At 36.3% G+C, this 72,089-nt stretch overlaps 1 protein-coding gene and 2 long non-coding RNA genes across 5 annotated transcripts; 1 reads left to right on the forward strand and 2 right to left on the reverse strand.

The window, feature by feature from the left end:
• Nucleotides 1-23,311: 23,311 nt before the first annotated feature.
• Nucleotides 23,312-57,528, reverse strand: Tis11 (Tis11 zinc finger protein). Of its 2 annotated transcripts, XM_089734874.1 has the most exons (3): nucleotides 56,285-57,528; nucleotides 31,808-31,855; nucleotides 23,312-26,201 (listed from the first exon to the last, which is right to left on the reverse strand). In XM_089734874.1, the coding sequence occupies exons 1-3, from the start codon at nucleotides 56,345-56,347 to the stop codon at nucleotides 25,503-25,505; spliced, it is 810 nt and encodes a 269-aa protein (XP_089591000.1). In that variant the 5' UTR covers nucleotides 56,348-57,528; the 3' UTR covers nucleotides 23,312-25,502. The 2 variants fall into 2 exon arrangements, with proteins under 2 accessions (XP_089591000.1, XP_089591001.1); XM_089734875.1 differs by lacking the exon at nucleotides 31,808-31,855.
• On the forward strand, nucleotides 33,340-34,323 carry LOC149501002 (uncharacterized). 2 transcript variants are annotated; one of them, XR_016324625.1, is made up of 4 exons: nucleotides 33,340-33,476; nucleotides 33,560-33,807; nucleotides 33,913-33,922; nucleotides 34,002-34,323. It is a non-coding gene; the product is annotated as an uncharacterized LOC149501002 (long non-coding RNA). The 2 variants fall into 2 exon arrangements; XR_016324626.1 differs by lacking the exon at nucleotides 33,913-33,922.
• On the reverse strand, nucleotides 34,321-56,277 carry LOC149501003 (uncharacterized). The gene is made up of 2 exons (XR_016324624.1): nucleotides 34,935-56,277; nucleotides 34,321-34,598 (listed from the first exon to the last, which is right to left on the reverse strand). It is a non-coding gene; the product is annotated as an uncharacterized LOC149501003 (long non-coding RNA).
• Nucleotides 57,529-72,089: the final 14,561 nt, after the last annotated feature.

The following is a 72,089-nucleotide window of genomic DNA, read 5'->3' on the forward strand; positions in this document are numbered from 1 at the left end:
CAGAATTTGAACCACGGCACATTCACATCACTTAATGCAAGTCGTGCAAGTACATACACTGGGCGTCTTACTTATTTAGTTTATCCAACCTTTAATAAAGCAATGTGCTGTATACGGGAGTAAGCAGGCCTAGATTGAGTGGCTTTTAGGTTGTGGGGTCTTTGAATTTGGGTAACCGCTTTACACCAAATGGATCAATAATCTGCATATCTGTGTTAATAAGAATGGTTTGAAAATTCCATTACGTTTCAATAGCTACTTTCATGATTACATGATCGATACAAATTATTATTACACTATTACATATTAATTCATTTTTTTTATTGCCTTTATGTGTGGACGAGTTCAGTTCACAGCCCACCTGATGTTAAGTGGTTACTGGAACCCATAGACATCTACAACGTAAATGCGCCACACACCTTGGGATATAAGTTCTAAGGTCTCAGTATAGTTACAACGGCTGCCCCGTCCTTCAAACCGAAACGCATTACTGCTTCACGGCAGAAATAGGCAGGGCGGTGGTACCTACCCGTGCGGACTCACAAGAGGTCCTACCACCAGTAATTACGCAAATTATAATTTTGCGGGTTTGATTTTTATTACACGATGTTATTCCTTTACCGTGGAAGTCAATCGTGAACACTTGTTAAGTACGTATTTCAATAGAAAAATAGGTACCCGCCTGCGGGATTCGATAACCGGTGCATCGCTATATACGAATGCAGCGGACGTCTTATCCTTTAGGCCACGACGACGATATGTAGTAAATGGCAATTTTTGTACTTGAGAATACAAAATTACGATGCTCGAAAATATAAAACCTACTCAAGATAGAGTTTGTTTTTGAATGGCACAGTGTAAAGAAATACAAATAGTTAGGTATAAGTATAATTTTTGGATGAGCAATGCAAGGAAAAACTAGAAAAATTCAGTACGTTGAAATTGAGTCATGAATTTGACCTCGCAGCCGGTTAGCATTTGCGCACAGCCTAATCTTATTCATTTTACTCATTTATTATAAGTACGAAACAGGAAAATTTTAGTTTTTAAGTTTCATGACACGAACTCTTTGTGTTTTTATTTTAAAATTTAAATCTAAGACCTTAGATTTTTTTTATTGCTTAGATGGGTGGACGAGCTCACAGCCCACCTGGTGTTAAGTGGTTACTGGAGCCCATAGACATCTACAACGTAAATGCGCCACCCACCTTGAGACATAAGTTCTAAGGTCTCAGTATAGTTACAACGGCTGCCCCACCCTTCAAACCGAAACGCATTACTGCTTCACAGCAGAAATAGGCAGAGCGGTGGTACCTAGCCGCGCGGACTCACAAGAGGTCCTACCACCAGTAAACTCAAACTCAAACCAGGTAAACTCAAAAGATTACACCGTACGGAAAAGTTTGTTTGGATGTTTGTTACTCAACCGTACAAGAATAGCTAAACGACTTTGGAAATGTAATTTTGCAAAAAGACAGTTTATAATCTGGATTAAAGTTGGACAGTTTTTATCATAGTGAATGTGAACCAGTTAGTTCATGATTTTATATACAAACATACCTACAAATATATTGGTAGATTAATGGACCAAAGAGGCATAAAATAAATTCTTTGTTCTGTAGAAATACAACTTATTTTTCATTAAATCTGAATTACAAACTTAACGTTTGTAAAACCGCTATGAGCACCCTAAATATTTATAATTAAACAATCACCTACATATTTTATATAATATAATTTCTGTTCTTAGTGTTTAAATGAAAAATAATGACTGCCTAGCAATAGAAGCAATGTTCAAATAAAAGTAAAATGTTTGATCCCTCCATTAGGTGGGTCGGCACATATGAATCAATTTATGTTGTTTGAACTGGCTTGTGTTATATATTTTAGTGTCACCGCTAGTCTGATGTAGACACCTTGGGAATGGAAGGCCTTTAGTTCGAAAATCAGAATCTAAGCTATTATATAATTATGGGCAAATAATCGAGGAGTTAACGTTTATGTTAAATCTCTTTACCTATTTTGGATATTATAGATCTTAGGTTTAGATAAATACGATAGTATTGTATATCATACTTATAAGTTTAATTATTTTTATCATGTACTAGCTGACCCGGCAGACTTCGTAGTCCCTCAATCTATAAATAAAAGACCTAAACTTTTGTATAAAATATACTTAAAACAAACAAAAGGAATCCGTCCGACGGGATACACAACAAAGGAAAAACAAAATTGTTATTTTTATTTAATTCCGAGTATTTTCATATTTATCTACCTTTTAAACCTTCTCTGGACTCCCACAAATAATTCAAGACCAAAATTAGCCAAATCGGTCCAGCCGTTCTCGAGTTTTAGCGAGACTAACGAACAGCAATTCGTTTTTATATATATCATGTATAAGCGAGCGATCTAATGTCTTACCAAATGAAGCTACTGAAGCTCATAGACATCACAAGGAGAATACCTCCCACCCACCTTAAGACATGAAATCTCATATATTGTATTGCATAACGGCTATTCCAACCCGAACGCATGACTGGCGGAAATAGACACGATGGTGGCACCTATCCGTATGATTTCACCAAACGTCCTACCACCAGTAAATGCAGATTTCCGATCGCAGTACCCTGGCACAAAAACTCAGAGAACGCTGCTGCTCATACTCCGGTCCTTCAAGTCGCCTTTTATGACTCCTATGAGTTTATATGGGGTGTTACTATTCTAGACTTTTTTTTATTGCTTAGATGGATGGACGAGCTCACAGCCCATCTGGTGTTTAGTGGTTACTGGAGTCCATAGACATCTACGGTAAATACGCCACCCATCTTGGGATAAAGGTTCTAAGGTCTCAAGTATAGTTACAACAAACCAACCGACAAAACACAGATAGCCTTAACCCAAGTTAAATAATAACAAAGAAATGTTATCGTTGGCCAAAAATATAGCTTAAATCAATTCTGACAGCCACGGCCGTGTTCATTACGAGCCTAATTGTTAGTTTGGTTAACTAGGCAGATAAAGCGTGTGTCACTTTAACGAAAGACGTAATGAACAAGTTAGTTGACTCACTAAGTACAGAGATAAAAACGAGTAAAAAGAAATTAACGCCATACTGACTGGCCGAGCTGCGGTCACAGCGCCTGAGAACTGGTCCTCCCTCCATTAAAGTTTTTATTTTTAGTAAGGCACATACATACAAGACGCGGAGTTAAACTGAGAACACGAGAATTACGATGGTAGATAATAATTGCTTCGTGTTTATTGATTCAGCTTTTCTTTGTTGTCGGAACAAATGTTAGCGCCATATTTTTGGACAGTTACTCATGTATGCACGTCTGGTCTATAAAATATACAATGCAGTCATTAAATGCGTTGTGTTTATATTTTATGAATTACTTCTGTGCAAATTAAACAGGTCACTTGAATAAAGTTCACTACAATGGGAATGACCATGGTTCGGTATTAAAATTATATTTTAAATACGTATGTACTTGTTAAGAAAAATAATAAATTCTACGCTGAAAACGTTTATTTTAGCAAAATGTTTGTCGATTTATCTTTATGAAAATTTATCGATTGAACAACTATTTACCGGAATGAATTCAAGCTTCATAAAAATTCGTATAAGTAGCAATTTATGTAGTAATTTACCTTCTTTAATTTATAACTTTAACTGTTACGATACCTATAGTTTTGTGAATGATTACATACTAATTGCAAGCATTAAGAAAATTCACGAGAGATTTTTTAACTATTCCCCGCCATATTTCACTGCCACTATGTTTCGCTATTATGGATTTGTACACTATACCATTTATAGATAGTGCCACGCTCGATTCACTTTTGATGGTACCAATTCACAAAACAATCACTGGAGAGCAAAAAACTCCTTTAACTTTATTAACTACATAAATATGGCTGGAATCGAAATAAGTCACTGGTGGTAGAATCTCTTGTGAGTCCGCACGGGTAGGTACCACCACCCTGCCTATTTCCGCCGTGAAACAGTAATGCGTGTGTTCGAAGGGTGGGGTAGCCTTTGTAACTATATTGCAACCTTAGAACTTATATCTCGAGGTGGGTGGCGCATTTACGTTATAGATGTCTATGGGCTCCAGTAAAAAAAAGAAAAAAAGAATTGTATTTGAGTAGTTAACTCTTTTTTTTTTTAATGCCGTCAAAGCAGACGAGCTTACAGCCCACCTGATGGTGAGTGGTTACATTCGCTCATAGACGTCAGCAATACCAGGAGCAGAGCGAAGACGCTGCTTACCGTTAAAATCTTCTTATGTATCCTAATTAGAATCTAGGATGCGTAAAGTAATTGAACCTGCTCCAGTAATATTTAAATTAGACAAAATTGGTTGAAAAATGTTTTTGCCGGTCAGATTAATAATTTATTTTAGCATTCTACAATGAATACTCTTTGAATGAAACCACGTAAGCTCGTGTCGCAGCTGTGCAGTGATCAATTCGCTGTTTACACGCGAACAAGGAACTTCATTTTGTAATTTGTACATTCAAGGACTTTATTAAACAGGCACAAGCGGGTACAGACGGGTTCACTTGAAGAGCGTAAACGTTGATTGAACCTCGGAAATTCGATGGAATATAATATAATATTTTACGAATATTTGTTGATAGCTGTACGTATTTAGAATATTATATAGTTACATACCCTTGTATTGTATAATTCCTATTTTTTCAATTGCGATGACCAATTATCTGTGACCTTTTCATTGTTATGCTAGTATTTACTTGCATCACCTTACAGAAGTATTAGGTTAATTTCCGGTGGTAGGACGTCTTGTGAGTCCGCACGGGTAGGTACCACCGCCCTGCCTTTTTCTGCCGTGAAGTAATAATGCGTTTCGGTTTAAAGGGCGGGGCAGCCGTTGTAACTATACTGAGACCTTAGAACTTATATCTCAAGGTGGGTGGCGCATTTACGTTGCAGATGTCTATGGGCTCCAGGAACCACTTAACACCAGGTGAGCTGTGAGCTCGTCCACCCATCTAGGCAATAAAAATAAAATCTCTAAATGTATTCGGACAAAATTAAATCTATTACGTTTTTTTTTACTTTCGGGGACATCTACTTTCTACACACCATTATTGAACGGATTTCTACTACGATTTGGGAACTGTCGATACCGTCAGTATATATTTTGGGTCGAGTTATCGAGTTCCAGTGGTAGCACTAAGAAACGGACTAGAAAGAGGGTAGATAGATTTCTCTGGTCCTAGCATTTCTCTGGTACCTGCAGTAATACAGGACCACATACAACACTAGACAATTAGTACTATTCGTTATTATAGGGTTTGACAATGGTCGCAAGAAGAACACATCGCGAAATTCATTCGCCTTCTACTACTACTACTACTGATTCCTTCTGGAAACAAATTGAAGTGAAAAAAATATATATTCTTCAATTATTCAGTCACTAGAACCCACGAAAACAATGACAATAATCATTCGATTTTTATTGTGCCATCTGTCTGCGTTGGCATGACCACAAACCCATCTGTGACCGCAAACAATTTTGCCAATGCTAAACTGGCGATTATTGAAAGGGTTACTTTTTTTCGTTCATGAGTTTTGTAACTTTTCTTTATAAAATTAGAAACAAATCGGCTAGAGATCGTAGAGCATTCATAAAATCTAAATAAATATTCTTGTGATGCAATGCTATTGTTATGGTAATCACAATCTACCTTAGTATTTAAGTACCTAATAGTTTCTGTAAGACCTTTTTTTTAAGCAACGTGACAATATGAAAAAGAATAATGACTCGTTATTAAAAATTCATGAAACCGTTCACTTAATATCCATACACAGTTTAGATGTAGGCACTTGAATTAGAATTTTATACTTCTGTTATTATTCCAACACCACTAAATTTTAAGTTCACAAATTAAGTACTAATTTACACACGGATATAAAATTCACATTCTACCCGAAGAAGTATAACGTTTGAATTAAATTAAACAAAAACAAAGAAAAATATTCGGAGACTAACAAATTACATGTTATTTATTATACATAATAGAATGTACGATATAGATCGTTCATGAAATTTTCCGTATATTAAAATTGTCTATTCACGAGAAAATATGACAAATTCGAAGGGTACGCCGAACTCTTATCTAGACGTAAGCCAATATTTTTTATCTTATTTATCGTACAATGACTATGTGGAGGCGTTAAAATCGATCGGAAACACGATTAATTAGTTGTGCCTAATGTTCTATTTTAAAGAAAAACCATGATAACTTCAATTTGAAAAAATTATTACATGTTATCGCCTTAGTAACCGAAACAGCGATGTAATTTGACTTTCGATAAATTATATTACGGAAATGTTATGAATATTGCGGCTAAACTAAATTGGAGCTGAAAAGAGAACTGATATTTCTTTAGACTGCTGCCAAATGTTAGAGGTCTTATGATAACAATTTGTCCGGTTGTTTATCGGAGAATTTATTATTTGACGCCCTTGTTAGCCCGCACGGGTAGGAATCATCATCCTGCCTGTTTCTGCGAAGAAGTCCAGTTTGAGAGCCAGTTTTATTAAACAACTAAGATTACGACATGATGATTCAAGGTGGCCGATAGAATTCACGTTAAAGTCCGACTGATATCAGGCGGATCAGTTCAGCCGTTGGCGCAATAAAATTAAAAATAAATAAATATCTTTCCGGCCCACTTTCTTCGAGATACTGCTTCTAAGTAGTAACTGTAAGCATTCCTGTAGTAACTGCCCTTGAGCTTTTGAGCCCTGAACCTGTGCTCGGTCACTCGTCATGATGAAACTGAAAAGGCCTTCGGGCGATCAGTGAACCTTGCTTAAAAAAAGATTACACTCAATTGTTTTAAATCGCTAATTCCTGTTTTGAGTGCTACTGTTATCACGATCTGGTATAATTGAGCCGCGAAGCAATCAACCGTTCTGTTTTGACAAGTGACACGGTCGCTTCACCTATATTGTATAATGATACTTCTGCCTCGTGTCTGTAGATCAACGATAGGCATCTTGGTTGTATCTACTGTAAAGTTTGTTGTAAAATAACTAATATAAAATTCATCATGTTAAAATTAAAGCAATTTTCGGATTAATTGGCATCATTTTTGGTGCGAGCAATGGCAGTCGTGGGGACGAGACATAATAAAAAAGGCGGTAGTCTGGAAAAAATTTTGAGAACAAGCGGTGTATTCTGTAGTGAGCACATATCCAAATATTGTACAAGTGGAGTTACAAATAAAACAATACAGAATCAAGTAAACTATAGCAATCTGTGTTTTTATTTTCTGGCTGTTGGAAGCGAAGCCTTACACTGTGGAGTCCGATACCCATTAACATTAGATGTATCTTGAGTTAGTCAGGCAATTAACGTTGATAATTCATATAAATGCCTTCGGTATCGTCGAATTATCCAAGCTTCTTCTTTTTCTCTTATTCCACATTATATGAGGTCTGCGCAGCGTAGAGCTCTCGCAATCATCCAAGTCTTTTTAGGACCCCACCTCCTCACACCGCTTACTTTCATACCCAGGATATTTTTGGCCACACGATCATCCTCTGTTCGCATAACATGCTTTTCTTACACTCTTTATTTTCTCTATCACTGGCGCTACTTTCTTACTTTTCCTTGTAGACTCTTTTCTAGTTTTATCCACTCTTATAGTACCACTCCTGTAGTAGTAGTACAAATCGTAATATCTAAGCAATTGTTTTTAATGTGGTATGGTATACTTATATTGTATACTTAGGTAAGCTAAGCACACGATTTTTACCAGCAAAAAAACTCTTAGCTAAAACGACTTCGAATAATTTATACATAAGTGTATCGTATTCATGGATCTGACCTTTGATAAAGTTTTGTTTTTTTTCCAACTTTTTATCTAAATTCTAAACGAATCATACGACATATGATTGATAAACGTTATCACGAATTAAATGGATAATGTCAAAATTGGTGAATTTTTCGCGAATGTAGGTCACTGATGTATGGCCGCATATGGTTTGATAATACGAATAATGTTACATTATTATTACACAGAACATGTGTCTGGTTACACATTTAGAAATATAATGACGATGGCTTTCCAGTAAAATACATATTGACTTCATACCTTCCCTTCTACTGTCTACTAGTAGCTAGCTGGTATTGGAACCCGCATGGGTAGGTATCACAAACTTGATTATTTCTGCTGCGTACCGTTATGAGTTACATAGTTCTTACTTCGAACTCATACTTTAAATGACTATTCTACTCATACGAGTAATACCAGCTACCAGTAAAAGGGAAGGTATGTAGTAAATATGTATTTCACTGAAAATTCATCGTCATTATATAGGTATGTATTTCTAAATGTGTCTTAATGCGGATGACGGCATTTAGGCTGTGCCAAACTCAAATTATATAAATTCAATAGTCGACCGTCAGTACCTATACCCCAATCCCTACAATCCCGCTTTTGCAGGTTAGCTGTCGGGGCTCCGTGGTTCGTGAGGAACGTTGACCTACACGACGACCTGGGCCTCGAATCAATTCGGAAATACATGAAGTCAGCGTCGGAACGATACTTCGATAAGGCTATGCGTCATGATAATCGCCTTATCGTTGCCGCCGCTGACTACTCCCCGAATCCTGATCATGCAGGAGCCAGTCACCGTCGACGCCCTAGACACGTCCTTACGGATCCATCAGATCCAATAACCTTTGCATTAGATGCCTTCAGCTCTAATACTAGGGGCAGGCTTAGGGACCCCGGTAACCGTACTCGTCGAACTTGACAAAGAGGTCGACGTGCAACCTAACCCATGCATCAGCCCGCTGAGTTTCTCGCCGGATCTTCTCAGCGAGTCGCGATTCCGATCCGGTAGTAGATTCATTCGCGAAACAATTGCTCTTGAGTTGTTAGGTCTCCTTCGGAGGCGCTCGGGCAGTTGTTAGCAAATTCCACCCCTCCTGGCTGAGCCTTTGCTCGCCCACCTGTCCTGGTGAAACTGGAAAGGCCTTCGGGCCACCAGTAAACTTTCAATCATAAAAAAAAAAAAAAAAGTACCTATACCAATTGATAGTACTGCTAATTGCACCATATTTGCTGCAATTAGCCGTAAAAAAGCAGCGTAATCAGACCTTTCAATTTAAAAGACAGAACAACTCTTTGTGAAAACCTATTCTCGAACTTTAAAACTCGAATCGCGACACCAAACTGTGAATCACCATTAGATAGGTAGTTTCGGTTACCCGTTTACAAATTCTGTTCAAACTCATTTTAAAATATTACTTCGTTGTCCTTCATAAAAGAACCTTTGTCGACCAGAAAGTGAGCGAGAATACATGAATATTCATACCGAGTAACCAAGGCACGTTGCTGGCGTTGCATTTCAAACCCGCTGAGGTGACTGCTTTGGTTACGTGAAGCGAACGATACGTCGCGTATCTTTACGAGCCTTTGTCTTGATTGCTACCAACCGTATTGTACAAGTACAGTTAACAACAAAAATGTTTGAGCCATTCGTTTTAATACATAGAGTACATATCGAAGGAAAACATCGATTAATATTCAGTCGAAATGTAGTGACAAGGTACAATAATAAATAGCATAGCATCATTCCCGCGTTTGTTATTCTCATTTTATACCATAATTTCGAGTAATTAACAGTTTTCGTAATCACGAACGTGTAAGCTCTTGTTCGCCGAAATTTGACTATTTTGCTAACTACCGTCAAACTTTCTATAAGATTATGTATTGACATTTACGTTTTGTTGCACACATAAATAACTTATCAAGCAATATATTGTTAAATGAATACAATGACGCAACGTCGGAACGTAATGACAGTGCATCGCGCTGTAATAGGTCTGCAGTCAGCAGTTGGCGGGCCTGAGGATCACTCTCGGCCAGACTGGGCCTCTTTGCTCTACGAACGCTCGAACCGGTTGGACTTAACTCTGCGTCAATTATTGCAAGCTTCATAATTTCATATTGTAAATTTTTAATAATATTTCTATTCATTATAATATAGAATTTCCGACGTTTGACGTTTCTAGACCACTTCGTTCGCATAGAATGAACTAAATGGATCTTGAGATTTGGCATTTTGTTTGACTTGGATTTTCATCTTCACGATAATTGAATTCCAGGTATTAGATAAGCGCCAACTATCCTTTCTATTCAAGTTGGGGTGTTTTTTATTTATTTCAATGGCATCGCGCGCACCATACTTGGAATTAATTTGTTTTCTTTACCGAGTATTTGGGTTTTGTAAAATAATTTTCTTTATTTACTGCTTAGTTGATTGAAAATGCCACTACGAAATATGAGTTCTTAGTCTCAGTTTTAACAAAACAACAGCTGCCCCACACTCCAAACCGAAACACATTATCGCTTTACGGTCGAAATTGACAGTGTTAGTGGTATAGGCCTGTGAGGGCTCAAAAGACATTCTGCCCTAAAACCAGCAATTACGCAATTTGTAATTTTAGCGGGTTTCATTTTATTACACCTTTTTTTATTGCTTAGATGGGTGAACGAGCTCACAGCCCACCTGGTGTTAAGTGGTTACTGGAGCCCATGGACATCTACAACGTAAATGCGCCACCCACCTTGAGATATAAGTTCTAAGATCTCAGTATAGTTACAACGGTTACCCCACCCTTCGAACCGAAATGTATTACTGCTTCACGGCGGAAATAGGCGGGGTGGTGGTACTTACCCGTGCGGACTCCCAAGAGGTCCTACCATGTTATTCCTTCACCGTAGAAGTCATTCGTGAGCATTTTTCAAGTACGTATCTCATCAGGGAAATTGGTACCTGCTTGCGGGATTCAAACACCGGTATAATCGCATGGCTAGATACGATTGAACCAGGCGTCTCGCCTATCAGTAACACGGTAGCTGGAATAGCTCCTTAGGCTACCAACGAATGAGTAGGGGCAAAAAGTGATAGTTTACGTTATCTTTGTAGTAAATAACCTGTTTAGAAACCTAAAAATACATAAAAATATTTTTATATTTCGCAATCGAGCTACCCACTCCCCGGTTTTGGCACACACGCTCCCAACGTCATTATGCACGTCTTTCAACAGCCTATGTCCAGATCATTATCAGTGCTTTGCGGTCAATCGCTGACGAATCCTTAAATATTTGTATCTATAAATATTATGTATGTTATATATACACATATGCTTAGTAATATCACCTTCACACTACATCTACCAAGCTTCATCTCTGCACTCCCCTAAGGTAGACTGTTAGAGAATGCCTATGGCATTAAGTCCGCCTTTATACTTTCTAGTATAAGAAGTTATAAATAAATAAATAAATAAATAGAACATGTTCACTAATTTTAATATGAAACCTGATAACAGTGTGAAGTAATCGTGGCCTAAAGGATAAGACGGTTGGGGTACTCATTACTACTCATATTAGTATGTATGTCAGTCTCTGGTATCCATAACACAGGGAATACTAATTTGGGTCCGGATGACCGTGCCTGATTTGTTCCCAGTTATTTGTTATTATTATTAATATTATAGTCTATATTTATTTCAAATCTTATTAATTATACACAAGTTTTTTTTAAAACACTTATTAAAAATAGATTGCCGCTGATGGCGCTGTCTACGATATAGGCTACCAGTGGTTAGGACTCCAGAGTGAGAAACCTCCTAACAATACGCGCAGTATCGAGGATAATTGCCTTCTGTTTCAGGCCCCTAACCCAGCTGGATAACGGAAGTTTTATTGAAACTTTACGCTATCCAATCGTGTACCGACACAACTATTGGGACAATGATGGTTGAATCAACATGCCACATGGCGGTAGTCTCGTGGTCCAAGTCTAGGTATATTTTGTTAATTTATCCTTTTCCGTTATTCATTTATCAACACCAAAATACATCCCAATAGCTTTACGAAAATTGTCGGTTATATTAAGGAAACTCAGTGTGTCTAGCTTTTTGGACGCAAAATAATTTGAGATCATCCATGAATAAGAGATGTGATATAACCTCAACTCCTCTCCGAAGTTGGTAGTCTAGCGTTAAATCTTTAAGTAAGGTACTCAAAGGATTAAACGCCAAACAAAACCACAAAGGACGCAGACTGTATGTCGCCCTAAAGATACCTCGCTTAATCCTTATTAAATTCGCGCAGCAGAAAAAGTCACCTGATCTGGTTGACTTTACCTCGCTTCGTTTCGGAAACATTAAATTTTATTATTGATAGCCGAGTCCCGCTGTTATTGTCGTACTGCGGGTGACGCCGCAGGGCGAACTTAGTCTTAAAAAACCCTAAAGTAGCCTAGGTTACTCCTTATATCATCAGCTACTTATCAATGAAAGTTTCGTCAAAATCGGTCCAGCCGTTCCAGAGATTAGCCAGAACAAACAGACAAGCAGATAACAAATTAAAAAAATATATATTTTGGTATACTGTGGTATACATAGTTACAGTTATTTTATTATTACAAACAGACACTCCAATTTTATTTATTTGTATAGTTTATTATGATACTAAGGGACATAACTATACCGTATTAAATACGTGCTTAACTCATGTTCATGTACGACTTGCACAATGAAGAAATAGCGTCGTGTAATAAAAATAAAACTCGAAAAAGTATAATTTGCGTAATTACAGTACAATTGAGAAATAGACCTTACTTATGTCTCGAGGTGACGGCGTTGACGTTTTACTGTGAATGAGTAACATTAGCCACTTAACAACAGACGGGTCGAAATATCGTTCACCTTTTTAGCTGAAAAACAGGAAGATCATGAATGGCACAAGAAGCAGAAACAAGCAGGTATGTTGAGTAAATAAAAAAAATGCATAAATAAATAGGGTTATTTTGGTAAAGAGGCAAATGTGCGTGCAAACGTCGTTCTCTTGTTAAAGTATCATGCAAGTGAAATACGGAATTTTACATAATTTACGTGCAACACTTTTGTTCCCACTGTTACTTGCTTCGAGCCATTAAAACTATACAACCCTCTCCCGATAGTAGGTCTGCCATCAAACGAACACGGTACATAACTATTATTTATAATATTCACGTCCTATGTACCTACTGATGAGTGCATTATTGTTAATGAGATATTTATCGCAATACTTGTATTGTTTAGTCTGAGAACATTTCCTTTGATAGTGTTTTATCCGTGATCAGCATTAGCCATGTGATAAAAAAAATGTCTGAATTTACAGTGTAAGCTTTGATAAGAACTAATGATTTTTCAATTATCTGAAACAGAGAAAGTACTATGAAAAATTCGTTTGAACACGTAATTAATGGATAAACCTTAATCGATATACGGCAGTGAATGAACTGAAGTGCTTTGTTTTAACGGACCGGACTCCACCACAGCCGAGAGCAGACGAGAGGAGATGTGTTGGAAACAGTCAATAGCATTCTGTTATTTACAGATCCTGCTAAGCACCTCTGAAAATAGTTGAGTATAAAAGAGAAACATTTCATATTCACTTTGCGTGAACAAAACAGATATGCCTCGCAAATTGGTGACGACGTGCTATGGAGACTAGAGAAGATGGGAGCGGTGCTAGCATCTCGTCTCACACAACTCGCCCGCTGTATTGGACTGTTAATGTTTTTAAAGTTTGGGTTGTTGCTGTCGAAAGTATTTTACAACTAGAATCTTACTTAATTATGTACAGCTTAATCAAGTTACGTAATTTATAAATACAGGCCAGTGTTTATAGGTCGAGTCCGGTCCTAAAAAAATAACATGGCGATTAGAGATTTTCAATTCTTCATGTTAATAAATTTTAAGCTTATAAATAATGCACAATTCCAATGATTCTTTTTAAAAACTAATACTCGTCACTACTCTAAATACATGCATCGTAATTCCGATAATTGCTTACTCCGAGTCATTGCATAATGCACATAAAAAAAAATTGTTACCTAAGGAACTCAAAACCTTAATACCAAATATCCGAGTTACGATAACATTTTAAACTATTCAAACATTTCTATCAGAAAAGAGTGCAAATAAACGAAATTATAACATTTGAGGACGCGCTAAAATTCTTATCGGTATCTTTGTGCCCTTCGGATAATCCCATAAATAAACATGGAGCGGTCGCTATAGACCACTAGGAAATGGAATGCAAATTCGTTGTTTCCTGTTCGACTACCCTTGAATACGTGACTTTTCAAATATTTCCAAGCATTAACAGCCAAGGAAGCGGACGTAAATTGTCTGTCTGAATAATTGAGCTCTTCTTCACTTCCATCTGTTTTTATTGTTTACTTTAATTTAAGATTCAGTTGACACGTTTTAAAATTGAATTTTTCCTTTTTTTATTTATTTTTATGGCGAGTTTTAGTTGCGTTAATGTTTTAAATACTAAATACATCTTTAATACTTAACACGATGAAACATTTAAGGTTCATGGTTGTTTTCATCCAGCTTTGTTTTTATTACTACGAGTAATGTTCATGAAATGTACTCGCATACTTATTATCGGATACGCTGTCACGCCACATGAACAATGTTTCGACATAATATCTCAAAACATCTGTTTCACATAGCAACTCACAATAAATGTAATGTGAAGTAGGCATCCAATAAACGAAATAGTACTATATATAGAATAGTTATACCGGTCGGCTATCGTAATTACTATTTATCTCTATAGATAAAAATCAGGTCCACAAAACGGTGTAGGTATATTGCGTCGGTAATAATCTTTTACTACTAACTCTCGATTATTGTACGAAGCTTATTTGTCTCCAACAGTGTCCGTCTATGATCAATATCAAACATAATTACAAGCACTTATTTTTTTTTATGTATTATATTTCCTCTTTTCTTTCGGTATAGGCATTCTGAAAAACACTGGGGAATATGGTACTTAACTATTTGTCAACATGTAGTTATCATATATTATCATTATAGTTATCAACATATTGTATGAGTATGGTTCTTAATAGATACGTCATAATGTGTGCTCATATGTAGCCTAGAAGATGAATAAACAGCTGTATGTATGCATCCATAAAGACTGTAAAACGGTAAATAGTGGCTACTGAGTGTTTCCTACTTACCATTTACATATATTTTTTTAAACCTGCTTTATTAAACAAATCACGAAAGTAATTTATATAACTCTTCTCCCCGTTTGTCTCCACCTTATCCCACTAGGTGGGGTAGCACAGTGATTTTTTCTATTCCATTTTCTTCTATTAGCCGTCATCTCAACACTCACTCCTCTCTCTCTCATATTATCATTCACACACTCCATGTTTTCTTCGGTCGACCTTTTCCCTCTTTACGATACATCTCCTAGTCACATGCATCTCCTCTCTACGTTCCTCCTTCTGATTTCCTCTTCATCACCTCTCCTCTAATTTATACTATAAGAACAATATTCTAATCTGTGACATTTTAAAGAGACGTTATAAAGTAGTTTTATTTATTTATTGCTTAGATGACTAAACGAGCTCACGTCCCACCTGATGTTAAGTAGTTACCGGAGTCCATAGACATCTACAACGTAAATGCCGCCACCCACCTTGAGATAAGAGTTCTAAGATCTCAGTATAGTTACAACGGCTGCCCCACCCTTCAAACCGAAACGCATTACTGCTTCACGGCAGAAATTGGCAGGGTGGTAGTACCTACCCACACGGACTCACAAGAGGTCCTACCACCAGTAATAAAGTTGCAAGGATTCTGGTTTTTTTTAGATGTAGTAGAAGGTGTTGAATTGTAGATGAATATTTTGCTTTTGGCCATACAGATTAGTGATTACTACCATCCATATTTGACTTCAGTGTGGTCAATTAACAGGTTTGGTTACTAAAGTCTTTGCGCATCTTGGTCGTTATCTAATCATTGCTGTGTTCAAATAATAGATAATTTCTTCGTATCCATCCAGCAGCAATTATTACTATCGTTGAACTAACACGGGTATAACTATTTACTTAACTGATTTGATATAGGTATTTAGATATCATCCACGTTGACATTCGGTACCTAATATGAAAGTAAGTAAATAAAATAGACTAAAATATGTGTAAGTAGTTAGGGCTTGGTAACATAACAATTTTGATTGAACGTACGTAAGTAGGTAAGTAATCTATAAATTAATACGTGAAGCAAAAACTTTGTATCCCTTTTTACGAAAATTGCGCGGACGGAGGAGTATGAAATTTTCCACACTTATAAAGAATATAGAGAAGAAGTGCACAATGCTAATATTTTTTTTAAATAATGCATAAAAGATACATTAAATCAATAAAGAAAACATTACACAACCTACATACCGTGTATTTGACGCATACACGCATGCATAATATTTATTGTCAAACTTTTGTTCTTGACGTCTATTGTCAAATTGAGATTAAATATTGTTTGTCTTTGTTAATATTTTTTATAGTGTAGTCTTGGCGAAATTTGTGATTATAGAAGTATAAAGTACAATCATAATAGTGTACAAACTTACAATTCCAATTAATTATAGTCGAATTTCGACTACTGCGGGACCTCTAGTGTGATAATAATTTTCGTTGTGGGCAAACATTTTATTTTATTACGAACGTTACTAATTTGTTTTATTTATTTTTATTGTTGTTCACAACCTATGTAAGGTTATCGACACGGAAATAGGATTTTGTATTTAAGCTATTCTCTGTTCTGTAATGTTCTCGTCCGTTAATACCGGTTGATGGAAAATTTTCAATAAGGCATATAACATGTTCCACATAACAATGAGCCGGTGGATTTACATATAATAACAAAAGCCTAACAGTTTTTATTGTTCAGCCTATTTCAAATTTACGTGACCATTGCGCACAATTCGTTCATTATAGTGTTCTATGAATTGATAAAACATAGAATCTGTCAAAATGTTTAGTACAATGCAGTACTTTGTATTCTGGTGCTGAGCTCTCGTCATAAGCAAGCTTTAATTAAGGGTCGAACAATTTTCAAATATTACTTATCATGAAACGCCAGTTCACGAATGATTTCCATAATGAAGGAATAACCTCGTGCCGCTATCTAATTTATTGGGACTTTGATTTTTCTCAAGGCGATTGATGGCATTTACACTATGATTTTTTTGTGTTCTGGTATCCACTTAACATTAGTTAGGCCATGAGCTTGCCTATGAGCGCTTCATTTTTGGGTGGATACTCTCTTTATACACCAGGAACTCTTAGAAAAGTCAGTTCTTAAGTCAACACCTCATTTACGTCTTCCTTTGAAGCAGGACTTTAGTAGAACTATGTAAATATGTTAGTTCGTATTAAATTCGTAAATTCGTTGCATCGGTATAGTTTGGATTCAACCCAATTCAAAAAATGTAAATTGAGATTGAAGACTGATCTCATGACCTCTAACACGAGCCTGTTCGTTTTGTACACCAAGCACCGATTACAACATCCGTTACACTTTTGATATCAATTATTGTTTTTACTTTGCTCAAAGCGTTATGCTCGCGATTTTTACCCCAAGTACATAGACAAAAAGGTTAATTATTGCTCAGCATTCTGTGGGTATTTTGTGTTTTGAATGCAGGCACTTTTCTGTCAAGGTTATGCTTATCTTGGTGTGGCGTTACAAGAGCCGCCGACTCAGCCATGCAATGGTGATGGCTATTAAATGAAATCCTCAGACTAATTACGTACGAAATTGTGGACGTTAATTTTTTACCGAGATCAAAAAAGAGGAGGTTCTCAATTCGATTGTATTTTTAATATGTATCGCCTCTGAAGTATTTTCTAGGTGAATGGATTTATATAACTATAATATTTCAAAGCTAGTGCTACTCATGAGGTTCCATTGAAATTTTATAAAGATATGATCAGTAGTTTTTGAATTATCCTTGATAACGCAAATTAAATTAACTTGGACTACATTTATGATATACTACTGATTATCTTTTTAAAGTCAGTTTTCTTTCTTGTTTTTATTTTTTTCTATTATTCTCAAATTTGTAATAAAACATTTAGGTATATTTTATTACCATTCCGAGGATTTTTTAATAGAGATGGTACCTCTGAATTTTAAAACGCTCATGATGTAATGTGGTGTGGTCTAAGCACGTGGCCGATCTGTGTTTTAGTCATGGTGCGTTATTTAAATATATACGCGATTCTATCATGAAGAAATGAATAAAAATATGTTCGCCCAATGATCGAAATTCAACTATAAACGCCCACATGTAAAGATTTAGATGAATTTTATCTACCACTTTTTGTATTTTGTTCTTGACAATTTAAAAAGAACTCATCACTTCAATAAAATAGTATATAAAATGAACGATTGTCTATAGATACTGAAAAGAAAATCGGTTTGCAAACAGAGGAGGTAAATGATACTGTCATTATCTAAATACCCTACTAAATTAATATAAAGACCCATATGAGCCACCATTCCGTCTGTTTCATAGACCGAAGAATTGATACAGGTTTGGCTGTAGAGATACTTGAAATTTCGACCGCGTTTATAAATAAATTATAGGATGTAATTGTAGTATAATTCACTACATTAAAAATTGAGTAATCTAGATTAGTCCAGAATCGTCATAACGTCGCACGTAATCGTAATGAATCGTCGCTCATTACTAAAATACATATTAACTTATAGTACTAACTAGCTTTTGCCCGCGACTCCGTCCGCGTGTATTAGTTACTTTGGCATAACGCAAAATTTTACCCGCCTCTTCATTTACGCAGAGGAAGCTCTCAAAAGGGATTAAAACCCAGATTTTGAAACATTCTTTATTGGTGCTCCGCTTGCATTGGTCTTAGCGTGATGTTATATATTATTATATAGCCTCGATAAACGGGCTATCTAATACTGAAATAATTTTTAAAATCGGACCAGTAGTTCCTGAGATTAGCGCGTTCAAACAAATAACCAAACAAACTCTTCAGCTTTATAATATTAATATAGATAGGCGTTCCTAGACTTGCTACTTTACCCAGCTATAATAAAGGATGCTTCTCATGTGACAGGTTCTGTGCATGTGTCAATATATTTTCAGCCTTATTAGACATTAGGCACAAGATATACCAAATCAAGTGATACAACGCTTGCACATCTGACGTCATACTTTATAAGTTAATAAAAACTAGTTTCTAAACTAATATGAATGCTGTTAATTTTTAAATAAACATTTTCCTTATCATATGCATAACAACAAATTCACTATGAGTGTAATTATCTATAGTTATTAATATCTGTTAGGTACTGAAGAAGCAAACACACTTCAAATTTTGATCTAAATCTCCACCACTAGATGGTGTTAGTGCAGTCATACATCAGAGTGAATGAATTGGCTTAAAGCCAAGAAAATTCTACACTACTACAAATAATTCATTAACCACAAAAACACTCAGAATATTTAGTTGTACTGTGTCACTGGTGGTAGGACCTCTTGGGAGTCCGCACGGGTAGGTACCACCACCCCGCCTATTTCCACCATGAAGCAGTAATGCGTTTCGGTTCGAAGGGTGGGGTAGCCGTTGTAACTATACTGAGATCTTAGAACTTATATCTAGAGGTGGGTGGCGCATTTACGTTGTAGATGTCTATGGGCTCCAGTAACCACTTAACACCAGGTGGGCTGTGAGCTCGTCCATCCATCTAAGCAATAAAAAAATAAAAAAGGTAAATTAAAATTCGATTAATGATCTTTGTGATTAGGTACTGTAAAAAAATATTTTTTGTAGTTTTTATTATTTTTAGTTGAAATCTTAGCAAAACGTAACGTTTACGTTTGGAAACGTAGTTCTTTATTCACTAGCGTCTAGACAAATGTATCTATTTTAGCTAGTAAAACAGCGGTTTCGTTTAAATAAATAAAAAAATCACACCTGTATTAATTAATGCCTAATCGTAAGATGGTTTGTGTCAGTATCTGTTAAATTATCCAGAGATACAATGCTACTAGGTCACAGATTCAAATCCTGTGGCAGTTACAATATTTTATGGGTAAATAGCCACTAAATACATATTTACATGAGCTACTACGAAGGAATAATTATATTGTAAATATAATTAAACATATAACTTTATTATATTGTGAGACCACATGCTTTTGTTCTACCATACTGTTTATATTTTGCCAGCGTAGTCATTTGTGCCATCTATCATTTGAATGTTAACAACACCGTTATAGATTACAATTGCGACTTCAAGCGCATGTCTCAAGATGAGTTGATAGCCTTTTTTTTCCTACCTAAGCTGAGAGCCTTGAGAGGCTATATCAGCGTAGCCTTAACTAGTAGGTGAGCTCACGGGGCCCAAACCTGATGACGTTGCTAACACGAACCCTAGCAAGAGCCGTGCTTCGCAGAATCTACCACCGGATCTGAAACGCGACCCACTGAGAAGATCCGGCGAGAAACTCAGTGGGCTGTGTCTGAGGGTTAATTTACTCGTTGAGCCCTTCGTTGCAAGCGACGGGTTCGACTAGAACGGTGACCGGTGCTTGAGGTACCTAAAAGCACCGTTAGTGGATCGGCAGGATCCGAAATTACGTGTTTGGGGCGACGTCGACTGCTTTCAGTTCTTTCCGCAGGATCGGGAATATAATTGATAACCGATGCCCAGCTGCGAATATAGAGCCTATTGGCTCAGGTAGGCACTACTTACTACTACTACTACTACTACTACTACTAATCCATGAGGGACTACTCCTCTACAACAATAGAAAACTAATTATTTTACTCGTGTCGATTCTTTCCATCGATATTACCAAGTAATTGTTCAGATACAATAAATACTGCAGTACTTAATACATAGCCAGCATCATTTTATGCCACTTTTATACTGTATGGTGTATGGAATTTATTAGATAAATAATGGTGTGCTATTTACATAGTATCTATTATCTTAATCGCTCTCTGCATCCCCGATTCTTTCTGCTCCAGTAGCTAAAATAGGTCGAGGTGGAAGGTATTTTATATTCGCCGAGAAATATATCTTCCTACTTTCTATACTCATATTCATGCCTGTATTCTTTTTTTTTTTTTTTTGTTTTTTTTGTGATTGAAAGTTTACTGGTGGCCCGAAGGCCTTTCCAGTTTCACCAGGACAGGTGGGCGAGCAAAGGCTCAGCCAAGAGGAGCGGGATTTGCTAACAACTGCCCGAGCGCCTCCGAAGGAGACCTAACAACTCAAGAGTAGCTGCTTCGCAAATGAATCTACTACCGGATCGGAATCGCGACCCGCTGAGAAGATCCGGCGAGAAACTCAGCGGGCGCCTGTATTCTGCGAGGCATTATAATTCTATTGAGACTTCCATTTAGTCTTCAGATGGGCCACTTAATTCTCTTATTTTTGCCTGCAGGCTTCAGTAAATTCTTAACATCAGAGGGTAGTTACTGCAAATGAATGTAATAACAACTACCTATACTTGAATGTTTTAAATGAAGTATCTGCAGTTTCTCAACACAAAGCGGATATTACGTACGTACATACGTTCTTATTGTAGGTAGATTATGTACGCAACAGTAATAAATACTTTCGCTGTTTCTTTCTGGTTCTCATACTAATCTGCAGATAAAAATTTAGTGTATTTATTCATATTTTGCATTGTTTGTTTGTATGTATTTTCTTCTATAATATCAATCAATAGGGTTATATGTCTATTGTGTCCTTTTCATGATAATCATTAGATAATAATATTAATTATATATGCCGGCATATGGAAATAGTTGCCGTTTAGTATACAGAAAATTACTCCTTTTGTACAAATATTTCTATCAATAAAAATAGGTATGTACCGATGGTATTGATACCAGCGCGGTCCTAATCTTTCAATGCCCTTTTTGAAGAATTAATGTCTAAGGAATCCAACCAACTCTTCAAAGGTATTTTGTACTGCCTCTCGGTTATTGAATTTTTTCCATGCCCAGTTTAGGCTTTGGAACAAGTAGAAGTCTACCAGTGCAAGGTCTGGTGAGTACGGTGGATGACGCAAAAATTCCAACCTCTCTATTGTGCCGTATGAGGTTGCTTACGATTATAAAAAAGAATCAATGTTCATCGCAAGTGACATTACGGTTCAAATTGCCTTTCACCCATTTAAAAAGTTTTTTTTACCTTGCCAATTTATAGCCAAATGGAACAATATTATTTTGATGCTAACGTTGAAAGCGGAGTATCGTCAGCTTCCACTATCACCTTTCATTCATCGTTGTTGATCTTAGTTTTCGAGCGATAAAGAGGTTCATTTTGAGATAATTTTTCCATGTTGGAAATGTTTAAATCATTAAGGAATTCTGCGTTCATTTGTAGAATTCACTCTGTAGGCGTTGTCAGCCGTTTATGCGCCATTGCTACTGGGAAGAAGTCCTATTTCAAAATTTCCCGTACTTTAATAGTGTAGATATTAATGAAAAAGATACAAATGTAGTGAAAACAAAACACTAATTAATAAACTCCATATTTTTTAAATGAAATTCGTTTGAATTTAGAATTTGTACTACATATAGTATATATTAATAATTTTTATTTATACTATTTTAAATGACGTCTAAATGGCCAGTATTGTAAAACGGCAACATCATAGGTAAATACCTATTACTTAAATATATATCATTGGAGAAACCTTACTATTCTCACAGATCACTCGTTTTTTTTTTTTTGGAGTTTACTCCTTTAGAATCGATTTACATATATAGGCCCGGGGTATGAAAATTATGGGGACCAAAATCGTACTAGCATGTCACACGAAATGCGTTATGCGCATTTCGTGTGACATGCTAGTACATGCGCCGGCAGTCCGCCACAAAGCCTCGTACTGATCGCGCGTTTCTCTCATTATTGTATTTTCATATATTTGTTAGTCGTTTGTTTTGTGTCTCGTTAATTTGTTAATAATCTGTAGTGTATCGTGTTGTCGTAATATAGAACTATTTCTCGTATTGTTTCGTTTAATTTTTTATATCCAGTAAACTCCAGTCGTGCGTCGGAGCGGACACACACACTTTTTTTTATTGCCCTTGTAGGCAGACAAGCATACGGCCCTCCTGATGGTGAGTGGTTACCGTCGCCCATTGACTTCAGCAATGCCAGGGGCAGAGCCAAGCCGCTGCCTACCGCTTAATACTCTCCACAAGCCTCGTTTGAAGAAGGACATGTCATAGCGCTCGAGAAACACCGTGGAGGGGAGCTCATTCCATAGCCGGATTGTACGTGGCAATATATGAATAATACTTCGGTGTCACACTCGTAATTAGGAAATTAATGGGACTGGGATTTTATCAGGAAAAGGTATCTTGGAAGGGCGACGATAAAAACAAAATTAAAACAAAAATTAACATATTTTTGACTATAATTCAATAAAAATGCAGATGGAAATAAGGAAAACTTACAAGAAAAAAAATGTCATAAACAAGCTTTTATCCTTAATTTTGTCCATAAGAAAATATAGAAAACGTAGTCAATTTTATTTGGAAGATTAACTTAAAAATTGAAATTAAATTACAAAAAAAAATTAAATACTTAAATTATAACTGATAATAGGTACTAATCGTTTTAAACTAATGCGGGTTATATTAAATGACTCATGATATATTACAAAACATGTTAAGCGCAGTAGTTAAATGTCCGTTTAAATACAAAAGTAATTAAATAAATCAGGTTTTATGGTTTATAAAAACGTAATGAACTGATAATAAATAATATTCGCGTACTTTATGAAATCTTATAACTAATTAGTCACTTAACATTAGGTACAAAATTATTTATCATTTAATGGTGTCACAATGCATCGAGACTAACACATGGAGGAAACAGAAACTATGCTCTTACTAAACAAAACAAAAAAAATACCATCTCGGTCTACGAACTCACAATAATCAAACACGAAGCCAGCTGTGGTAATATGTCATTTATTGAAAGTACAAAATCTAGATCTGTTTAATAAAAATACATCAGCGCGGCGAGGATATGTCTTGGAAATGGTCGGAAGCGTTACGCTGTTCTTATTTAATTTTTTCTTCAGAATTTCTGCTAATCACCTATTGGTCCCTTACAATAAAAATTAGACTTTGTTATCATAAATATTATAAAATATCACACTTTAAATTCAAAGAAAAAAAAAACTATGCTATATATCGAAACTATATTTAGTTCGGTCAAGTACAAAAATAATAACTGTGCCAATTTTGAATATATTATTCAAAGCAGACAATAAATAAACAATCAATCTATCTCGATAAATTAAAAGTTAAATATAATCGTACTTAGTTTAAAGGCACGATTCGTTTTGTGTGTCGTCGACGGATCTCAGACGTGGAAGCTCAAGATACGATTGTCGCCTTCGTTCGCGCCGACAACACACGTGTTACGGCTAAAGTTCGTCAACATTATACACATGCTTTATGTGATATTCTTTCAAGTTTTGCGGTGCACGAGACCTCCAGAGTTCGGCCGTTCAATTTCAAGGATTGTTGATAGTTTTTTTTTAGATACAGACAGATACGATTACAGATTTCTATAATGCTCCAGCGCCGACGATGCAAGGGAGTAGCGCTGCGGAGTGAGTTCGAAAAAACAATCACCTAAACGCCAAACAGGTTTAAGATGACCGCCTCGGCGGCACGAAAGAAAAAAATCATTCTTTCCAGACAGGTCGAGAGAGGAGAGGAGGCGACGTTACGTGCGGTTTGTATTCATAGAAATGATTACAGAGGATTTGTGCAGTACTAAAACTTCGCCATAGTGATTTAGTATTCGGCATTTGTTACAGCAGCGGGGAATATTCATATCAATTCCTTTTAAATCACCAAATTTTTTTTAAATGTTGTCAGGCCGAGCTCTCGAGGTAAAGAACATCAACTGATTCCGTCCACAGTTCTACAGGACTGAGATTGATAATTGTTTGGGTCAGAATCAGCCTCATTGTGTATCAAAACGAGCCACGTCCCAGCGACGCAGGCCTCGTCCGTATGCGGTGTGGCATCGCAGCAGCTAGCTACAAAATAATTATTAAAGTTAAGAGACTCGAAATAAATAATAAATTATTATCTTATACACTTAAAAATAGATCACGAGCGCCTTCTCGCGGTACGGTACCGAGCGCGGACAGGCAGTACGAAATAAATAATGTTCTAAAAGCTAACTTTACAGAGACCACCGCTCGGCGGAGGATCGCATCGGGAAGACTTCCGCGAGCTAATAAATATCTAATAATAATAAAGGTGCCATGTACAAGTGCGTGCCGATAACTAAAATTGAACGTAACAAACTAATCACACCGCAAACTTTCGAGACGCCAGTGAACACTTCGTAAATGTTAAAGATTTATTACTGGTCGAAAGTATTAACAAAAGACCATCGATAAACATCAGGAGATCATTCGTTGAGCGGGTGTGCAAATGCGCGAGGCGCGGCGACCGGGACGTCGCTCGTGCGCGGTCTGGAAGACGTCGAGGAGGCACTACGGTGTCGGACGATTCTTATGCTATACTCGGTATAAATTAACTTAGGACTAGTCCATCGCACTAAGCGATGACGAGATCGCCGAGAGCCGATGAGAGTCGGTTAAAAACGGGCAGTCGGTCGTCTTCCGGATCGGGGGAGTTCGTGCGGCGAAAAGCGAAAGCTGTGGCCTGTGCTGGTGGCGACATCGCAGGTGGAGAGTGAGGCGTCAATGGAGAATGCGGCGAGCGTGGCGATCGCGACCCGTCGCTCATATACGACGCCATAGATCCGCCCGATGAGAGCGATGCCAATGAACCTCCTGGCGACGATGGTTCTCTGCGTCTTGCTTCCTCTGCGTTATGCACGAAATGGCAACGCGGTCCATAAGGACAGAAGCCAACCGAATGGAAAGTGCGACACAGCTCCGTCTTGTATTTAGGATGACGCTGAAGATTGCGTAGTTCGCGGACGCCGTGAGCAAATTGGCATTTATCCCCATATTTACAAACCCCCGCTTCTTCAAACGGTCGGCAGAGCTCGGTCTTGTAGCGACTTGTGGCTGGTGGCGGAGGAGCCGGTTCACTGGTGGTGCGTTCGAGACGGCGATGACCCAGACGGTCTAAGAGACCGGCTAAGGCACGATGCGCTGGTACAGAGGAAGCGCGCGACAGCACTGGATGCTGCTCCCAGCTTAGACCACTTGAGACTGAGTTAGCACCGATTGGTCCAATTGCACCGCCTATGTTCCCATTCATCGTCTGCACTGGTCGAGTTTGATTCTGAAATAATAATAAAAAATACTCTTTAATTATATTGTGATAGCACATTAATTTACTCTAATATTTAGTAGGTTTATACATTATGGATAACAAAAGTCGTTGCAATATGTATACGTTATTACATAATATGTATTGATAGATAAAAGGTTACTGTCGTACTGTTTAAATATTCAAAGGCAACATTAATTTGAATAGTAAGTGACCATAAAATATAATTAGGGTTATTTAGATCAGGTAGAAGAAAATTATCTCATACCTTAAGAGTTTGAACTTTGTGCATAGCACTTAAAATCTACTTTTCTATTCCAATTCGTATACCTTTAGCATGCCATTACCCGCGCTATACAAAAAAATAATCTGGCTCGAAGGGTCGGCTACCTGAGAGCGAACAAAAACTCGTTGGACGTTTACCTGCTCGAAATGGGTTCGTTTTCGATACATCAAGTTGCCGTGGTGATTACCAATTAGCAGAGACAGAAAGTGCTTAATTTCAAGTGTTAGGGTATGTTTAATTTTATTGTTATTATATTTATTAATAATTCTTCCAGTTCTAGCATGAATTATTAACTATTCAAGTTTTGTTTCTTTGAAAAATATTCCCCATTTCAGAGGCGTCGCTAGTTGCTCAGAAATGCAAATACCGGTGTTGTCTTTTGTTTCGACAGAGCGTCGAACCTGTCGCTCGCCGGTATCACCATAACAATGGAAACGTTCACGCAAGAGGCGGTTGACACCATACAGCATGTACAAACGCTATGATTATACACAAACGCATTGCGCGTCGCGCTGTTTAACAAAGTGTCGATGAGCTATTATCTCACAGTTATCAATACCAGAAGGAAACTTTGATTCCCATAAACGTTTTTTCTAATGAATTAGGTACATATCAACTGAGCCCTTGTAAATTGTTTGGTGTTCGTAAAATTACTTGGGAATCGTAAGTTAGCTTACACATACGAGTATCTAATCTAAATATTACATTACGATGCAGTTTGACAAGGGATTCAAGCTTTATCTATCTTATCCATAATGTATGCCACACCACATCTCCGATGCGGCCTCGATCGATGTGAATGACACGTTATTTTTTTATTCTATGCGCATTTACTTCGTCCGGGTATCGTAAACACGTTAACACCGATATGTAGGATCACAACTGACAAAACATTTATATCGCCTCTAAAATCAATTCGTAATATTTTATATCGGAATTCCTACCAAATTGTTTGATGTTTAGATTTAATGTGCAATTACATATTAAACCACCACAACGTGTAACGCATTTATTCTTAAGAGTGCATACTGAAAGATGGATGTAGGAATTACCTGTAAGATATACCTATACCATTCGACAATAATTAGTGTCGTTTTGTTCATAACTAGTGCAAAGCATATACTAGCCTTTTCTAAGTATAATTCAATACATTTATCAAATTTCAAAAGACAATAATGACAAAGGAAAACTTGGTCCTAAAAACGTCAGACCACAACGATACTTTAAGGGTACTCGAAGTGAACAATATATTATTGTCAACAGAGCAATGAAATATGACCATGAAGTGACTTTAAATGGGAAAGTGTAACAAACGAATAAGCGTATCGCGCAGTCGCGGGTGAAATGTTGCAGTGAAAAGCTAGGGGTTAAGTTAGTGGCGGCCAAGTGTCGACGGAAAACAGCCGAGCCGTAATTAGAGAGTTATCAGAGCGGAACATTGGTTAAACGCTGCTTTCCATCGGACGTTGCGCTCGCGCAACCAACCTCTAGGGAAAATCGTAATCACTGTCGATTTCAAGCAACTACGGTCGTTGCGTAGTGATAACTTGACGCCTTATGAGTGTAGTACGGTGGTAGTCGGTATGTTCGCGTAGCTCCCTATATAGTAATATTTTCACAGACATGTGTCCAAACACGTGTTCGTCTTACTTCAAAAATCAGTTTACGTAGACGAAATGACAGACCGATCGACAACACAGTTCGCATGTTTACTTGTTAATCATAATTTTTTCAAGTGAAGCAGAGTACAACGATAAAAAAAATCGAAGGTAGCAAGCATCCTATGACTCGATGTGTACAATATAGTTAGCGGGCGGGTAATGTTGTCAACGCGGCAAACACGCCGTCCGCTCGAGTCTGTGTTTGTGGCTCTCGTTATAACCACACCAGCAGTTGCATAATAACAACGACTACACCATTTCAAAATATGCAGGTTCTAAAGAGCTATTGGACAATATGATAAATGCAACGATTTCCTATGACTTGTACCAAAATTTTAATAAACTAATTTCGATTTAAATGTATACCTACTTTTATTAATATTCATTATTTAAGAAATCTGCGATAGGTAAAAGAGACATTAGTTTTGTGTATGTTGTTATTGGCAGAGGTTATCGAACTTGCTGAGTACCACAAGAGCAACATGTATTTACGTTTGAAATCAGAAAAAATTTACACCTTCGGATGTATTTTTTGATCTCATACTCTTGCTAAATGCGATATCTGATTCAGAGAATATTTCGGGGTCGTTGCCGTCAAATAACGCTATTTTTACCAATAAATTTTAAGCCTCGATCTTAAACATGCATCGACATTTAAAATAATGTCGAATACCCTCCAAAAGTTACATATTGATACATCTACCATTTTGTATTTTAAATGTTACACTGGTATAATTTGTTGGATCGTACAACGGACATCGTTCAAGTAATTAAGAGTCTGCCTTGCGACAATTGATACGGCGATGTTACTCAAACTCCTAATTGACTGTTAATTGCTTTTAATCAAATGCGTTCTATATTCGACAAGATTTTTAATGTGTATAATAGGTTGAACTATTAATAACATATTCGAAAAAGAAAAGAGTCGACTTGGGCAATTCGGAAACAAAAAAAACAAGGAATAATGCTTTGTTTTTAACGTACTATCATTATCCGTCTAGCAGCGGAGTTGCTTGTTTTATATAGTGAAAACTGTAGACCACAATAAAACACTACACTCCAATACAGAAAATAGATAACTTTAACATTGTATTCCTACTAAAATGATCATCAACTGGCTTAGAATACCATATATTATGGTCCGGTTCAATCAACTAAGAATTACATTCTACGTGCGAGAACAGACCGACATTACAAAAGTATTCGACAGATAACGATTGAATCACAAGCCGGGACATTGTCGTTGAGAGCGGTTTAAGGAATTAGTCCATTTCTCCGTGGAGTCAACAGAGGGAGGGTCTCGTCTCCGATTGATCCTATCATTTTTATTGAATGATTGCGCGAAAATGACCACAATAACGTAGTCCCCCTCTCGGACCTGTCCAGAGTCAGTCAGTAATGATTTCGTTGTCATTAACCTTTCAAAGTTTACGGGTCGTCCCTTGATCCCGACAGATTTGTGTACACTAAGAAAGGAAGTAGGATGTTGTTAAATGATTATAGATTCTATACGGTAATTGGATAGTTTCGCTTGCATTATGTCCTGTCATCAAAAGTTTTATGTAAAAATTGTCGATTTTGACATGAGATTCTTATAGTCAAACGAGGCGAAACAGTAAACAAAGTGTAATATTTTCTTTATTTAGCGTCAGTGCTGCTGAAACGTTTGGAGTTATTTAAATGGGGAACGGTTGAATAATTGAACTATTAAAATAGAACACGAAACAAGTGCAGCAATGTTCTCCCGCAGAGCGATAACAATTTCCAACGTCGACAACGCGATTCAAATAACAGACTCTACATTATCACATTTATAATGATTATTTTAATTTTGAATACGGTGGACACACGCCATGTTTTTTTTCTACACATCAAGACATGTCACGACGTTATGAATTTATAATAAAAACTATGAGTCATCTAGCAAAATATAATACATATGCGGCATTAGTAAAATCGTAATATTAATGTAATAAACATTCAAAAGAGTTCACATGTAGTCTGTTTGTTAGATGAGTAAGACCGGACGCGTGGTGTACAGCTCGCATGCAGATAACCGACGCGGCGTGATTGCAATGCGAGACCTCCCCGACTATGGTATAAATGCCATCACATTTCAAACGGTATGTATTAAAATCCAACGAGTAAAACCTTTCGCTAATTCTAACAAAACAATGGACTCGTGTCCAATGAAGTAGGTGTAGTCAACTATTATACAACGGAAATCACGTATGAACATTTACATGGTTAGTTTCGAGAATTTTACAAAATTATCTATTCATTCTCGTTTTCCAGATAAATAAATTCCGTTTTCAACATGAACAATATTTATTATGAGAAGTTCATTGGCATCGCTAAAGCATACAAGGTTGATGTATGTAGTATTTTCGTGCAAAATATATCGACGTGCAGGTGTTGCCATGTGATGAAAGGTCGTACGGTGTTTTTTTTTTTTATTCCCCTTGTAGACAGACGAGCATACGGCCCACCTGATGGTGAGTGGTTACCGTCGCCCATGGACTTCAGCAATGCCAGGGACAGAGCCAAGCCGCTGCCTACCGCAAACATACACATTCAACCTTTCGTTTTTAACAAGTGGGCATAGCCACTCTCGATGTTATATTAGCTGTGTGCGAGCCGTTCAGTCAAGATGGAGCGACCGTAAACCGAATGTCAACAAAGGGCTTCGTTGGGCCCGGCTCTGTTTACCCCCGGCTGCTCAAAGCGAAAAAAGCACGTCTCCCGCTCTGCCCGCTTTTAGCACCTCCTTATTTATAGACGAAGCAGAACTCGGTTCCGAGTCAGATTTGCAGAAAACGACCAGGTAAACAATGTTGTTGACGAGCGCGGTCATGAGCGTAATGCCATGCCACATTACACACGAACCTCCCTTTTAAATACATGTCGATTTTGAATTTGTATTTTATGGTCACGTACACTACGTATTTCAGTGGTAACAATTCAAAATAATGTTCTTACGGAATATTCCGACGTTCTTGAATTTAGCGAGGAGTTCTTTCTGCTATTTTCTGTTATTTCCGCCTATTTCTGCCGTGAAGCAGTAATGCGTTTCGGTTTGTAGGGTGGGGTAGCCGTTGTAACTATACTGAGACCTTTAGAACTTATATCTGAAGTTGGGTGGCGCATTTACATCGTAGATGTCTATGGGCTCCAGTAATCACTTAACACCAGGTGGGCTGTGAGCTCGTCCACTCATCTAAGCAATAAAAAAAAAAGTTATGAAGACGAACAACGTCACGCACGAGTACAAATAATTATTGTTAGTGTCATTAGTACGGTTGTCCTCAGAGCGAGCGTCAAAGTGCAACAATTCCTTTGTCCGCGTAAATTTTATTGTTGCGTCACTACCGGGTTACACTTTCCCCGTGAATTACTATATAACGTGACTCGCAACAGGTAATTATGGGAAAACGTTCTCTGCGAAGAACGTCTTCAGTACTTCAATTCGTTGTTTAACGATGTAATGAAAATCTTTAGAACTAAGCGCAGTCTTATAATGTATTACCATAAAATACTTCATTTAAATACTATAGTGTGCATTAGTGACGAGCGTACTGAGGAATTATGAATAAGAATAGATAAGAAGTTTGCATGTTTATTTATCTATGAACATAATATTTAGTATTTAAATCAGAATTAGTCAAACTTACGTTTGTTTCGACTTCATTTTGTAGCAAACACAACAGTTCGGGACTAACCTGTAAAAGGGAAAAACAGGTTTATTAAAAAAAAGTACATAAGTGAATAAAATTTGGTATTAAGTCGTTTCGGAATTCATGCAATATAAACTCTGACAAAATATTAAATGGGTGGCATAATAACGTAATTCTTTAACAAGATACAAACGACATGAGCAGAATATTTACATCAAAAGTCTCGATAAATGAAAATTGAATATTTTCCAGTACCGCAAATCGATTAACAGTAAAATGTAAAACTTTATGCCTCGGTAGATCGCGTCTGTAACATGTTCCCGAGGCACAAAGTTGGTAGCTTAACCGGTATTCGTTGAAAGTGATAGCACTTCCTATAAGAAAGTAAATCGTAGACCACCACGCCGTGCTGGCGGGCTACACGGAAAACTAGATAGATCAACTTGTATTTACGGTAGCTTTGCTCGTAAAAATTTTCAGAAATGCAAAAAGATAACACAAACAGCAGTATTTGCAATGTTGGTGAGATTTGCTCTGCAATCCCCTTTCTAATTTTACAACATTCGAGGGAAAAATTATAGAAAAAAAATGTAAAAAAATAAAAAGCTTATAAGAAAAATTATTTTGAACAAAACATTGTGCCGAGTACATTTGACGATTGTCTTTGAGATATGGATAGTTTCGGTCGCACGTTTAGACTTTCATAGTAATAATGGCCATTTGTTCAAAGTATTAAAAACAATGCCAAACAGTAACCAGACAATTGATATTGCGGCACTGTCTTCCGCCGGCAACTGAGCAACGTGCACACTAGCACCGCCTTAATTAGCTATTGTAGTCATTAACATTTTGTTAATATAATTTACAGAGAGTACTGCATTTAAACTGGTATCTTCATCAAGCTTCTATAATTTATCAATTATCGACAGTTTTTGAGACAATTTAGATAAAATAACAAAACTATTATTGAACATATTATTGAATTATTCAAATCATCGGACGAAACCATGGGAGGTAAGTCTTTGCAAATTGAAAAAATCTGTTCTCGTAATGAATTGTGAACATTTAATTTCCTTAACTTGTCTTTCTTTGTCTTGTTAGGCGTGAATGAGTAGAACCACTAACGGCCGTTTTCAATAACGTATCTGAGTTTTCGGATAGATAGCTATCTCCGAATATCAGCAAGAGCGTATCTATCCTTAGTTTGCGTTTCACAATCACGGATAAGTGCTATCTCTCTTTAACCAACAGTAGATAGCTTCTTCCCTCCGATTTATCCGAGCCTCTTGATACGTTTCGTTCTACTACAAATACGAAACAACATCAGGATCAAGACTTATTTTATTTTATTCTAAATTATAACTATAATTTAACCAGCATATTGTAGACTATCATAAACACATTTGTTTATAACAAAAAGTAATAAAAGCATATGTACATTTTTTTAAATTGGACGTATTGCCATTTTTATCCTAGTCGAAATTATGAAACGAAACGTTTTGACAGTCCGTTTGCCAATAAGCAGTGATCAGTTTCTTTTGTTTGTTTTTCTCTTGTTTACCTACTATATTAGATGATGACTTACCTCCAAAACGCTTTAAAACTTTCGTTTATAATTCTAAGTGTGTTTATAATTAAAGAGCTACAGTGAAATAAAATGAATTCTGTAAGTATCTATGAACTAAATTGATAATAATAATTTTACTTTGAAAACTTTGAGTTCAAGTTTAGAAAATATATCTTTTTCAGTCAAGAAAGGCAGCACCCATGACAAAAGATGAGACGATGATTCTAGCAGAACTTGTGGCGGCGAAAAAACATTTCAATTATAAGGCAACAAATGCCACAAACAATAAATTGAAGGAGCAGGCTTGGCAAACCCTTGTAAATGATTTTAATTCGTCGATTCGTCGTTTCCCACGAACTCCATCGCAGCTTCGACTAAAATGGGAAAACTTAAAGAACGCTACGGCAACATAAGAAACAACCTTAGTAAGGTTAGTATAATTAGTTGATTGTTTGTCTCTAATAACACATTGATAAACATGATTTTTTTCTTCAGGTTTCCGTAGTATTTGAAATAATTATGCTCTTTGTTACAGGCTGGAGGTGGTAAGGATTGCAAATGAAATTTTGGATAAAGCATGCACATTGTTGTAGGTCACATATAATATTTTTAACACTTTTACAGCCAAGCGGAAACAAGATGGAAGAAAAGAAATGCAAGGCTAGCATAGGGACAATGCATTAGCAGAATATCTAATAGCAAAAAAGAGACTTGACTTGGAAAATAAAGAAAAGGAGATTGTTGTAGCAAAAGTTAAGTTAGATTTAGATAATTTAAAAAATTAAAAATTACTTAAAAGGAATATTAAATTTCATAAATTAAGTAGGCAATAATAATTTTATGTTAGATAGTTTTTTAAGTATATGTACAAATTCTAAATTAAATATCTTGCATGTACTAACTACCATGTAATTATCATTTTGGAAAATAAAAAATAGTCAAATTATCTTTGGAGTTTATTTTATAAATTATCTTTGGAAGCAATTATTTATAAGTACATAGTTGTATTTCAGATGTAAGTTTTGAAAATTTGTTACGAACAATTATATTATTTTCCTGTAATGTATCTGCGACTGAAATTCCTGATTCTAATTCTTCTAAATTCATACTTCTGACGATATTATGCAGCATGGCAGCTATAATAACAGCTTGCATATTTTCTAGTTTTAATCTACTTTTCAGTGATGTACAGGGAGTCTTCTTTTACAAACACCAATGCATCTGAAAATTATACATTATTCGCTTAAATTATTTTACAATACAGTATAACAAGCTCTTAACTAAAAAAAAAGATTACCTCTCTATAGTATTTCTTGTTTTAATATGTGATTCAGTTTAAATCGTTCCGATTGAGTATGTGGGTTAATTAATCACGTTAAAAGATTCGGCAAGCAAATAGCAATTTCCAAGTCCACCTTGTTATCAATGTTTTCTTGATATGTAGATAATTTATTATAATAGTGTCATATTAAATTCATATAAACACCGAAATATATAATATAAATAAATAAAAATATAATAATAATATATAATAATAATAATATAAATAAGAAATACCTTTTCAATCGGAATGGTTAATTATAGTTGTATCATGAGTAGACCCAGGCCATCAAGCAACAACATTTTGAAACATCAATGATGCATTGCACACAAATTACACATTCAAAATACTCTTTTTCTATTTCTAAATTCCTCTCCTATATTTGAATCTGTAACACAAATATAAAATGTAGAGGTATCAGTGTGTAATAAGAATGAAGGTAAATAGCCTACCAGGTTATTGTATTAGTATATGAATGTCATTTAGGGCACCATGGGAATCCAGCAGTATTAAAGAATTCCTGTTGAGTGTGATTTTGTAACACAACAAAAATTAGGTATAATTTTGCTATTGCTATAAACAAATATAAGTTGTAATAACGAGTACTTTTATGGTTAAAATTTATCTTACCTTTTTGACGTTACACTCAAATATGGTCTCATTAAATTAATCAATTCATTCACAACACCTTTGCTCAGAAATCTATAGTCAAATTCGTAATTATTGATCTTCGCCATGTAATTCAGACGATCTTTATTTTCCTAACCATATGATATCGGCCTCACTATCACTATCTGCATCACAATCCATTATCATTTGAAATAATTCCATATCACTATCATCACTGCTACAATATGCCAATATGAAGAGAAACAATCATTAAATTATAGCGATTTACTTTCGAAAGATAAACATGCAACCGGCCGATTTTGACAGATAAGCGAATGCCCATACTAGAGATAGCGCCGCCTACCGGAGAGTTACTTAAAACTCATATTGAAACGGAAGTAAGCACGATTTGTATGAGCGTTCTATCTTTAGCAGGCTATCCGTCCTCCCGACGATGGATAGATAAATCCGATAGGAACTGCTGCCCGTCGATAGGTTATTGGAACGTAAGTAAGGACAAAAATATAGATTTGTCTATCTTTAGTAACCGAAACTAGGGATAGATAGGTTATTGAAAACGGCCGTAAGAAAGATCACGTGGAGTATCATTCGCCTTGGGGATAAGGCGCCCAGTATACTGAAACCAGTATTGCAACTATGCCGGGACTCAAATCCTCTGGTATATTTATTTCAATATAAATTCGTACCTACCCCCGCAATAAAGCAACGGTATAGTCCCACAAATGTACTCGACATTGGTAGTCTTAACTTTTAGGCCACAGATTTCAAGATCAATTTTAATATTTTCTTAAATAAGAACAGATTCCAAATCAGGAAATAAATACATACTTTCTCATTTTTAGGAATGTTCAATATTTAATTTCCCATATATGGTATATTTGTTTCGTGGTAAACGATCCTAAGCCGAAAGTGACGTGATGCAGATATCGGACTCTTATAATATATATTTTCCCTACCTATTCGCTGGTAGCCTTAGAGCCTATCCCAGCTACGCCCGGACGGGAATCTTGAATACTTATTCAACGCCAACAACGCTCATTTAGAGTATTCCTAATCAGGTTGCAACGTGAGGCCTTTTACGTACTGTACTCTACTTGTATAACTTACTGCTAGCATTTCCGTCATCCTTTGTCTCCAATAAATTGAACCCCTTTGTGATATTGTGTATAATTTTGGTATTAGGATACAGGCGTCCGGGTGTAGACAACTAGTGGTAGTCCTAATGTAATATAATGTTTGGAAGAGAACAAATCAAGGGTTGCCGTGGAGGTCACTTTTTGTTTTTTAATTATTTTTGATGGCTAGGCCAACTTCCAGCATGTGCTTAAAAATGAAGATACGTTAGTTAATTTTGTTTACCCAATATTTCTTCATTTTATTGTATATATGGATATGCTGGTTTCGGATAGAACCCGTTCTCCAATATCTATATTTATTTTTGCACCCAGCGGTTGTGTTTACTCCGCGCAATTAACATGCAAGTTATACTGCATGTGGAAATTACAAACACAATAGTATTACGCCACCGATTTCAGACGCGGTGTCGCGATCTGACGCCCGCAGTGTCAGTGGTTTGTAAGGAAACTATTAAATGATCTATAAATTGAACCCGGCAACAGGCGAAGGGTTACTCGCCGAATAGCTATTGTTTAATTTCAATGAAATTTAATTCATGCTTTTGTAAATTTGTTTTGCATAATTCGATGTTTTGATGTGTGCGCTTAAAACGGTTCCAATTCATTGAACAATTGTATTGATTTCGACAGTTTTTTATAAGTTACTAACTATAAATTGAGCTAGCTATGAATTGTATATTTAGAATAACGACCATTTTTTACTCGTGAAAATATTTTCCAACTTATGCGACTCTTTTATTAACGAATAATGTGGAGTAATTTGGCCACGGTCACGTGGTTCGTATTCGAAGTTCCAAACAAAGGCGCCTCGGTTTCGTTCCAAGCTTAGAGCTCGAACAACGAAGCAATCGCATCCACTTGTGCTAATGAAACACTTCAATTGAATTGGGGACATTAATTCAGTCGTCGTATCAGGTCACTGTTCAGATAGAAAGATATTTTTAATTTTTTTTTGCAATGCCCATAGAAAATTATTATTTGAATGCATACCTATTTCGAGTTAAATAAACAATTATGAACAAAATATATCATAAGTACAGCCTTTGTAGGCAGACGGGTAATTTTGTGTTATCTACATACTGTCAGATAACATAAAATTCTACTATTGATCATTGTAGATGGGACTAATTTACAAATAATGATCGAAGCCTCCACAGTCCACACCCACACGTAAAGACAAGCAACCAAAGTGCTAAGTGTAAGTAGGCGGTATAAGTGTTTGTTAAAATAAATGGACACACGAGCCCCCAGTCTATCTGATGTTAAGGGTTTAATCAGGAAACCAGTCCGCCATTTGAAATGTGGGTCGAAGTCTCAATTTCATTAGGGTATCGACTACCCTACCTTTCCAACCGGATGCTTTTTTTTTATATATAAACACATTAGTAAGTCGCCAGGAGCCCACGAAATATTTCAACGCTAGTACTTTAGGTCAATTTAGGATGCCTGCAATTTGTAATTAGTTGTTACAAAGAGTATTTATTATAAGTTAAATAAATAATTATAATTTTGTTTATGAACGTTATCAAAAACAAAGAAATCAGAATAGTAATTTAATTTGTTTTTATTATGATCATAGTGATGAATATGAATGAGTATAATAAGTTAGATGCAAAGTTAACAATTATAGATAATCTTTTGTCTGATTTATAAGAGCACAACGAGCAAGTTTGCCTTCGACAAAACGCTTTGAAATACTTAGTTTTAACATATTCATAACGAATTATTACGGTAGGATATGCGGTATTATAAATTTAATGATGCTGGCATTAATATTGTTGACCGTGTAGACTACTATTGCTCAAACGACCATAAATTAATAAAGGTTCTTTTAAATGATTAAATCTTCAGTGTTAAATTTAAATGAATGATGAGCTGACGCCTTCACCTAACGGTGACCTAACCTTCACATGTTCTTATTGACTCAGTAATCGGTATACTGTTAATGGATAAATTTATTTGAATTTTGTTTTTTATTTATTAAAGTCATTACGACTTCTTTTTTAAATGCACCTTTTTAAATTTATTTCCTGATGTGTTTAATATGAAAGGATATATATATTGATGTTTTGATAGATTCTATTAATGACTTTTGTTAAGTTATTTATTGTTCGTTAAGTCATTTAATTATTAACCATTTAATGCCTGAAAAGCTTTGTTTTGGTTGTTAGTTGTTGGAAAAATTCGGATGCCACTCATTATACGTTGATGGTATTAGGTGATAAACTTATTAAAAACTCAATCGAATTAATGCGTAACCAACACAAACAAATGTTTACTTTTGTATTGATTTTACTAGATGAATCCCACGATTCTACTCGAATTAAATTTAGGAGTTTTAAAATGGGCAAATGAGCTCACACCCGATACGTAAAGCGATAACCGAGGTTCAGAATAATACGAATTTAAATGAAATTAGAGTTTTTTTTGAGCTCGCAGCGTGGTAGCGACTTTAGTTATTTATTCTAAGCACAATCCCATTTTTATCTGTATCAGTTTGGCAGTTTTTTTAGTGATGCTCATATGAATTAATTTGCAAATAAATAACCAAACAAACTAATAAAAAAATCCTGTTATTTTCAATTATTTCACTTAAACACAAGATAATATTCCTTTAATATTATTTTAAATTTCAATAGAAAACAATAAATACATTTTTTTTGGATTCGGCCGACCACTGAGGCATCTCTAATCTCGAAAATAGGGTGCCGCGACCTTGAGGCAACAAAGAGTTCGCCGGCCAAATATTAATTAATTATTTATAACGTAACTCGTTTGGCCAGTCCGTGGCTCGCGTGTTGATTCTCCACTCACCATTAAGACCCGGTCAATAATGTTGATTGGACGTTGCACGATGTGTTTTATACTTATTGACGATTGGTGGCAGCCAAGCAGAGTGTGAAATTTGCCGTTCAAACTACAGCCATTTTCCTCCAAAATTCTCAGGAATTGCTTAGTCATGCAAAGATATTATGGTTATCTCATGTGTGACTCGACTTTTTGTAATAGATTGGTTTGAAGCTTCTGTTCCACATTTATTTTCAAATCCATAGGAAATTCGTCTAGGCATTTGAACATTAAAGAATTGATAAAAGTATATAAAAATATAGGCCACTTCTGCTAAATTATGCCATTCGTGAATCAATGTCAGTAAGACATTACGATGCTCACTACGGATCTACAGCTCAGTATACACGAGCGTGATGCACGCCACTGTTGGTTGGCGTTGTTTTTGCAATCACATGTAACCACCGTCACGCGACCTATTGATAATCTACATACATATATAGGTTGACAGAGGAGGTATACTGACAGAGCTCCATATAATTCTTCCTAATTCCAAATTCAATTGTGTATTCCTATTACAACGTTTGTTGAAATTGTGAAAATAATTGGTCACATCTAGTAAATATCGGCAAAGAGGACGACTTTTATAATTAGAGGGGACATTTTATATGAGCCCGGAAATGTAACACCGAAGGTCGGAAACAGACAAGACGGCCTTGCCGACGGCTGTGCCACTTTCTCCGCTGCAGCACCGTAAAGCCCACGTTGGTTATATACACACTACGAAACAATGGCTCGTTCCACGGGCTCAGTTACGCTGACGCATTCAATGGAACAACTGACATAATCATCCGAAATTACAGCGTTTCTATACGCAGATCGTACGAGGACAATTCGGATTACATTAGTGGTATCTTACAAGTCGGTTTTACACAAAAAACCTTGGTCTCCAACTGTGACGAGCCGTTCTCTTTGCGTTATTATGACCCACGCTCTGCTCTTTTGTAATTTTGATACGATTTATGTTAAGAATGTACCTTTTAACACAAATTAGATATTGTATCGAAAATGCGCCACAATGTTTTAATTTTCAAAGCTATTCAAAAAATATTGAACTATTAATTGAAATTTTGATACTTAAAGTAATTGGGCACTTGGTTACATTACCTATTACAAATTGTTTGCAAGATTTTGACTAAACCTAAACCAAACCGAATGAATAATTTAAAGAACAATCTATAATTCCAAAGAAACCAATTAGAAAACGCTCAACGATTACAGTCTTCACAGATGACTATCATAATTTAGTTTAGTTTCGCAATCGTCGCGTATTAAGTGTGAAACTATTTGTAATCATTTAAGTCACGATTTACGTAAATATTTGTTGTGCTTAGTGGTCACCCAAATTGGTTTTGACGTACAAACGCTACTCCGTGTTCTAATGGGTGAAATCTAAGGTCTTACTACGCAACGGTGGCGCGTTGCAAGCAAGTTTCGGCAAGTGTAAGTAGCGGCTTAGAGCGACTCTACGTGCCGAGGCAACCGCTGTTGTTAGGCAATGTTTTCACAATTCCTTGCTGAAATAGTGGATTAGTAAAATTGGCCACGCGGTAGATACGCCTACTCAGCTGCGAATTTACAACTTAAACATTTAACTATCTCATTAAATAATTGAAAATGAAAATGATTTAACTGTGATTATCTAACGGTTTAATTGTGTGAGATTGATTGGTAATAAACGTTGTAACCTTATAACTGGTAACAATGTTGTAACCAATCAATACCAAAGTGCTCTTTACCGACACTTCATATAAGTCGAAAAGGCATTCAGGAATTCACGTCAAAAAAAATTTTTTAAGAGCAACTGTATTGGTGGTTCTGCGTTAATATGCTAAGAAAATTGACACATTTACATAGTACCTGAACATATAAAAAAGAGCTCCACATCTTTTTAACTTTAAATAAATTCACGCTAAACAAATATCATCCGCCGTTGAATCGAAGTTAACGTTACTAATTACTTGTCACAAGAAAGTGGCTAAAACTTACCTGCAACAAATGGAAGAGACGCACTTATAAAACTGTCAGCTTAGTAATAATAAGAGCCAGGATGCATCCGATTGGAGGAGCATTCGTGGAAGTTATTTGGCGGATAAAATAATATAAATTTATACCTAGATGTTTTATGGTTTCAACTAGACGTTTAATGAGTAAAGTGCGTTTGTTATTGAATTTAATTAATAATAAATTGATTAACTTCTGAACAGTTCCAAAATCAAGAGTAACAACTTATAGGAGACATGCACTTATGCAAAATTGAGACTGCTGTTCGTAGACTTATATAGAAAAAAAATTATATATAAATATATATTTGCTCGTTAAAAACGAAGTCGTCGTCTTTGGTCTGTTCGTGGAGTAGGTGTGAGCGAGTGGCTGACCTTCACAGGAGGAGCAGGCGAATGTGCTCGTCTACACCGCTCAGCCCGTTTATAACTTTAAATTATTAATCCTTTTTTTAAATATTAATACTTAAATAACGAACACAATAATTTGGACCTTGAAAATTATCAGATCATTGTATGGTATGAAAGAAATACCAGATTAATTTGTGTTTGAAATGAAACTTTAAGCGCATGTAGGTACCCTATTAAATAATGTTTCTTATTACTAAGGCGTGTATAACATCGATTGTCCCAACGGAAATGGGCATTATAATGTGGAGAACACATTGTGCGAAAAAATTTGCAAGCGGCTCATCGCTGTTCATCTATCTAATTACTTGTTAATACGTCTTCATCGCAACAGATGTGCTACATCCGCTCTTTATTTTTTCGCATAATAGCCGTGTCATCTTCGTAACTGAAATATAGTCTTATTTAGACTGCTGATTTGACGAACCCATTTAACTATGTACCTATCGTGCGTCGCGCATTGACAACAAATAAAAAAAACAAAAAAACGTTAAATTATTCGATATCGACTACACTGTTACTTTACTAAAAATAAAATTAAAACACTACAGCCTAACGAGAGGCGGCTCCGTTTGAAAACAGAAGGTTTTAAATTGTTGTACGGTGAGCGGAGATTATATTATGATAGGGATTTAGTGGGAGCCGGGCGGCGTGGTATTACAAATAAAATCAGAATAGTGAACAACCGGCCGATTGCGTCTAGTTTCACTTTCGTTGAAGGAATATGCGGGTCAACGCAGTGCATCGATGCACTCGCGTTGCCCCCGCTTCCTCGACCTCGACTCGGGTTCACACATACCGTATTCACAATTATAATGCTGCCTGTCATAATGCATATCTTTAACTAGCAGCCCGCTCCGGCTCCGCTCGGGTCTTTAACAAAAATTTCAACGATATTTGACGTTGTTTTATTTTTTAAAATAAAATAACACTTATTGCGGCATAACTATAATAGTTAGACATATGCTGTCGCGACACTTTTTTTTAAATAATAATGTGTTCTACAAGGTCGTAGTATATTTATTATTTTATTCTATCATCAATCGTTTTCGCAGGGCACGCGATGTAAAGAATATTTTAGGTAATTTTTTTACACCTTGGGTTACATTATTGGAGTTTTAGTAAGGATCCCTAATTTTTTTTCAAAAAAGATTATTATAGCCTATGCCACTCGGGAATAGTGTAGCTTCCAAACAGTGAAAGAATTTTTCAAATCGGTAAATAGTTTCGGAGCCTATTCAATACAAATAGACAAACAAATCTTTCCTCTTTATAATATTAGTATTATTTTTAATTGTACAGTATTTATTTTTCGTTAGACCATTTTCTTTCGTAAACACGCAATTCACTGAAGTACTTCATTAATTCATCCGTAGCTTTCAGTTTAACAACTCCGATTGTATGACCTCTCTTATTTTAAAATGTAAACAATTCGTTATTTATCAAAGAGAACGTTTTGAAACTAAAGCATTTGCCAAACATTTGCGGCAATTCAAAGAAAGGCGGTCCTCGAGAAGCGGATACGACCATTTAAACGGTTATTTTTTTACATTTGACTCCAAGATATCGTAAATAAAACAAGATGACGTAGGGCACTTCAAGTTGAACAAACTGTCGTAAAACGAGATCATTTGAGGAAACGCTATCATCGATTGGTCGGAGATCATGACCTTTGAGTCTGCTATCTGTGTACTACTTTTGAATAGCTTATCGAATTTGCGTCACAGTAGTCTTTTAAGCTGACCAGTCTTGTAAATACATATACCTACAGTTGGCTGATAACTTAAAATCACATCACACGATTATTTTCTGCTATGTTGTGTGTTCTTTAAATGACGTCATCCAATACGGTTAAACAGTTCAAATATATTGCATTATATTTACTAACAGACTGAAAATTAGTTGCGGTCAAAATCTAGTTTTGTCATCACAGTTAGGTATGTCAGCTTATGGGGATTATTCACTGTAGCCAATCATATGAAAATAAAAAGTCAAGGTTATTATTAATAATTCAATTTTTGTTCATCTATTTACTCCAAGAAATATATCCGTGTTAATGAAAATCCTGAGATGGGTAAACATTTTTAAAAATAAAATCATTGTATATTTTTCTTAAGTTCCTTATTAGAAAATCTCTATTTTGTTTTGAGATATTAATTTGCATAAATAGCGTTGGGACAAGAGTATGAACCGAAAACGTCTTTAACAGAAAAATACCTGGTTTTTTTTTTAAAATAAAATTTAGACTTGTACTTAGTGCAGTAATGGAAAGTCGTAATTACGTAAAACATGTTAAGTTCGTTATCGCGTCCGTTTTCCGTGGGCGAGACCATCGGAGCATGGCTTTTCACGTCATGGCATAGACCACCCCACTTGTTACGGTGATGACTCCAATGGTGCAGAGGGTCCATAACATATAAGTCATGAGTTTAATAATAACATAACCTGTTACTGTAATTAGGCGATTATATTTAATCTATGATAATAATAAAAAAAAAAGTATTTTTCGTTCTGTATTTAAAAAAAATAATGTAACCAGAAATGAATACGGAACATCTTTTTTAATAACTGGATCATATTATTGCTTTGATAAACCACGATTAATTGTATTGGCGACATTAAAATATTTCCACCAGACTCGTTAATGGTGATGTTCAGTGAGGAATATACACTTCACGGACCCTTAGGCACGCAGGTACGTTCCGCTTATGCCCACCGGCGCAACGCGTACCTTTCGATAATGAAATAGATTTCAGTTGAAATTCCACCTGTATACACGACTTGTTATAACAACAATGCGTGTCAGACCTGCGATTGAATTTAAGATGAAATATTATACCTACTATTCTTAACAAATACACGATTGTAATGTTATTTTATAATGTTACATTTGCATTTTATCATCCTGTTGTGTATCATTAAACACACTGATAAGGCGACCACAAGCGCAAACATTTTCTACGAAAATGGAGATGAATTTCAACTATATTTGAATAAAAAAGGAAGAGTCGTTATCTCCAAACCAACCGGTAGTGATATGTAACGATAATTGAACCAACGGATATTCTCTCAGTGGGTCGCGATTTCGATCCGGTGGTAGATTCAGCGAAGCACTACTCTTGCTAAGGCAGATGTTAGTAAAGTCTGTCAGGCTGAACCCCGTGAGCTCGCTTACGCGTCCGGTAAAGCTAGTATAACCCCACGAACAATATAGACCACACATTTGGGTTATTGTCTATAAACCTATGTGTAAGCAAGCCAGACAAGAAACTGCTCCGAAATATCAATTCAAGAGCATACATTCCTGACAGCAGTATCAATTAAGTATTTCATAAGTTTAGAAGGTTCCAAGTCGAACCAACCACTACTCCACAAGACTATTTTAAAAGAGTACGTAAGCATCGGTAAATATTATTATAATTAGAATTTTTTTACATTCCGAATTTACTCACAGCAATTAAATCTAACTAAAAAAAGAATGGTGTTCAGAAAACCGAAAATTTAAAAAATCTATTACATACATTAACACAAAATCGATTCTGGTTTCCAACTCAATATTTAGTCATACAGCTAAAATAATTATAGGTAACACAAAACTTCAAAGCAAAATTATTAAATACGTATACTTTAGAATAAAAACAATCAATTGCGTGCAAGTGTATGATTGATAGTCACGGTTGAATAGGTTACAATTATTGAATAATATAGTGCCTACGTCTATGCCGCTACCATCGTTGTCTATCTCACTCCTTCAACGTGCACCAAACAGCGTTACGTAATTACCTGCCGTCATAGTTTTATGATGTTTTTTACTTCGGTCAATGAATCGGGAAATGCTTCTTTGAAAAACATAATTCTAAAACGAGCAGCTTATTCAACATCCTTTGATTAGTTGAGACTAATTGTGTTATAATTGTATTTTAATAAATAAATACTATGGTTTATTTGAAACGTTGGAAAATTACTTAATTTCGGATTTATTTTTATGGCAAACTCCTTGTTCCACATTTCTTGACACCAGCGTAGATCAGTTTTAATTTTGCTAAAGTTTTTTTTAGAACAGATGTCTGTATATTTGTTGTTCCTTTTGTCAGTGGGACAGCTCTTTTTCCTACCTAAGCTGATCGTTTAAAGAGACCATATCAGCGTCACCGGGCTAGTAGGTGAGCTCACGGGGTTCAAACCTGATGATGTTGCTAACACGAACCCTAGCAAGAGCTGTGCATCTCAGAATCTACCACCGGATCGGAAACGCGACTCACTGAGAAGATCCGGCGAGAAACTCAGTGGGCTGTGGGACAACCATAACATAATACAGTTCAGATTGGCTCTGATGTCTCAATTTGAACGCCGACCTACACGTAACGTATCTATGATGTCTATGTCTACGTTCTCCGCTAATCACTTTAACCTTATTCTTATTCAATCTAATAATGAAGAGAATTATATGTGATAAAACCAACACATTATCAACACACAAAGCTAGTCACATAAGTCACATTCGTTGACGTCATATTTCCAGTCCTATTCCCTAACCGGAGAAAACTGGCCTCTAAACTATTGACCCGGCATGTGCTACTCCTAGTATTTTAGATTTAGACTTTAGTATTATGCAATATCGCGGCAGATTTCTTGATACATTTTAACAATATGAACTTTGAAAAACATCATTATACACCTTATAAATATTTATGTGGTTTGGTTTATTATAACAAAGGAAAGAATACCAGGTTGTGTGACAAAGTTTTGTTTACGGTCGTAAATAGAACAAAATTTAATTACGCACTAAATTATTATAACTATACAACGGAATATATAAATGACGATGCACGGCTTTAGCGTGTCTATACCTAATTATCGATGTATGCTGTAACGTCGTGTGACGCAAACTATTTAACTTAGGAGTATTCCATAAATTTGCATAAATGTAGTGTAAACTAATTAGTTTATTAATGAATATATCTTCATAGAGGATCGACAAAGGGCCTGTAGTCAAAACATGGGCATCACAATGACATTAAGCGTTTACGTGATATTAAAATTTCGCAAGACAGGTAGTGCCATCGGAATCAATGGTTTCGAAAAAGGCCACGATGGATGCCACCATGTGACATGGGTTATGTAAACGTTAGATCGACACTGACCTACCGACAACGGACAACGCGCTACTTTCCTTTCAATATTGACACACAATCTATAAGTATACGTTCACTATCGCTCAACTTAGCTACGTGAGCAACGGCACAACATAGACTGTAAAATCACCACGCTAAATGGATATGGCGATCGTCGGTTTCATAAAAAAAACTATCGATTGAGACACTTAACATACTCTCAATGGAAGATTTAAATTTGAACAAATCTGCAAAATATTAATTTTTTACCGGATAATTAATTACTCGATACCACTTTAAAATCACACTCATATCATCAATTTAATAATCAAAGTATTCAAGAGAGTAAAAATGTTTGTACCCAAATTATTGTCAAAATATACCTTGTCCATTAATTATTATTACGCTCGAAGTTTTTATTGTTGTGGTACGTTAAACCAGTTTGATCCGTGGGTGGTTGGTTGTCTGCTATTACGAAATATTACACAGTAAATTAATGAGACGTGACAAAGCTCACAAGTAAGTATCTCTTGTCTATTATTTACGTGCAACAATATCTATTTTATTCAGTTGTCCATAAAATTTTTGTAGAATCGTTTTCCTTTGCTTAATTGTTTTGGCTTCTTTATGATTCATTCAATTTATAATACTTTCTAGCAAACCATGACTTTTTTCCTTTGTCAGAATCGTTTTCCTTTGCTTAATTGTTTTGGCTTCTTTATGATTCATTCAATTTATAATACTTTCTAGCAAACCATGACTTTTTTCCTTTGTCGTATCACTCTTGTCAGAGCGGTCGTGGTCGACATTCAGTATCATTGCTGTGGCCAGACGTTATGCGCCTCACGAGCAATCTTTGATGACTTACTCTAGTTTAAATATTTAATCATCATCATCTGCCCAAAGAGTCGTCCACTGCTGGACAAAGGCCTCTCCCAATCCACACACAAATATTACGATTTATTTATTACTAAATATTTAAATTGACTGCATGACTAAACAAATAGCGAGGACAGTAGAACCCGGACACATACATTAGTTGCTTACAACACACAACAATACAATACATAGCGTATACACGTCTATCGGGTCGTATGACACACGAGACATCCGTGAGGTCGTCTGATAGCAAAAATTGCGCAGTAAATTTTCAAATTATAATTATTACTCGCGTTTGTTATTATTTAAGGAAAAATGATCATTACGAAAACATGTTTATAATTAATTTTTTAAACGAAAACATAGCTTTATTAAAATTTAACTAAAATTTGCTTTATTATTATGCCTGAAACGTTATTGCATCCTTCGGCTATTATATTTCTGCACAATATCATTAGAGTTTTAAAGGGCTTTAAGCATCCGTACCTAATGGGTAAGACGTCCGATGTATTCGCTTCAAGTGCCACGAGAATGCAGTGGTAGTAATAAAATCTTGTAAATATGTACTTTTCAAAAACTCAAAATCGCTTAAGTCGCGTACTCGTGGTAGGTCAGGCCTGTGATGTTTCTACCGTGAAGCACGAAGCACGCCTTGCATTATAAAGAATAGGGCAACCCTTGTTATTACAACACAATTGAAAATTTGATATCATGCTTTTGATATCATAAAATGGGTGACAGAGTTCACTTGTTAAGTTTCAAATAATAACACCCCTGCCCGTGTCTACCAATATATGTACATATATAAAATTATCGAAAACAAATCAACTGTTAAAATATCGAGTACATAACTCTTTGCATTAAGGTCAACACTAGTATCGAATTTGCTTTTTTAGCAGTAAAAGGTTCGGTTAAAATAATCGCACAAATGTCATTCTTATGCAATTGTAATATGAACCTCCTATCATATGGAACTTATTCACAATCGGTTTAACATTATGTGGGCAGGGAACTCGGTACCCAAATACGCTATTAGAAATGATTATTTAATCTCGCCATAATTTGTTATTCTGGCCGGACAAATATCGTATCGTATACTTCAATTTAAAAATAATAACTCACTTGATTACACGTGAGCGTTAACTTCGATTAAATGTGACATTAAGTAGAGAGAGAGACAAAAGCGACAATACGACTCCATTGAAAAAATTCAATAGCGCATTTCCTGTATGCGAACGCTTAAGACATTGGGGCATGCGCGGATTATAATCACTATGTAATATATACCTAACTCCGCGTTTGTGCAACAGCTTATGCAAACTGCAACCTCGTAGTTCGTACGCAATCTATGCTTGTCGATTAGGTCGTTGCCGAGTTTCTCTCAGCCTTTATCAAGGCGAATCTTCGAGCGCTGAATACAGAATTAGTTCATTTCGGTATTATTATGATAAAATAAAATGCATTTCGATTCAACGTATTTTCAAATATACAATCGTTTTTCGACAACGTTGGCTCATATTTAAAATCGTTCTAAAAGCGTAAATATTTGCGAAAGGCAATTGGTGCAAGAAATGCAATTGTGAAATAGTTAAAAGTAAATGTTGTACAGACAGATCGATGAGCATTGAAACGCGTAAAGTATTAGTATGCTGTACATTTTTGCAACTTTACAGGAGAATCATATGTAAGGTTTAAAAGTTAAGAAAGAATATAATAACAAAAAAACTTCTTTAGCTATTTGAATTTATGTAATCTTAATTGCAGTTCAATTCAAAACATGGAATTGTTTATGATAATACCAAATAAAACAGACCTTTAATTACAAAGGTAAATGTCGCTAAAACCAAATGGCCTTTCACTCCTCGATATGTTAATAAACTTAATGGTTGAATAAACATAATTTTTAAGTTTAGTTTAGTTCCGATTAAGCCTGGTTGCAAACAAAGATCAGGTTTTTAGATTAGACTCGCCTTTTCGGATATCCTATGCACAATCATAACAAATGTTCCTCATAAGCACGTGTTCAATTTCTGTCAGTCTCGAAAATAGTTTACAACTACTCTTCTGGATTACGAGTATTCGTAGACAATACATAGTTTCTTTAATATAGTCCCGTTTCGTCACTTGACAATTGAATAAAATTAAAAAAAAAACAAGTCCGACTTCGTAGTAGGTAGGCGTGGCGCTAATCGTCGTCTTAACCGGAACGCCGAATGTTGTTTTGATATTGCGCAACGTAATGTTGTGTGGTTCTTTATGAAGAATTATGTAAAGCGGTGGATCGCATCGAGCACAAGTAGGTAAGCGAGCGGCGAAGTTGTCGGCGTTGTGGTAATGGTAAAAGTGTTACGCCGTGTGCTCGATTCCACAAGCAGTGAGTTTGCTCGTGACGCAACAAGCTCGGCGAATGTGTGCCAAAAGTGCAACCAAACCTTTAGTTTTTTGTTAAACATGTGTTGTATACAAACTTAATGTCGGTTGTTATATAATTTGAAATAAGAAATAGCATCCAGGTCAGATGAAAACAAAAACGATAATCGAAATTAGAGCAATAGGAACAGATATTTGTCACGGTGTGTGTGTCTTCTAAGCCTAGGATCTGTCATGATAATAATGATGTATAGTATGTTTGCAAGGAATATCCAATATTCTGATGTAATTGAGATCTTCTTCATCTAACTATCAAACTAATTTTCAGTGAGAATTATCAAAATTACAGAAATTGTCTAAGTGATGCAGCAAATTCATTTATTATTATTGTACGGATAACACGTTAAATAACCACATTGTGTTTTTTTTTAGAAAAACATTAATAATGTCTGTTATCAGCCGACGTGATAAGATAGTGTACAGTACCCTTTTGTTTATGCACTGCACTCCAACATAAGACCTTAGATAATGCATTATCTATACAAGTACAGTAACTATGTATGTATTACCGTTTATTTGCTTACTCACTCCTACGTCTTGTGCGTTATCCAGTTTATTTATTTGTAAACAAATATGTTTCATTTGTGACATTTCAATTTATTTGATTAATTAGTCTTTCAACGCCATCTTTGTTTTTAAGAGGCCTCTGTAAATCCTATCAAGGTAAGGTCAATCAACTTCGATATAATACTTATTTTTCATTAAACGAAATTAAAAGAGTAACACCAAGAGGTTACATCCATGGAACGTTAAGGTCCCAATTTAATTTTAGTTTCGATTTCAAATTATACTCATTACTTTACAGAAGGAGTACTTAGTGAGAGTAATATTATGGAAATTGAAAACGATTTGTTTATTGAGTGTATTACAAAATTGCCAAATAACTATTATACTTCAATGATGATTATAAGAAGGTTTGGTCAATTATTGATGCTCATTAAATATGTGTTTTACACTCTAAATTTTGTACATTAAGTAAAGGACGTAGGTACCGCGAAATCGGTCAACATCGTAATCACCCAGATAATATTGTCGGACATTACGCCCTGTACTTACTTCGATCATATCTACAAATATCATCAGACAATGGAAATGATTAAATTTAATTATGATCTTGCCTAATCTTTCGTTACGAAACCGTATTTTTTTAATAATCGAATTATATTTTGTAGTGTTGTAACCTACACTAAAATCGATTTTATTATTATTTCCAGAACGTGTCTCGAATGTATCATCACTGGACTGTGTGCAACCATCGTGGGCGTATTCTACAATGCCATTTCGACTGGCAGTAAACCCATCAATTTATGCTATCGACATCATTAGCGATGAACTGCGAATTCAACAAAGATCAATCGTGTCAATATGAATTAGCGTTGTTAAATGTCATAATCATACCATACACACATTTTGTGTTTAATTAGAAGAAACAAAGAATTTGTATGAATTGCAAAATTTTAGCTTTATAGGTCCTGTTTGATCTGGGCGTTAATAAATCTCAAAGTCAAAACACGTAAATTAAGTGTATAGAGAGACCATTTATTAAATTGTACAAATTTATTGAAATATTTACATTAAGCAGTGGGTGGCATGGCGAGGCTGTCGCTGCCACAACGCCTTTGTGTGAAACCTCCGTTATTGTGTCAAATCGATTTCTAGTGTTTATAATACGAGCTTCGCAGTACTGTGGCATCTTCGCATTGAGCAACCGAATGTTCAAGGCGAGCTACATATTAAAAATTTAAACAATATTTACGCATGTTTCGACACCGACACCTTGGCGCGAACTGACCACATCAGAGTGTGTAGTAAATCCGAATGTGATCGTCGTTCCGAGGCCGTTTCGCATTAAAGGAACAAAGGGTTGACTCACGTCCGGACTATAGTCGTCGGAGAAAGGAGACGGGTTAAAAATAGAACATGGCGTTTAAGAGTCCAGTGGTCGCTTGCGACTGCCATTAACGCTTTCGTATTGTTTATTAGTATAGTTTGAAATTCAAAAAAGTTTCAAAATCCGAAAGTTACTTTTTGTTTTTCTCCGATTTACTTTATAAGTTAATAATTTATTAGGTAAATGAAGTGGAATCAATTTAATTAATACGATAAGGATTATAATAGTACCGCTGGAAAGGAAATTGATAGCGACATAAATCACATTATGTATTGCAATGCAATTCATCAGTAAGATCGACTCCACTGAGTTTCACTTTTTAGTGAGTCGCGATTCAGATCCGGCGGTGAATTCAGCAAAGCACTTCTCTTGCTAAGGCTAGTGTTAGCATTTAAGGTTGAGCCCCTGAGCTCATCTACCAGTCCGAGCGTGTTTGGAAATAGCCCCTTAGGCTACCAGCGATTAGGTAAAGAAAAAAAGAGATCGATAAATATAATAATATTAATAATAAGTTCGCACAAACAACCGTACCAGCCAGCAACTATACTCTGACGGGCATTGTTTGCGCTGCACTTAAAGGTTTCCGCAACGTCTGGTTAGGAAACCACCACGACAGCTGAGGACGACGCCAAAACAGGCTCTTTGAGAAACCTTTCCAGTTTAGATTACGAAAACAGTGGAAAGCTTGTACTGCAAATTTGCATGAATCTATGCACAGATAATTCTATTAGAATTGAATCTTATTAATACAACTAGCGACCCGCCCTCGCTTCGCTTCGGAAACATTAAAACACACATGAAATCAAAAAAATAAAATAAATAAAAAATTTAAAAAAATAGCCTATGTTCATCAGGGACAATGTCGGCTTCTAATGGAAAAATAATTTTTCAAATCGGTCCAGTAGTTTCGGAGCCTATGCGAAACAAACAAACAAACAAATCTTTCCTCTTTATAATATTAGTATAGATAAATAAAGAACTCCACCAATTAAAGAAAACTAAAGTGCTTTACGTTCTATATTATTGTAAAATATTCCAACTTGATTCTCTAATTTTAAAATTTATTTCAGTACAGAGAACGTATATATAATTTTAAAGACTATAATGTTGATATTATGATATCAGAACGTCTTAGCTTTATAACAGGCTGGTATAACAATCAGTCTTTTATCAGAACACGTGGTGTGCTAATCGAATCGCATGACACTTTCCAGTTCTAGAGTAAACTTTACAATCATTTTTAAGTCTAACTGAATTTATTCAATCACTGTATTTCTAGAATAAGGCCCTGGAAAAACCCAGAAAACTTTGCCTCCTAAAAAAAAGGTTTAATATATTTACTTGCGGACACGTTGCACGTTTTTCAATAAGACAAGACGTGTCCCTATTTTAAACTTACAACCGAAACTTCCAGAACACAAAGACTACAGTGAACAAAGAATCCCTTTATTCGGGTCTAACAGGGGTGGAAAAAATAATGGCAAGCGGTTGTATTTGTAAATTCCCTACAGGTAGACAGACGGTTGTAGGTGTATGTATTCATCGAGTCGGTGTAAAGTGGTTTTTGTCAACGGAGCAATATTTTTCAATATGCACCTTTCGAAATTCCCACTGCGATTTGCATCGTTATACGGGGCAATAACAACAAAACGATGCGTTTCCAATATCAAATTTAAAATTTAACTAAACGATATCCAATATCAAATTTCAAATTTAGGTAACTAACTAGATGTTACATGAATTCATAACTAAAATAATTTATTATATTCCTATGCTGAAAGTTTTGCGGTCTATTTATTTTATTATCAGGTTCGTAAAACTTAATTTTTTCTAGTTTTATTCAACACACTAGTTTGTAGCGCGAAATTACACTAGCACAACATTTTTGTAAAAATTATGACAAAATACTGATCAGGGAATTATACTTTATATACTAACAATGCCCTTATTACCAGTTTTACATAAATATCTATGTATAGTTTTACATAAAGACAACCCCATAAAAAATAACAACCCCGAACAAGTGAATTTTACGCAAAGTAAAAGATCACAAAAAAATAAGCAGGTAGTCTTTGAGTAGGGCGAACCATTTATAACTATATGTGAGAACCAATAAAACCGGTTTTAGTTTATCTCTTTAAAACGATACCAAATTTTTATTAGACAACTTTCAACTTTAAGTCTTTGAGTTACAGACGTTTATTTTTTTCTTTTAAATACTTCGCCTCTCTTTTACACCCCTGCAGAGATTTGAAAAGGACCAGACATTTTAAAATATACCCAAATATTATTTATCTACTTCAAGCGGTTTGTATTCATTTATTATTATTTCAATCCTAGGTTGTGGTGGATGTATTTCGATTTTATTCTTTGATATTTAATAATTCTTAGAGACTGATTTTACTAGTTTTAAAACTTCAAAATCAAAAAATAAATTTATTTATCAATATTACAAAATTATTTATCGGACTGTTCACATTTACAATATAAAGATTATGTGAACTTGGTACGTACGCGTTCTTATTTCTTATTCGCGTTTGCAATTAAAAACATTAAAGGCATTTCATTTATTTAGGGTTTCAAATTAAAACATCTAAGATCGTTATTTTGATTATTTTGATGTTCGTTTTTTTTTTTTTTGCTTTGATGGGTGGACAAGCTCACAGCCCACCTGGTGTTAAGTGGTTACTGGAGCCCATAGACATCTACGACGTAAATGCGCCACCCACCTTGAGATATAAGTTCTAAGGTCTCAGTATAGTTACGACGGCTGCCCCACCCAGCAAACCGAAACGCATTACTGCTTCACGGTAGAAATAGGCAGGATGGTGGTACCTACCCGTGCGGACTCACAAGAGGTCCTACCGCCAGTAAAAATAAATAATTATTTTCCGAAGTATATACCTTCTTATATTAAGTATTGTATCTGTCATATATTAAGTAAGTAAATGTGTTGTTCTGTGCTCATTTTTTTATAACTTTGTTATTCACATAAATTGCTGCAGTTTTGTTGATTTGTTCATTTAGAATGACCTATGCCTAATTGAATAGTAATTTCCAAAAGTCATCATTTGACTAATACAAATTTTTACATTCTAAGACTGAGTCTCGTCTTGCAACTTATGTGGCATGACGCAAGTTCAAACATGTCAGGGCAACTGGTTTTACTTTGGTGTTTCTTATTTTTCGAATGGAATCATAAAAATAACGTTGCATTAGCGTAATTTTTTTAATGATTCAAGAGGAATAAATCTGATGGAAATATGTCCGGTTCAATCAATACAACACAATTCAACTTTATTTTATTAATTATTATATATTTTCTTGAAGGTAGTGCGATATTTTTGCATTAGATGTTCCATTTTAAAACTGAAAACAGTACCCTCTTTTAAGCTTTTTACGCTAAAGGTACGAAATATTTGTATTTAACGATTCTTCTGATTGTGATGACCAGTTCAAAAAATAAGGCACCATTGGCTAGATAGCATTATAAATGCAAGAATTACATACTTTTTAAATTAATAATCGTGCTACTGAATTTCTGTGTTCAGAAGGAAAACATTAAAAATTACCTACTTATAAATTATTCTTAGTAATTTTGAATGAATGCCTTTAAACCAAAAAATGTATTTCAAACAATTTAGGCATATTTGTGTGTGTGTGTGTGTGTTTGTGTGTGCACACCGCGTATCTTCATATTACCTAACTTTCTTCTGAATCAGATAATACGGCAGACGCATTTTAATAATTTCTATATTAAAATACTTGGTAATAATCGCCCTACTCTTAATCATGGCTATTGAGTGCTTTAGAATACTGTTAATTTCATTACAATTTATCTTAAAACAGAAATGAAAATTGCTGTTTCATTAGAGTTGCACCTTCAAAGATAAACTGAGATTATTGCTATCTAATGGGTACGGGTGTAGAGAATTGTGGATGTAGGTACCTACATCATAATATTATCTAAGATGGTCGATTGAAATTTTAAGACACAATATTTAACTATGTGAGCGGAGAAATATACGAAACACCGCGAATATTAATGAGCAATAAGTCGAATAAACATTGTAGGAATCAACCCCACCACAAACATTACAAGACTACCTACTCGCGATTGCTGATTGAAAATCAGTGCTGCCCAGTTATAAAATAATAGAACAACATCACATTCACAATGAGAATATTTATCGTCCTCCAGAATGTGTAAGCTAGGCGGTATTTAGGAAATAAATGATTCAAACTTACCTTCAAGAACAGATCACCAAAGTCATGCAGGGCAGACTGATGCATTATGGCTGTAGACATCATGTATGCAAAACGAACTCGACACTTAATCCAGATTTTATTCTTATTTCTTGATGTTTCTTTGGAAACTGATCCACTGTAGCACGAATATATAAGGTCGACGAACTCACTGTGAATTTTAGGTTAGCTGATGAAAAGTTCACGAAGACTTTTGAAGATGTTTCCAAAATCCTTGCGATTTTATAGTTCAATTACTGAGGTCGTTGCTTTTTTGTTTATCGTTCGGTGATCAGTTTGTTTCCGAACTAGTTGGCCAAGAGGCGATTTTGTTGCCCCTCCAGATTTAAGCCAAAACAGTAATTTTGAACACAATTTCGCTATCGCAGCGAAAATGTACAAAACAGTCCTTTGTTTCGAAAAGTTTTTTACAACCTTTTTTTCGCGTCTATACGGAAACACAAATTTTGGTCAAATTCTGCGCGAACTGCGTCAAAGTTAACTTCTACAATACAAACTTTTTTGTAGTTATCGACTTTATACTCCAAAAAGTTTTTATTCTAGTTGTATAAATCGTAAAATTTCAATAATAAATCGCAGCGTCAACGTCCGCGCAAAACGCACCACACGTACATTCCGTATCACGCTTGCTCGCGCACTGATCTTGTTGTAGTGTGGCACCTCGCCTTCGCCCGCTTCATCGTCGTGCTGCGGTTGGCGCGGCAGCGGGCGGGTGAATTTTGTTTTCAAATCAAACAGCGCGATCACGTTTTGGAACGAGATTCGTTTGCCGCTCGGGTGCGTTCGGCCATTTTCGGACCCTGTTAAATTCCATCTCTAAACACTAACATATTTTGATTACACAAATCGTAATATATATAGTTCAAAAATACTATCATAAACTAATAACATGTTTTAAACTTCAATTACAAACTAAAATTTCAATTGCCAGTAATGAAAAAGAGTCGATTGTGATTAAAGCTTAAGTCTGCTCATTGTTAAGATATGATAATATGAATATTTAAATTATAGGAGAAAATAATAAATTATTGATAAAAGGAATAATTGTAAGGAAAATTAATAAAATTGGCCATATGATCCTATCCCTTCGGCAAATTCATATACTGGAACTTACTTTTGTTTAAAATAATAATATTAAGCCTAGTAATGATAGGAATATTCGCAAGTAGAATTTACTATAATAATTGTAGGGATCTACATAATATATCTTCGATCAACATTTTTTATAATGGCAGGATAGCAGTTTATCTAGAGACTACTGCTTAGCCAGGACTGATGAGCGAACCTGAGGGCTTAGTCAGAAGGGCTCGATCAAGAGTACGTTTATCTCGTTATTTTTTTCATTTCACATTTACAAATCTTTCCACTATCTTGCTACACATAATGTTTGAGATACACTGGCCTATTGTTTCCGTCTTATCTACAGTGTCACGAAATACTCGTATATATATTAAACTGGAAAACCCAATCAAAACTGCTTTGGGTGTTAAAAATATTTTGGTAAAGTTATTATCACGCATAAAACCCAAGTCCACCTTGGCACTAAACAAAAACTTGTGATTTTTGAGCTGAACTGAACTGGTTCTCTACCAATCGAGATGCACAAACAAAACGACACGGCGCGTCGAGCGTGCCCTTAACAACTTTAGTTACTAACAAATATTACGGGTCTTATGTACTTACTTACACAGGTGTATTTAAAAATAGTTCCGCACGATAAATTATAATATAAATCTTATGTTATTATAGGTAGAAATTCATAATATTAATCCTTTTCAAAAACTAGGATAGGATACTTATACGTTCATAATGTTTTTTTACAATGCATCTCATGTGAGGCCATTAAATATGAGCAATGAGGGATGTCGAGCGGTTGTCGTGTACCTATCTTCGCGTTAGTTTATGAGTTCATGACTTACTTGAAGAACAACATTTATGGCTGGCTTCTTTAAAAACAATGAATACGATGTTCGTTTTGAAAGTAAAATTTACGCTTAAAGTAATCAACCGACATAAATAGCTGCTAAAGTTTGTAAATCAATAGCACAAATACACGAAACTATTAGGCAGAAATACTTTAAATCGCTTTCGCCCATCTCTAGAGCGCTGTCTGTAGCTGCGCTCGACTGCGTCTCTCGAACAACTTTTTATAATGATATTCGTTGGTTGCAAACCCGTTCAACGGTTTTAGTCAGGTTTTAGGTTTATGAAGTACCGATCTTACGGGAATCCAAACGAGATTGTTTCATGTTCACCATTAAAATGTTGATTTCATGTTTTCGCATTCCTGTTCATTGTCTTAAAAAAGTTAACAAGGGTTTTTTTTATAAAATCCATAGCCTAATATTTTATTGAAACTGCAATGAACGTTGAAAATTTTAATGAACGAAAACACATAGGACGGATACAAATTTGAATTAATTAATTCATAAATAGAAGGATAATGTGTATCGCCGGAAGTGCTGAACATTTATCGGTTAAGATTAATAACAAACGTACCGAAATGACGACGACGTAAAATTGAAATTTAGACTTACAGTTTTAATCCAAATATTTGTCTTTTAAATTACTTATTCAGGAGGACATTGATTTTCATAATAATTGTTTTATGTGGCTTAAAACCTCAAACGTTGCTTGCAACACTAGACCTTATATTATTCGTTAGCTCATAGTAGCAATTAAGCAAGATGATAATATGTCAAACACAGTGGTGCTAAGAGAACGTCTTATGATTTGAATAAGAGATTGCTTACCAACACTTACAATGTGTTTTATCAAAACATAGCTCAGATCATCTTGCCGGTTTAAACGTTCGCACTGAAGAAAAAACGAATACGTAGTAATTTCAAGATCGTTGAAAATAAATTCGCGGATAATATTGTTTACTTTATAATAATACGGTCTCCATAAGTACAAATTTCAACTTAACACTCCTGTTTTTCTTTGACAGCAAAATCGAACAATCTTACTTATAGCTTTTATTTTACTGCTTAGCTACTGGTATCATTATTTACTCCTGGGAAAAATTGTGTAATGAGATCTGAAATACAAACTCAATTAGGGATCAGCGTTTGATTAAGAAAAATTAACAAACTCGCACTGAGTTTTTTTCGAATGTCATGCATTTCTTATGCGAAATAATCCAAGTCTATAATTTAAAATGTTCAACTAGAATGTTTGGAATTGGTTAAAAAAATATCTCATTAGTGAAGTAGAAAAAAAAAGAATATGCGGGAAAAATTACCATTTTGTGTCTCATTTCATTAGGTTTAGTTATCCGCGATCACAAAAACTGTCTTTGGAATATCGAGTTACTTATTGCTAGGACGTGAGTATTCCAAACTTTTGTAAAACTAAAAATAAACCGCGGAATTAAACATGTTTAATAAAGCGTATCATAGTGAAGGTGTATTCAATAAAAGAACTAAAATTATCTAAGCCGGATATTTTTAAGATATTTGTTATTACATCGACGGTTTGCCTATATAGGATACGTTATACTTTTGACAGTTAATAAGATGGTGAGACTTGTGAGTGTAAGTGTATTGTAAATGAAGGATTCAATCCACAATGATCCAGGGTTTCCACAGCTTTAAGCCGCTTAAGCACGGACAACTGGTGGTAGGACCTCTGGTGAGTCCGCGCGGGTGAGGTACCACCACCCTGCCTATTTCTGCCGTGAAGCAGTAATGCGTTTCGGTTTGAAGGGTGGGGCAGCCGTTGTAACTATACTTTAGACCCTAGAACTTATATCTCAAGGTGGGTTGCGCATTTACGTTGTGGATGTCTATGGGCTCCAGTAACCACTTAACACCAGGTGGGCTGTGAGCTCATCCATCCATCTAAGCAATAAAAAAAACCAAAAAAAAACCATGAAACTAAAATAAAAAACCGAATGAATTTTCAAGGAACCTTTTAGGTACGCTTAGTAGCGATCTTTGCCTTATTTCATAATGGGTTAGTATCAAATAACGGTCACGTACTGCTTACTAATAAACTTATGGCGCTTCGTAATACAACACTTCGTGCGCAAACATCAGCATTTCGTTTGACAAATTGCAAAAAAACAACATGATATTTCTATTAAAAAAACTGCGTCATTTCTATTTATTGTAATTGCGATAAAATTAAAATTAAGGTATCTTACTTTTTGTGCAAAATGAAACTTAAAAAATTTGTTCATTATCAATATATTTCCTTACATAGTCAAAGTTAATAAAGGAGCTCAAAATCATGTAGAGATACCGTTACATACTAAAATAGATACTAACATACGTATGAAGCTAATAAAAACGTATTAAGCCGACCCATTTAGCTTTATTCGCCGACGACACGACTGTTTACTACTCCAGTAGAAACAAGTCCCTAATCGCGAAGAAGCTTCAGAGCGCAGCCCTAGCCCTAGCCCTAGGACAGTGGTTCCGAAAATGGCGCATAGACATCAACCCAGCGAAAAGTACTGCGGTGCTATTTCAGAGGGGAAGCTCCACACGGATTTCCTCCCGGATTAGGAGGAGGAATCTCACACCCCCGATTACTCTCTTTAGACAACCCATACCCTGGGCCAGGAAGGTCAAGTACCTGGGCACATATAAAATCAGTCCGTGACCGTGCCGCGTTTATTCTCGGTAGACTCTACCCCATGATCTGTAAGCGGAGTAAAATGTCCCTTCGGAACAAGATGACACTTTACAAAACTTGCATAAGGCCCGTCATGACTTACGCGAGTGTGGTGTTCGCTCACGCGGCCCGCACACACATAGACACCCTCCAATCTCTACAATCCCGCTTTTGCAGGTTAGCCGTCGGAGCTCCGTGGTTCGTGAGGAACGTTGACCTACACGACGACCTGGGCCTCGAATCTATCCAGAAATACATGAAGTCAGCGTCGGAACGGTACTTCGATAAGGCTATGCGTCATGATAATCGCCTTATCGTTGCCGCCGCTGACTACTCCCCGAATCCTGATCACGCAGGAGCCAGTCACCGTCGACGCCCTAGACACGTCCTTACGGATCCATCAGATCCAATAACCTTTGCATTAGACGCCTTCAGCTCTAACACTAGGAGCAGGCTTAGGGACCCCGGTAATCGTACTCGTCGAACTCGACAAAGAGTTCGCCGTGCAACCTAACCCATGAATCAGCCCGCTGAGTTTCTCGCCGGATCTTCTCAGCGGGTCGCGATTCCGATCCGGTAGTAGATTCATTCGCGCAGCAGCTGCTCTTGAGCTATTAGGTCTCCTTCGGAGGCGCTCGGGTAGCTGTTAGCAAATCCCACCCCTCCTGGCTGAGCCTTTGCTCGCCCACCTGTCCTGGTGAAACTGGAAAGGCCTCCGGGCCACCGGTAATTCTTCACTCATAAAAAAAACAAAAAAAAACGTATTAAAAATTAACAGAACTACAGGTATGTACAGTTTTGGCACCGTGTCCTCATCGCTGGCGCCATGTCCTCGTCGCAAAAATAGGAAACGACTTGTCGTTACCGAGTGTTGTGGCATTGATGCTTGGCGACGACGAGTCGTGGAAGGCGATGCTCGACTTCTACGAGTGCACCATCTCGCAGAAGGAGGTGGCGCGTGAGAGACGCACAATTCCGCCGTCGTCGAGCGGGGGCCAGGGAGGCGGATCTCGCCCAAGCCCTGGCCCTCTAAGTGTTTCGGGTCCCCCTCACATGTCGGTCTGGGGGCCGGCGAGGGGGGCCCAAGAAGACGATGTGCAAGCTGCTCTCTACGCGTATTACGCAAAACCACCCGGGTGATGGAAGGCCGGCTATCCTCGACCCACGTCGGTTCTGGCCCAGCGGGGTATTCCGAAGGATAACTCACTCTAACCGGCGCCATCTAGGCGGGCTTCGTATAACCTGCCGACCGAGAGGGCTGGTGGTCGTGGTGCCGACGACCGCTGGTCCGGCGTCCCGAGAGGGAGGGTGATGGGAGAGATGTGCACTAAGCGCTTCACTATTCCCCCTTTGGCTTTTCATGAGTTCTGCCTCATGCGAGGTTTGGACGTTAGTTGTTGAGCGACAGGAGGTTTTAGTCAGTTCGACTCTGACATGTCCCGCCCTCCATCTCCAGTGGAGGGCGGTAGTCCGGCGACTTCCTCCTGACCAAAAAAAAATAAAATGTACAGTTTAAGCGGTAATTTATTTGTAAAAAATTATTATATTCTTTTCAACCAACCAATTTTACCCACGTCGTAATAAAACTGAAAAATTATCACTTAGAATATTGTTATAGGGACTCTTTGTCAGAACAATAGAAGTTTTCATAGACACATTATATAGAAGAGCCAGGTCAAAACAATGTGGACTTAAAACTGTTATTGTAAAACAAAGGGATTTTCAAACAGAACGATGACGTTTATTGTAAGTAGATTGTTACTGAAGACTCAGTAAATTAAATTTGAGATAAGTTTAATGAGTATTTGTTTTTAGAAAATCAAATTCGTTATTATTTTCCAAACATAAAAAAGTTATATTCCTCTGTACAGACAGACAGTCATTAGGTACGTAATTTCCGTCGCATAAAATCTGTCATCTACCAGTGGTCCTCCGTAGCTCAAAAGACTGGCAACCCCCAAATCATACCTTTGAAAGTACGCTCGGAATAAAAAACGCAACCTCCACTGAGGTTTTCATACTATTTGCTCTCTTACTGGACTCAACTTAAGCGCCACTCATATAATCGCAATCGTTCATGGACATTTAACAGATTGCATAAAACAGATCTGGCCACAAAAATGTACGGCATCGTACCTCCACTGAGGTGATAAGGCAATACCTATTTAAATAATAGCTCACTCTATACCTGTACCATCAGACTCATTCTCTACCGACATCCGGAGTGTCCCTATATATTCGATTCGATGTTAAAAGTTAAGGCGGTGCTGATGTAGCCTCTCAAGAGTCTCAACGCTACCAACATAGGTAGAAAAAATAAAATAAAAAATACCTATACTAACTCGACAGTGATCACGAGAACTAAAGTATTACAAATCAAGGAAATTCTAAAACAAAAACACAAGATACCGTAAAATGAGTTTGCGTAAAACCTAATAGTCCACCAAACTAATACCTAGTCAGGTCATAAATTCTGTCACATGTTTAATGTAAAATAATTGAAACAAGTTTATTCATTATGTAACCCTTCATATACCAAAATGAACTTAACAAAACATAGATTCTTATGACACTAAAGTTTATTCAAAATGACCTCCGTGATTTTGAATACAGGCCTTCAATCTGCGCGGCCAGTCGTCTATCGCAGCACGAACGAGGTCCATGTCAATATCGGCGGCTGCCTTAATCAAGGATGTCTTGAGTGACTCCAAATTGGGATGAGGCTTTGAGCACGCCTTTTCCTCCAAGTGTTGCCATATCTTGTAATCTAACGGATTCAAATCTGGACTGGAGGAGGGCCAGTCTTCGTGCCGGATGAAGTCGATTTCACGCGCCGCCAGCCAGTCTTGTGTGCTCTTCGCTCTATGAACTGGCGTCGAATCTTGTTGGAATACCCAGTGCCTGTTATTGAACATGGTATGAGAAACAGGTTCCACAAGGTTCGTCAGGACTGTATTTTGATACACAACTGCATTCGTTTTTACACCTTTCTCACAAAAATGTACCTCTGTTAAGCCCCAATAAGAAACTCCCAACCATACCATGAGCGAGGATGGAAAATGAACCCGTTGGACACGTGGAATACGGTTGCTTGCTTCTTCACTACTGTGTGCGTACACCTTATCATTTTGTTTGTTGTAGCTTTCTTCTACGGTAAAAATTTTTTCATCCGAAAAAAGAATTTCCCGATATTTTTTTCCCGCGTACCGCTTCAACAAAGCGCGGCATCTCTTCAGTCTCAGGTCCATTAGACGAGCATTCAAACGATGTCCTGTTTTTCTTCGATATGCCCGAAGCTCTAAGTCTTCATTTAACACCCTTTTCATCGTGGTTCTGCTTAACCCCATCTGAAGGGCCAACAGTTTCTGCTTACGTTTGGGATTTCTTTGAATTCGCGCCTTCACAGCTTTTATCACTGCTGGAGTCCTAACAGACCGAGGGCGACCACTTCTTGACCTGTCATCTACACTAGAGTCTTCATTGTATCGTTTGATGGTACGATAAACGAATCTTTTGGTTATATTCAAATTTTTCAGTATGTTAAAAATTGGAATTGGCGCGTAACCGCAACGATGCAACGCAATAACTGCAACACGGTCTTCTTTAAGCGTCCACTCCATATTTAAAAATGAGTAAAATTCTAAAAGTATACATTTTTATTTTCATGAAAAATTCGAAATTCGAATTCAATAAACTTTTTTGTGGCCAGCATTCTAAAAGAAAAGTTTTTACTGTGTGACAATACTTACGACCTGACTAGTTAATACAAACGGAGGTTAAATATCTCCTTGAAAAAAAAACAATCTACCTTCTTTACAATTTAGTTAATTACGAAAGGCACAGGATGTTTAAGCCGATATGGCAGTTAATTTAGACGAATTTAAATTCACCATTAATAGGACATCGAAGGACGGCGTGTTGAAAGAAAAACATAATCTATACTAATTAAAATGCGGTAAATATGCGACTGACAGTCATTGTACAGCCTTAGCCTTTTTTTAACACTGGGGAATCCATTTGCGGATACCCGGTCGAGGGGGGTAATGGACCATGTTATTTCGGACTCTGGCGCGTCTAGACTGGAAGTGGGAGATGAGGAGGGCCAAGGTCCTCCACCTCCCCCAACTCCTCGCAGGAGGCAATCGCCCCACAAAACTAACTACCAACTAAACCCCATCATGCTCCACCACACCGGTTACATCAAACCTACGGTACCGCAGTGCGTGCCGAAAGTACAACTAGTAGCCTAGAGATTTGAAATTTGGAGTAATTATGTATTCGTGTTACAGAATTATGATATCTTTTAGTGGTTTATTTGGGGGTGAGTGATTAATAATAGTTGATATTTTTGTAGTAGATTTGCGTATGAATTATAACTTAATTATGTCAAACAGTTACCAAGCCCACAGATAGCAACCGCCCCTGATAGACAAAAGGCTGATCTTCAATTAATTAAAATAGCACTTTTGATGACTTCTAGATATATAATATTGTGGCTGCAAGTTGTTGATTTTGAAATGCCTTGAAAACATATTCGTATATTCGTATAAATATATGCTCTGTTTGTTATTTATTTTAATCTCTAAATTCTATGGATTTGAATGACTCGGCTCGAATAAATTTTCGATATCAACGATCGACATCAATAATCGATATCAACTTTAAGTAAGTTGATATCGATTAAGAAATGATAATTAAACAAATCAGTGATATTTATTACGTTCAACGCTCTGAGGATGTAAATATTAAAGATTCCTTATTAGTAGTAACATAACAGAGAGTTTATCAACTTTACCCAATGCGGGTCTGTACGCGGCCTATCTATAATCTCTATTGCAGTGTCACCCGGTTACGTTGCGATTCACGTTGTTTATGCAACGTGTATTACTCAAAGTTACTTATCGGTTATATAAATTTCATTTCGTAAATCAGTTACAAATTCACGTAAATTCAGAATAACTGTCGGATACTGTGTAGACTTGCTAGCTATTGTATTTGAAACACTTTTTTCACTGGTGGTAGGACCTCTTGGGAGTCCGCACGGGTAGGTACCACCACCCCACCTATTTCTACCGTGAAGCAGTAATGCGTTTCGTCTTGAAGGGTGGAGCAGCCGTTGTAACTATACTGAGACCTTAGAACTTATATCTCAAGGTGGGTGGCGCCTTTACGTTGTAGATGTTTATGGGCTCCAGTAACCACTTAACACCAGGTGGGCTGCGAGCTCGTCCATCCATCTAAGCAATAAAAAAAATAGTTTATGTCGACACGGATAGACCGTTTATTTGTTTTTAAATATAAAACTGAGCATGTGCTTTTCTGGTAAGGGTTCTTTAGCCAATTAAAGTTGAACTTCAAAAAAATAATATTTAAAGTTAATAAATACAAATACTTTTATTGTAATTGATCACTTAATTCAATTCTCAATTCAATAAATTTTATTTATTTTGATTAACCCCGGGATTATACGGGATGACGGCCTTCAACAAAAACACGGCTTTTGTTAAAATAATTACCTTATACCTACACACATATTAGTTGCTCGCTCCGGGCATTTCAATATTGTAATAATTGTTACGTTAATAATTGTGTAATAATTGTTTACTCATTGTAAAAATGAATATTTAAAAAAAAACTAATATAAAAAATAAATATATAAAAAAAAAGACATGCCCGCTGAGTTTCTTGCCAATTCTTCTCAGGACGGAGGCTAGTTCTTGTGAATTGGCGGTAGTTCTTTTGACGTTCAACAAGTATATACTTTCATTTATATTGAATTTTTTTTTTGATTTGATTTGATTATATTAGAAGTGTGGTTAAAGCATTGAAATTAAAAAAAAAACGAAATCGACAACCATAACGCAAAGAAACCCTAAGGGTAATTAAACTGCAATTTACATGTTAGAAGCTAATGAAATTGCAGTACATTTACATACACGATTCTACACGCGTGGATGTTCGAACTGCGATGTATAATCAAATAGGTAGTCGAAGTCGCATAATAGTAGTTCTAACTCATATAACAACATAGTATTTTAATCTATCCTGTTTAGTCGATTGGCTTGCAAGAAATTGCATGAAAATATTAATGTTTCCACGTATATAATGCTAAGAATTACAAATCTCTTCTATTACCGACCAGGATCTATATTAATTACATTGGTGTTACTTGTCCCCTGTTCATTTTATTGATTATGTTAAATGTTATAATGATTAATATAAAAATACATGTTTTATAGCTGTTTGATGTAAGGATAAAGTAGAAAAAAATTAAAGACTCAACGATTTTACAGAACAAAATAGATGTTAACAATTTTTTAATCAACGAGATGTATTTCCTGACATCTCTGGATATTTAAATTGCAATTATTTAATGAAATTATGATGACGACTGGAAGAGTGAAACACCCATGCATTGTATGTACCAGACAGGCATGCTATTTGACATCGTGTCCCAAAGTGGCTACTGGTTTTGTTATTTTACCTAATTATGCTGATAATCTCGAGAGGTTATACCAGCGAGTAGACGAGCTCACCGGGCTCGGCCCAGCGGATTTGCTAGCCCTACCAGGAGTAGTGCTTCGCAGAACCTACCACCGGATCGGAAACGCGACTAACTGAGAAGATCCGGCGAGAAACTCAGTGGGCTGTGTCTGAGGGCTAATTTGCTCGCCGGCGCCGGTACGACGAGAATAGTGACCGGTACTTGGGGTACCTAAAACACCTTTAGTGGATCGGGACGGGAGGATTCGAAATGACGTCTTTTGGGCTTAAAATACCAATGTGGATGCAAATAAAAAGTATGACGTAGTCACTAACTAGATTGAGCGTACAATAAAGATAGCAAGATTTTCCTAGTGTGCACCAACTCTTCCTCATATTCCACTTTAAAGCAATAATTGCTACAGAAATCAATTTCGCATGAAATTTTGTGAATTTTTATTAATATTAAAATACTTATTTTAAAACCATTTGACTGACATGACAAAACTGCAACATAAAGTTGTCTGTTGACTGAATTATTTATGTGTGTTTATTATAATTAAACTCTAATAATTACTTACTAACCAATAAAAAGTCGAGCTCGATTAGACTCAAAGCGATAACTGTGACATCTGTAAATAATTTAATAGACGTAGAGCGTACGTGAGCAAGTAAACGAACAAGTGACGAATGCGACGTCACAAGAGGCTATCATACAACTACACCATCGTTATTAGATTATTAATCGCAGTAGTAAGAATTTATTATCTTGTCAAAAACACGTGTCTACAACACTAGCAGAAACACTCTGCTATGTTTATAAGAAATATATGAATACTCGAACATCTCTATATATAAAAGAATTGCTGTTCGTTAGTTTCTGAAACTCGAGAACGGCTGGACCGATTTGGCTAATTTTGGTCTTGAATTATTTGTGGAAGTCCAGAGAAGGTTTAAAAGGTAGATGAATATGAAAATGCTCGGAATTAAATAAAAATAACAATTTTGTTTTCTCTTTGATTTGTCCCCAGTCGGACGGATTCCTTTTGTTTGTTTTAAGTTCATTATATACAAAAGTTTAAGTCTTTTATTTATCGATTGAGGCACTACGAAGTTTTTTTTTTTTTATGATTGTAGGATTACTGGTGGCCCGGAGGCCTTTCCAGTTTCACCAGGACAGGTGGGCGAGCAAAGGCTCAGCCAGGAGGGGTGGGATTTGCTAACAGCTACCCGAGCGCCTCCGAAGGAGACCTAACAACTCAAGAGTAGCTGCTTCGCGAATGAATCTACTACCGGATCGGAATCGCGACCCGCTGAGAAGATCCGGCGAGAAACTCAGCGAGCTGATTCATGAGTTAGGTTGCACGGCGAACTCTTTGTCGAGTTCGACGAGTACGGTTACCGAGGTCCCTAAGCCTGCTCCTAGAGCTGAAGGCGTCTAGTGCAAAGGTTATTGGATCTGAGGGATCCGTAAGGACGTGTCTAGGGCGTCGACGGTGACTGGCTCCTGCATGATCAGGATTCGGGTAGCACTACGAAGTCTGCCGGGTCAGCTAATATAAAATAAATAAAGTATAACAGTTGGCAAAGCAGTACTGTAAGTGGCTTAGCAAGATACACGTGTTTAACGTAAATTTGTGTAAAATAATAATAATTTTAAAATGTCCTTTCGCTTTTCAGTCATTTATCGTTTTACGCAAACACGAGGCAGTTTATCAGTTTTATGTTATTATGTGCAGAGTACGTGCGCATTTCCTAGTTTCACAACGATTAATATCAATGTTAACATTCAATCGTTCATTACGTGAGAGACAACAGATCGAGTGTATTCGTAATAGGGCTCTCAACAATCAACAAATTATTTGCGTCGTTTACCGATTACTCAGGGTTTGCTAAAATACTTCGTAGAGTGCGCGGTACTTGAGAGAAACATTATATTCACATGTGTGCCTTATTTGCTATTGATTGAATTTTAACATGCATTATGAAATATTTTTCGGTAGAACACATGCCGAAGATCGGGCAAAGTGGAGGAGTTTAATTAGGAAAGCAGATCCTGGCACTAGATCGGGAAAACGCTCGGAGAAGGAAGAAGAATGGAAATTCAATAAGAAGACTTGCAGCGCCGACCCCACAAATTGTTGGATAAGGGCATGAAGAAAAATAAGAATAGAAATTTAGACGTAGTAAATGCCATTAGAAACATGGAATAAAAATAGACTTTACAAAAAGTATAGTTAATTAGGCATAATTTTTGGCAACCCTACCTACACCTCGACTGCATGGTGTATGGTAGTCGTAAAGGGCACAACGCCGATTACCTCGTGACGTGACCGGCGACCTCCTGATCACTGCCGGGTTTAACGTTCCCGGTATAAATACCGAATGATATTAAAAAAGATGAAAGGCCAATTTGCAGTAGTTAAATTCAATAGGTGTAACCGTATTTGGTTGGACGGGCAATCGTTTTTACGTTTCCTGCTCCGAACAATATATTGAGATTAAACATATTATTATTGTCAGGGTTATTGTCTTAATGAGATATCTTAGTTAAAATTATTTGTCGTTTGTAACTAAACTATACACAGACAATATTATTTTTACGCAAACTAATTTAAACATCGTGCTCGCGTTTATTAATATAAATTTACTGAGAAGAGAAAATATGCATTGTGTGTAATTTAATTTTCTTTTAAACTACACATTAAAGTCAGGAGGCGTTGTTAATGTATCTATTATTTTCTTGTAACTAAGTAGATGTTCCGTTGGTGTGATCAAGTAACCGCTCTAACTGGGTTGCCAGTTGCAACCGCCATTCGAGCAGCTGAGGACCGGACTAGATGGAAACAGCTCACGAGACAGGCAACGGTCAAGTTTCAGGGACACGACCTTCAGCAATGAAGAAAGCGACGAAGAAGAAGAAAAAGTACATTACATCAATGGCTGCTATATACGATAATTTTTTTCTTATTCTTATACTCCTCCTTGCGTCGTATTCCTCATTGCTGATGGTCGTGACCACACTTTTGTATCACCGTCTCACGCACGATCTTTCTCCATCCATTCTTGTCTCTGGCGGTGTGGAGGTCGTTGTGTAACGTGGAATCAAGAGCGGTGCGGATCTGGTCAGACCAACGTATTGGGCTGCTTTTTGTTATAAAATAAAAGAAACACCAAAAGAAAAGAAACAGAAAAAGTCCCTCCCTATGGGCACGTTGCTTATAGTACTAAAGACATAATCTAATTAAGGTATCAGGCAAGCGGCCAGCCAATAAATTCATGCCAAATCCCTATGTAAAAAGGACATAAAGAATATAGTCCGGCGACCCCACATAATATGGGTTAAGAGCAAGAATGAGAAGAAGCTTGTATATGTGAACGAGCTCACAGCTAACCCGGCGCTTAATGGTTACTGGAGCCCATAGACATCATGACTGCATGAGGTCTCAATTGACTGTCATACTATACAGTTGAGAGTCGTTGGAACAGTCGCTCCATCCATCAAACCGGAACGCATTACTGCTTCGCAGCAGAAATGAGTAGGGTGATTATACTTGCCCGTGGGGTAATAAAGTACAGAACGTACGAGTATTGTACCTGCCACCAATGAAAATAGTCAAATGCTTAATTTTAATATATTTAGTTAAGACATTATTCAATCTTAGGCATTGTTGGTTTCAAGTTTTGATCGTTTTCAGACAAAAAAACATATTTAGTAACGGGCGTACTTTCAAAAATGAAAGGTTATATAAAATGGATACCAGATTAAATTATAATTAGAACATTCAAGAACAAAATCCCGTTTTATTTCTTTTTTTATTGAAGTTGAACAGATTCCCCTTCTACACACTTTATGCTAAGTAGTTACCGGAGTTATATAATTCAAATCGAATCGCAGGACTATTTCGCGGTAGAAATAGTCCGGACGGTGGTACTTTGAACTCACAACACGCCCTACCACCAGTAATTGTCTAATCGAAATGACATATTCTAAGGATTCGCCTATCATAACAGTATCTTGCTCCTTCACCGTGTACGTGGTTCGTTAGTTATGTGTGTTACGAAATCAATACCTACCAAAGGGATCTAAAACCTAATCGACATTGATTGCGAGAGCACTGAGCGACTTATCTATTAAGCTACCGAAGAGTCGATAGAATTTCTTTTAAAATAAAAATCTAATATTATTTTCGATTTTAGCGAGTTATAGACATAAATAAAACTGCTTTTACGGTTTTTTTATTGTTATTAAATTATTTCTGACATTTTAAATACTTAATAGTTGACATTTCGAACACTTAATAGTTTTTCATCGTCCCAGACGGTCGAAAATAATATGATGAGAAAATGTTTGCAAGATACAAGCGTTAAAGCGTTTATTTTTGTAATACTACGTCGAAGAAAGATTAAATATCCATTGCCACATAGAGACAGAGAGAGAGAACATACTTTATTGTACAACAAAACACAATTAACATCAGAAAACAGTCCACAAGTAGATACGTTGGTACAATAGGCGGTCTTATCGCTAAAAGACAAGGATCTCTTCCAGACAACCTCATAATTACCCGAAATTCTCGACAGATAAAGATACAGCAGGTATGTTGCGGTGTACTATTAACAACACATTACAACACAACAATATATACATACAATACAATAGGTATTTGAATATTAACTTAAA

The sequence above is a fragment of the Bombyx mandarina genome, chromosome 18 (genome assembly GCF_030267445.1).
Source record: "Bombyx mandarina strain Sakado chromosome 18, ASM3026744v2".
Taxonomy (NCBI): Eukaryota; Metazoa; Arthropoda; class Insecta; order Lepidoptera; family Bombycidae; genus Bombyx; species Bombyx mandarina.

Bases quoted from the DNA above. Each gene is read 5' to 3' on its own strand.
- Tis11 (XM_089734874.1), bottom strand. From the start codon at position 56,347: ATGATGTCTACAGCCATAATGCATCAGTCTGCCCTGCATGACTTTGGT. The intron at 31,856-56,284 runs GTAAGTTTGAAT...TCCCTTTTACAG, and splicing joins TTGGTGATCTGTTCTTGAAG to GTTAGTCCCGAACTGTTGTG. The intron at 26,202-31,807 runs GTAAGTTTGACT...TTATTATTTCAG, and splicing joins AAAATGAAGTCGAAACAAAC to AATCAAACTCGACCAGTGCA.